The sequence below is a fragment of the Acinonyx jubatus genome, chromosome X (genome assembly GCF_027475565.1).
Source record: "Acinonyx jubatus isolate Ajub_Pintada_27869175 chromosome X, VMU_Ajub_asm_v1.0, whole genome shotgun sequence".
Lineage (NCBI taxonomy): Eukaryota > Metazoa > Chordata > Mammalia > Carnivora > Felidae > Acinonyx > Acinonyx jubatus.
In genome coordinates this window covers 122,283,054-122,355,142 of record NC_069389.1, presented here as the reverse complement: position 1 = coordinate 122,355,142, position 72,089 = coordinate 122,283,054, and the positions used below count along the sequence as shown (strand labels likewise).

The following is a 72,089-nucleotide window of genomic DNA, read 5'->3' as shown; positions in this document are numbered from 1 at the left end:
GTATTTGACAATTGTTTCTAGTTTACCAGTGGTAGTTCTTCTTCTCTTTCCATATGTATGTATATAGACATATATTCATCTAAAATATCTATGTATCTCTATATGTTCATCTGTAAATATTTTAGTATTTTCCTTAAAAGGTGAGAGTGCTTAAAAACCAAACCCAATAGCATTACCACACTTAAAGAAGAATTTCTTAAAAAATTGTTTATTACTGAGGTATAGCTGACATACATTATATTACTTTCACACACACAACACAGTGATTTGACAATTCTATACATTACACAATACTCACCACAGTAAGTGTAATTATTATCCATCACCATACAAGATTATTATAATATTATTAACTATAATCCTTATGCTGTACTTTTCATTTCCCTGGCTTATTTATTTCACACTGGAAGTTTGTACCTCTTAGTCCTTTTCACCTATCATGCCCCTTCCCCACCCAACTCCCCTGGGGCAATCCCCAGTTTGTTATCTGTATTGATCAATCTGTTTCTGTTTTGTGTATTCATTTGTTTTCTTTTTTTGGATTACACATATAACTGAAATAATATTCTATTTGCCTTTCTCTGTCTGACTTATTTCACCATATCGTGAAGGTTCTTCCATGTTGTCACAAATGGCAAGATCTCATGCTTTTTAATGGGTGCGTAATATTATATATACACACACACACACACACACACACTGTAATATATATACAGTGTAATACAGTGTAATATTAGTTTCAGGAGTGATATTTACTGATTCATCACTTACATACAACACCCAGCGCTCATGATGACATGTGGTCTCCTTAATACCCATCAATAATTTAACCCATGCCCCATCCCACATCCCCTCCAGAAAGCTCAACGTGTTCTTTATAGTTAAGAGTCTGTTTTATGGTTTGCCTCTCTGTCTTTTTCTCCTATGTTTATCTGTTTCTTAAATTCCACATATGAGTGAAATCATATGCTATTTGTCTTTCTCTACCTGACTTATTTGGCTAAGCACAATACTAACTCCTTCCAGCTGCTGCAAATGGCAAGATTTCATTCTTTTTTGTGGATGAAAACTATTCTATATATATATATATATATATATATATATATATATATAGAATAGTTATATTTTATCCATTTATATCCATATTATATCTTTATCCATTCATCAGTCGATGGACATTTGGGGGATTTCCATAATTTGGCTATTGTTGATAATGCTGCTATAAACATCAGAAGAGGGCCAAAGCCAGCAGAAGGGAAATACTAAAGATGAGAGCAGAGGGATCCGGAATATGGTGGCGTAGGAGGATGCTGGGCTCACCGCGCGTCCTGCTGATCACTTAGATTCCACCTACACCTGCCTAACTAACCCAGAAAACCACCAGAAGACTAGCGGAATGGAGTCTCTGGAGCCAAGCGCAGACGAGAGGCCCACGGAAGAGGGTAGGAAGGGCATAGAGGCAGTGCGCGCTGCATGGACTGGCGGGAAGGAGCCGGGGTGGAGGGGCGGCCCACTGGCCAAGCAGAGCCCCCAAGTCTGGCTTGCAAAAGCAGAGGGGCCAGACGGAGTGTGTTCTGACAGCAAGCGGGACTTAGCATCTGGGAGGTCATAAGTTAACAGCTCTGCTTGGAAAGTGGGAAGGCTGGAGGACAAAGGGAGGGAGAGTTGCTGAGCCCCCGGACGACAGAGCTCAGTTTGTTGGGGAACAAAGGCGCTAGCCAGTGCCATCTCCCTCACCCATCCCCCAGCCAAAATCCCAAAAGGAACCAGTTCCTGCCAGGGAACTTGCTTGCTCCACAAACACCCAACGTTGTGCTTCTGCAGAGCCACCCCTCCGGCAGTGGGTCTGACTCCCTCCCGCTGCCACAGGGCCCCTCCTGAAGTGGATCACCTAAGGAGAAGCAAGCTAAGCCTGCCCCTCCTGCCCCTGTGCACCTTGCCTACCCACCCCAGCTAATACGCCAGATCCCCAGCACCACAAGCCTGGCAGTGTGCAAGTAGCCCAGACGGGCCATGCCACCCCACCCCACAGTGAATCCTGCCCCTAGGAGAGGGGAAGAGAAGGCACACACCAGTCTGACTGTGGCCCCAGCGGTGGGCTGGGGACAGACATCAGGTCTGACTGCAGCCCCGCCCACCAACTCCAGTTATACACCACAGCACAGGGGAAGTGCCCTGCAGGTCCGCATCACTCCAGGGACTATCCAAAATGACCAAACGGAAGAATTCCCCTCAAAAGAATCTCCAGGAAATAACAACAGCTAATGAACTGATCAAAAAGGATTTAAATAATATAACAGAAAGTGAATTTAGAATAATAGTCATAAAATTAATCGCTGGGCTTGAAAACAGTATAGAGGACAGCAGAGAATCTCTTCCTACAGAGATCAAGGGACTAAGGAACAGTCAGGAGGAGCTGAAAAACGCTTTTAATGAGATGCAAAATAAAATGGAAACGATGACGGCTCGGATTGAAGAGGCAGAGGAGAGAATAGGTGAACTAGAAGATAAAATTATGGAAAATGAGGAAGCTGAGAAAAAGAGAGATTAAAAAATCCAGGAGTATGAGGGGAAAATTAGAGAACTAAGTGATACACTAAAAAGAAATAATATACGCATAATTGGTATCCCAGAGGAGGAAGAGAGAGGGAAAGGTGCTGAAGGTGTACTTGAATAAATCATAGCTGAGAACTTCCCTGAACTGGGGAAGGAAAAAGGCATTGAAATCCAAGAGGCACAAAAACTCCGTTCAGACGTAACGTGAATCGATCTTCTGCACGACATATCATAGTGAAACTGGCAAAATACAAGGATAAAGAGAAAATTATGAAAGCAGCAAGGGGTAAACGTGCCCTCACATATAAAGGGAGACCTATAAGACTCGTGACTGATCTCTCTTTTGAAACTTGGCAGGCCAGAAAGGATTGGCACAAGATCTTCAATGTATTGAACAGAAAAAAATATGCAGCCGAGAATCCTTTATCCAGCAAGTCTGTCATTTAGAATAGAAGGAGAGATAAAGGTCTTCCCAAACAAAAACTGAAGGAATTCATCACCACTAAACCAGCCCTACAATAGATCCTAAGGGGGATCTGTGAGACAAAGTACCAGAGACATCGCTACAAGCATAAAACATACAGACATCACAATGACTCTAAACCCGTATCTTTCTATAATAACACTGAATGTAAATGGATTAAATGCGTCAACCAAAAGACATAAGGTATCAGAATGGATAAAAAAAAATAGGACCCATCTATTTGCTGTCTACAAGAGACTCATTTTAGATCTGAGGACACCTTTAGATTGAGAGTGAGGGGATGGAGAACTATTTATCATGCTACTGGAAGCCAAAAGAAAGCTGGAGTAGCCATAGTTATATCAGACAAACTAGACTTTAAATTAAAGGCTGTAACAAGAGATGAAGAAGGGCATTATATAATAGTTACAGGGTCTATCCATCAGGAAGAGCTAACAATTATAAATGTCTATGCGCCGAATACCGGAGCCCCCAAATATATAAAACAATTACTCATAAACATAAGCAACCTTATTGATAAGAATGTGGTAATTGCAGGGGACTTTAACACTCCACTTACATCAATGGATAGATCATCTAGACACACGGTCAATAAAGAAACAAGGGCCCTGAATGATATATTGGATCAGATGGACTTGACAGATATATTTAGAACTCTGCATCCCAAAGCAACAGAATATACTTTCTTCTCGAGTGCACATGGAACATTCTCCAAGATAGATCATATACTGGGTCACAAAACAGCCCTTCATAACTATACAAGAATTGAAATTATACCATGCATACTTTCAGACAACAATGCTATGAAGCTTGAAATCAACCACAGGAAAAAGTCTGGAAAACCTCCAAAAGCATGGAGGTTAAAGAACACCCTAGTAAAGAAGGAGTGGGTCAACCAGGCAATTAGAGAGGAAATTAAAAAATATATGGAAACAAACGAAAATGAAAATACAGCAATCCAAACGCTTTGGGACGCAGCGAAGGCAGTCCTGAGAGGAAAGTACATTGCAATCCAGGCCTATCTCAAGAAACAAGAAAAATCCCAAATACAAAATCGAACAGCACACCTAAAGGAAATAGAAGCAGAACAGCAAAGGCAGCCTAAACCCAGCAGAAGAAGAGAAATAATAAAGATCAGAGCAGAAATAAACAATATAGAATCTAAAAAAACTGTAGAGCAGATCAACGAAACCAAGAGATGGTTTTTTGAAAAAATAAACAAAATTGACAAACCTCTAGCCAGGCTTCTCAAAAAGAAAAGGGAGATGACCCAAATAGATAAAATCATGAGTGAAAATGGAATTATTACAACCAATCCCTCAGAGATACAAACAATTATCAGGGAATACTATGAAAAACTATATGCCAACAAATTGGACAACCTGGAAGAAATGGACAAATTCCTGAACACCCACACTCTTCCAAAACTCAATCAGGAGGAAATAGAAAGCTTGAACAGACCCATAACCAGCAAAGAAATTGAATCGGTTATCAAAAATCTCCCAACAAATAAGAGTCCAGGACCAGATGGCTTCCCAGGGGAGTTCTACCAGACGTTTAAAGCAGAGATAATACCTATCCTTCTCAAGCTATTCCAAGAAATAGAAAGGGAAGGAAAACTTCCAGACTCATCCTATGAAGCCAGTATTACTTTGATTCCCAAACCAGACAGAGACCCAGTAAAAAAAGAGAACTAAAGGCCAATATCCCTGATGAATATGGATGCAAAAATTCTCAATAAGATACTAGCAAATCAAATTCAACAGCATATAAAAAGAATTATTCACTATGATCAAGTGGGATTCATTCTTGGGATGCAGGGCTGGTTCACATTCGCAAATCAATCAACGTGATACATCACATTAATAAAAGAAAAGATAAGAACCATATGATCCTGTCAGTCGATGCAGAAAAGGCCTTTGACAAAATCCAGCACCCTTTCTTAATAAAAACCCTTGAGAAAGCCAGGATAGAAGGAACATACTTAAAGATCATAAAAGCCGTTTATGAAAAGCCCACAGCTAACATCATCCTCAATGGGGAAAAAGTGAGAGCTTTTTCCCTGGGATCAGGAACACGACAGGGATGCCCACTCTCACCGCTGTTGTTTAACACAGTGTTGGAAGTTCTAGCATCAGCAATCAGACAACAAAAGGAAATCAAAGGCATCAAAATTGGCAAAGATGAAGTCAAGCTTTCGCTTTTTGCAGATGACATGATATTATACATGGAAAATCCGATAGACTCCACCAAAAGTCTGCTAGGACTGATACATGAATTCAGCAAAGTTGCAGGATACAAAATCAACGTACAGAAATCAGTTGCATTCTTATACACTAACAATGAAGCAACAGAAAGACAAATAAAGAAACTGATCCCATTCACAATTGCACCAAGAAGCATAAAATACCTAGGAATAAATCTAACCAAAGATGTAAAAGATCTGTATGCTGAAAACTATAGAAAGCTTATGAAGGTAATTGAAGAAGATATAAAGAAATGGAAAGACATTCCCTGCTCATGGATTGGAAGAATAAATATTGTCAAAATGTCAATACTACCCAAAGCTATCTACACATTCAATGCAATCCCAATCAAAATTGCACCAGCATTCTTCTCAAAACTAGAACAAGCAGTCCTAAGACTCATATGGAACCACAAAAGGCCCCAAATAGCCAAAGGAATTTTGAAGAAGACCAAAGCAGGAGGCATCTCAATCCCAGACTTTAGCCTCTACTACAAAGCTGTAATCATCAAGACAGCATGGTATTGGCACAAAAACAGACACATAGACCAATGGAATAGAATAGAAACCCCAGAACTAGACCCACAAACGTATGGCCAACTAATCTTTGACAAAGCAGGAAAGAACATCCAATGGAAAAAAGACCGTCTCTTTAACAAATGGTGCTGGGAGAACTGGACAGCAACATGCAGAAGGTTGAAACTAGACCACTTTCTCACACCATTCACAAAAATAAACTCAAAATGGATAAAGGACCTGAATGTGAGACAGGAAACCACCAAAACACTAGAGGAGAAAGCAGGAAAAGACCTCTCTGACCTCAGCCGTAGCAATCTCTTACTCGACACATCCCCAAAGGCAAGGGAATTAAAAGCAAAAGTGAATTACTGGGACCTTATGAAGATAAAATGCTTCTGCACAGCAAAGGAAACAACCAAGAAAACTAAAAGGCAACCAACGGAATGGGAAAAGATATTTGCAAATGACATATCGGACAAAGGGCTAGTATCCAAAATCTATAAAGAGCTCACCAAACTCCACACCCGAAAAACCAATAACCCAGTGAAGAAATGGGCAGAAAACATGAATAGACACTTCTCTAAAGAAGACATCCGGATGGCCAACAGGCACATGAAAAGATGTTCAGCGTCGCTCCTTATCAGGGAAATACAAACCAAAACCACACTCAGGTATCACCTCACGCCAGTCAGAGTGGCCAAAATGAACAAATCAGGAGACTATAGATGCTGGAGAGGATGTGGAGAAACGGGAACCCTCTTGCACTGTTGGTGGGAATGCAAATTGGTGCAGCCACTCTGGAAAGCAGTGTGGAGGTTCCTCAGAAAATTAAAAATAGACCTACCCTATGACCCAGCAATAGCACTGCTAGGAACTTACCCAAGGGATACAGGAGTACTGATGCATAGGGGCACTTGTACCCCAATGTTTATAGCAGCACTCTCAACAATAGCCAAATTGTGGAAAGAGCCTAAATGTCCATCAACTGATGAATGGATAAAGAAATTGTGGTTTATATACACAATGGAGTACTACATGGCAATGAGAAAGAACGAAATATGGCCCTTTGTAGCAACGTGGATGGAACTGGAGAGTGTGATGCTAAGTGAAATAAGCCATACAGAGAAAGACAGATACCATATGTTTTCACTCTTATGTGGATCCTGAGAAACTTAACAGAAACCCATGGGGGAGGGGAAGGAAAAAAAAAGAGGCTAGAGTGGGAGAGAGCAAAAGCATAAGAGACTCTTAAAAACTGAGAACAAACTGAGGGTTGATGGGGGGTGGGAGGGAGGGGAGAGTGGGTGATGGGTATTTAGGAGGACACCTTTTGGGATGAGCACTGGGTGTTGTATGGAAACCAATTTGACAATAAATTTCATATATTGAAAAATAAAAAAAAGATGAGAGCAGAAATAAATTATATAGAAACAACAACAACAACAACAACAACAACAACCCAGTGGAAAATATCAATGAAACCAGGAGCTAGTTCCTTTAAAGGAATAATAAAATTGATAACCCCTTAGTCATACTTATCAGAAAGAAAAGACAAAGGACCCAAATAAAGAAAATCGTGAATGAGAGAGGAGAGATCACAACCAACACCACAGAAATACAATTATAAGAGAATATTATGAAAAACTACGTGCCAACAAATTGGGCAATCTGGAAGAAATGGATAAATTCCTAGAAGCATATAAACTACCAAAACTGAAACAGGAAGAAATAGAAAACTTGAACAGACCCATAACCTGCAAAGAAATTGAATCAGTAATCAAAAATCTCCTGACAAACAAAATCCCAGGGCCATACGGCTTCCCAGGGAAGTTCTACCAAACATTTAAAGAAGAGTTGATACTTATTCTTCTCAAACTGTTGCAAAAAAAAATAGAAATGGAAGGAGAATTTCCAAACTCACTCTATGAGGCCAGCATTACCTTGATTCCAAAACCGGACAAAGGCCCCACTAAATAAGAGAACGACAGACCAACATCCCTGATGAACATGGATGAAAAAATTCTCAATAAAACACTAACAAATCAAATCCAACGGTACGTTAAAAGAATCATTCACCATGATCAAGTGGGATTTATTCCTGGGTTGCAAGGGTGGTTCAATATCCACAAATCAATCAACATGATGCACCACATTAACAAAAGAAAGGATAAGAACCATATATACGATCCTCTCAATAGATGCAGAAAAGCATTTGACAAAGTACAGCATCCATCCTTGATAAAAACCCTCAAAAAAGTAAGGATAGAGGGAACACACTTCAACATCATAAAGGCCACATACCAAAAAACCCACAGCTAATATCATCCTCAACGGGGAAAAACTGAGAGCTTTTCCTCTATGGTCAGGAACAAGAGATGGATGTCCACTCTCACCACCGTTATTTCACATAGTACTGGTGTTACTGTTTCTAATTTTTTGAGGAGCCTCTCTACTGTTTCCCTGTAAAACTGACACTATTTTCAGATGACATGGTACTATATACAGAAAACACTAAAGACTCCACCAAAAATCCATTAGAAGTAAGAAGTGAATTCAGTAAAGTAGTAGGATACAAAATCAATATATGGAAATCTGTTGTATTTATATACAGTAATAAAGAAGCAGGAAGAGAAATTAAAACAATCCTATTTACAGATGCACCCAAAATAATAAAATATGTAGGAATAAAATAGCTATGGAGGTAAAAAACCTATATTATGAAAACTATATAAGACATTGATGGAAGAAATTGAAGATGACACAAACAAATGGAAAGATAAGTGATGCTCATGGATTAGAAGAATTAATATTGTTCAAATGCCCATACAACCCAAATGATCTACAGACTCCATGCAATCCCAGTCAAAACACCAGTAGTATTTTTCACAGAGCTAAAACAAATAACCCTAAAATTTGTACGGAATCTAAAAAGACCCTGAATAGCCACAGCAATCTTGGGAAAGAGGAACAAAGCTGGAGGTATCACAATCCTGGATTTCAAGCTGTACTACAAGACTGTGGTGATCAAAACAGTATGATACTGGCACAAAAATAGGCACATGGATAACTGGAACAAAATGGAGAGCCCAGAAATAAGCCCACACTTATATGGCCAATTAATCTATGAGAAAGGAGGCAAGGATATACAATGGAGAAAAGACAGTCTCTTCAATAAATGGTGTCGAGGAAACTGGACAGCTGCATGTAAAAGAATGAAACCGGACCACTTTCTTACACCATACACAGCAATAAACTAGAGATGGATTATAGACCTAAACGTGAAGCCTGAAACTATAAAACACCTAAAAGAAAACATCAGCAGTAATCTCTTGGACATTGGCCTTAGCAACATATTTATTTCTCCTCAGGCAAGGGAAACAAAAGCAAAACCAAGCTTTTTTCAAAATTATTTTTAATCTTTATTTATTTTTGAGAGAGAGAGAGAATGAGCATGAGCAGGGGAGGGGCAGAGAGAGAAGGAGACACAGAATCTGAAGCAGGCTCCAGGCTCTGAGCTGTCAACACAGAGCCCGATCCGGGGCTCGGACTCAATGACGTGAGATCATGACCTGAGCCAAAGTCGGACGTTTAACCGACAGAGCCACCCAGGCGCTCCTAAACTGTTGCTTCTAAAATTAATTTCTTGATATCATTAAATATCCAGTTAGTGATAAGGCTTCTTCTATTGCATGAAAAACCATTCAAACCATTAGGTCAACGTTAAGCAATAGTAAAAAAAAAAGTTTTTTAAACAGTTTGATTATTTGAATCAGAAACCAAATAAGTATCATACATTGTGATTGGTAGAGATGTCTCTTAAGTCCCTTTTAATCTGTAGGATCTTCCTTCATACTTTTCCTGTTACTTTTTCTTGTTTTACTGTGTTAAGGTTCACATAACATAATGTTTACCACTTTAATCATTTTAAAGTGTACAATCCAGGAGCATTTAGTACATTCACAAAGTTGTGCAACCATCACCTCTAATTAGCTTCAAAACATTTTCATCACCCCAAAAGGAAACGCTTACCCATTAAGAAGTCATTTTCCATTCCCCCAGTTCCCAGAATCTGGCGAACACTAATCTGTTTTGTGTCTCTCTCAAGTTGCCTCTTCTGAATATTTCATATAAATGGAATCAAACAACACGTGGTCTTTTGTGTCTGGCACCTTTCACTTAGCATAACGTCTTTAAGGTTCATGAATGTTGTAGCATACATCAGAACTTCATTCATTCTAATTGACCAAATAATATTCCACCACATGGGTATACCAAATTTGTTTACCCATTCTTCATTTGATGCAAACTTGAGCTGGTTCCATCTCTTGGCTGTTGTGAATAGTGTTTCTATAAACATTCTTGTAGAAGCTTTTGTTTAAGTGCTTGTTTTCAATTATTTTGGGTGCACACCTAGCAGTGAAATTGATGAATCATATGGTTATTCTAATTTAACACACCGGGGAATCACCAAATTGTTTGACATGATGGCTGCACCATTTTATATTTCTACCAGTAATATATGAGGGTTACAATTTCTCCACATTATTGCCAACACTTATTATTTGTATTTTTATTTTTAATTAACATACAGTGTTATATTAGTTTCAGTTGTACAATATAATCATTCTATAGTTGTATACATTACCAGTGCTCATCGTGGTCAGTAAGTGTACTCTTAATCCCCTTTATTTGTTTCATCTGTCCAGCCACCCACCTCCCATCTGGCAACCACCAGTTTATTCTCTGTAGTTAAGAGTCTTGTTTTTTCTTTGTCTTTTTTTTTTTTTACTTTGTTTATTTGCTTTGTTTCTTAAAGTTCACATATGGGTGAAATCATATGGTATTTGTCTCTCTATCTGACTTCCTTTACTTAGCATTATACCTTGCAGGCCCATTCATGTTGTTGCAGTGAAGCCTTCAATAAAGATGGGGGATATATATAAAAAAGAAGCTGTCAGAGATGTAGCATTCAATAACTTAAATACAAAATACACTAGAGTACTAGAAGGGGGACGCCTGGGTGGCTCAGTCGGTTAACTGTCTGACTTCTGATTTCGTCTCAGGACATGATCTCATGGTTTGTGAGATGGATAACCACACTGTGCTCTGCACTGACAGTGTGGAGCCTGCTTGGGATCCTCTCTCTCTCTATCCCTCCCTCTCTCTCAAAATAAACAAACAAACAAACAAACATTTAAAAATACACTGGAGAGAGTCAATAGCAGATCAGAGGATGCAGAAGAACAGAATAGCAATCTGGAAGATAGAGTAATGGAAAGCAACCAAGCTGAACAGCAAAAAGAAACAAGAGTGATAATAAATGAGAATAGGTTGAGGGAACTCAGTGACATCATCAGGCATAGTAATATTTGCATTCTAGGGATCCCAGAAGGAAAAGAGGGGGGGCAGGAAATTTATTTGAAGAAATTATTTTCCTCTTTAAAAAATTATAGCATTCTTAGTGTGATGTCTCATTGTAATTTTGAATTCTATTTCCCTAAGGACTAATGATGTTGAGCATCTTTCCATGTGCTTATTGGCTGTTTGTAGATCTTATCTTTTTTGGAGAAATGTCTATATTCAAGTCTTTTGTCCATTTTAAAATGTAGTTGTCTTTTTGTTGTTGAGTTGTAAGAGTTCTTTATATAGTCTAGATACTAGATGCTTATCAGATATATGATTTGAAAATACTTTCTCCCATGCTACAGGTTGTCTTCTCCCTCTTTTGAAAGTGTCCTTTCATGCTAAAATTTTTATTAAGTCCTATTAATGCAGTTTTTCTTTTGTTGCTTGTACATTTGTTGCTATATCTAAGAAAATATTGCCAAATCCAAGGTCATGAAGATTTACCCCTGTGTTTTCTTTAAAGAGCTTTATAGTTCTAGCTATATTTAGGTCTTTGATCCATTTTGAGTGGATCTTTGTGTTCGTTGTGAGAAGAGGGTCTACCATCCTTCTTTTTGTATGTGGATACCCAGTTGTTCCAGCACCATTTGTTGAAAGGACTGTTCTTTTCCCACTGGATGGTCTTGGCACCTTTGTTGAATATCAATGGCCATATGTGTATGTGTTTGTTTTTGGACCCTCAGTTCTATAGTCTACTGGTCTAAATGTCTAGACTTGTGACAGTACACACTATCTTTTTAAAAAAATGTATTTATTTAAATTCAAGTTAGTTAACATACAATGTAGTATTGGTTTCAGGAGTAGAGCCCAGTGATTCATCACTTATTTATACCACCCAGTGCTCATCCCAACAAGTGCCCTCCTTAATACCCATCACCCATTTAGCCATCTCCCTACCCACCTCCCCTCCAACAACTCTGTTTGTTTTCTTTCAGAGTCTCTTATGGTTTGACTCCCTTTCTGTTTTTATCTTATTTTTGCTTACCTCCCCCTATGTTCATCTGTTGTGTTTCTTAAATTACACATATGAGTGAAATCATATGATAAAGAATATGTATATTCTCTCTCTCTCTCTCTCTCTCTCTCTCTCTCTCTTCTCTCTCTCTCTCTCTCTCTCTCTCTCTCTCTCTCTATATATATATATATATATATATATATATATATATATATTCTTCAGATGCTGGAAGGATGTGGGGAAAGGGGAACGCTCTTACACTCTTGGTGGGAATTCAAACTGGTGCAGTCACTCTGGAAAACAGTACGGAGGTTCCTCAAAAAATTAAAAGTAGAACTACCCTATGACCCAGAAATTCCACTACTAAGTATTCATCCAAAAGATATAAAAATGCTGATTCGAAGGGGGCACATGGACCCCAATGTTTATAGCAGTGCTATCCACAATAGCCAAATTATGGAAAGAGCCCAAATGTCCACGCTGTCTTAATTACCATAACTTTGTACTCAGTTTTTTGTTTTCAAGTTTGTTTTGGTGTTGGAATCCCTTACAATTCTATATGAATTTGAGGATCACATCTCCATTTCTACAAATAGGGCATTGGGATTTTGATAGGGATCACGCTGACACTGCAGACGAATTTGGAGAGTGTTGCCATCTTAACAATATTACATCTTCCTGTCCATGAACCCAGGGTGTCTTTTCATTTATTTAGGTTCTCTTTAACTTCTTTCAACAATGTCTTGTTGTTTTCAGCATACAAGTCTTGCATCTCCTCAACTAACTTTACTCCCAAGTATTTTATTCTTTTTAATGCTATTGTAAATGGAAATGGAATTATTCTCTTAGTTTCCTCTTTAGACTGTTCATTGCAAGTATATGGACACACAACTGGATTTTGTGTACTGATTTTGTATTCTGGAACTTTTGTAACAGATTTCCTAGGATTTTTAAATAGATAAGATTCTGTGATCTGCAAATAGAGTTAGGTTTATTTATTCTTTTATCTTATTAAAAAATTTAATGTTTTATTTTATTTTTGAGAGAGAGAGAGAGAGAGAGAGAGAGAGAGAGCAGGGGGAGGGGCAGACAGAATCCGAAACGGGCTCCAGGCTCTGAGTTGTCAGCACAGAGCCTGATGTGGGGCTCAAACCCACAAACCGTGAGATCATGACCTGAGCCTAAGTCAGATGCTTAACCGACTGAGCCACCCAGGTGCCCTTAGGTTTATTTCTTCCTTTCCACATTTGATGCCTTTTATTTCTTTTCCTTTCCCAATTGCTCCGGCTAAAACTTTCAGTACAGTGTTAAATAGAAGTGGCAGGAGTGAACATTTTGTCTTGTTTGTGGTCTTAGGGGGACACTTTCATTCTTTTACCATGGAGTGTGATATTAGCTGTGGGTTTTTCATAAATGCCCATTTTCAAGTTGGGGAAATTCCCTTATTTTTAGTTTTTTAAATGTTTATTTATTTTTGAGGGAGAGAGCGTGAGCAGGGGAGGGTCAGAGAAAGAGAGGACAGAGGATCCAAAGCAGGCTCTGCGCTGACAGTAGTGAGCCCAATGCGGGGCTCGAACTCACAAACTGTGAGATCATGACCTGAGCCGAAGTCGGATGCTCAACTGACTGAGCTCAACCCAGGTGCCCCAGGGAAATTCCCTTCTAATTCTAGTTTTCTGAGTGCTTTTTACCATGAAAGAGTATTGGATTTTGTCACATGCATTTCCTGCATCATTTTGTGATAATCATGTGGTTTGTTCCCTTCATTTTATTAGTGTGGTGTGTTATGTTGGTTTTCATATGTTGAACCACCCTTTACATTCCTGGGATAAATCCCACTTTACGATGATGTGTAATCCTTTTAATTAAAATTCTTCTAATTAAGGAAACTGCTGTTTTGTCTGCTAGTATATTTTTTGGTGTTTTTGCATTTATATTGTTAAAGGATATTGGTCTGCACTTTTCTTGTGGTGTCCTAGTCTCACGTTGCTATCAGGGTAATGTTGGCCTCATAAAATGAGTTAGGAAGCTTCCCCCCTCTCTTCTATTCTTTGGGAAGCGTTTGAGAAGGATTTGTAGTCCTTCTTTAGCATTTGGTAGAATTCACCAGTGAGGCCACCAGGTCCTGAGCTTTTCTTTGTTCTGAGGTTTTTGATAATAGATTCAATTTCTTTACTTTTTCATAGGTGTATTGAGAATTTCTGTTTCTTCATCAGTCAGTTTTGCCAGTTGTGTTTCCAGGAAATTGTCCATTTCATGTAACTTATTTAAATTTGGTGCCATCTTTCATACAATTCACTTATAATCTTTTTTTTAAAAATCTCTGTAAGGCTGATAGTAATGTTCCCAATTTTATGTCTTTTTTTTCTTGTTTTTCCCAAGGTTTATCGAGATTTAATTTACAAAAGTTGTATACATATAAGGTATACAACTTGATGATTTAATATACTTGCACATTAAAATAATCACTACATTTAAGCTGGTTAACCTATCCACCAATGCACATAGTTACTTTTTTTTTTTCTTTTGCTTGTGAGTAATCTGAGTCTTCTCACTTTTCTTAGTACAGAATTAGTATTTCTTTTATTTTCTTATATTGTAGGGAGATAGCAGCTTTGTGGGCTTCCATGTGTGCCTTTCCATATAATGTCACTTGTGCTAATATGAAGATTCTGTCACCTACCAAGCACATTATTGCCAACTATATACTGAGAGTCTGGAGAAAAAAAAAAAAACCCTGGGTGGACCCACAGAACCGTTGGATGTCCTGTCAGAGAGAAATGAGACAGAAGTCCATTATTGCCTAGACTTCATAAGTCCCTTTATAAGCAGAGAACTCATATTCAATATTCTTTTTTTTTAAATGCAGGTATCCTCCTTACCACAGTGCACAATTACCTTGGTAAAATAGATAAGGGTTTTTTAGGAAAGGCTTGGCTGGGTTTTGCCACCACTTCACTCAGAGGGCTCTGTCTGGGCCTGGGGGATGACTTAGACCTGGATACTTGGTGGGAGACTACAGTTTTCCAGTACAGCTGCTAACATCAGCTTTCTGCTTGCCAGCTCTCATTTTGTTTATTTTTTGTTTTCCTTATAAAAAGCAAATAACAACTCAGCTAGCTGTACACACATCTAGATCCTGGAACACTACTGTCTATAACATTGCCACAGATTCTGGTCAGTCAGATGAGACTGACCCCCACCTTGGCCTTGCTGCCCAGTAGGGTAATGATGCTCACCCTGTCCATGATAGTTTTGTGCCACCATTGGGACCCTGCCTTTTGAGAATCCTGTCTTCTCCATTGATCGCCAATTCCATGCCAGCATTGCTTGCTTCCAACAATGGTTTGCAGAGGAGACTGCAAGTCTGCAGAGGAGTCAGCACTGAGTTTCTCAAAGATGCCAGTGCCACTTCACCAGCATGTTCCTTATTTGAGCAGTGACTTCTCTGCCCTCCAAAGAAAGAGAGGCTGGAGGTAGGACATCTGATCTCACGTTACAAATCACAGCTAAAAACCTTCCGCCCTGGACCTTCTCGCCAATTCCTCAATTTTCCAATATTTCCATTCCATTTACTGCAGACTGTTGTTGTCCAAGCTTATATAACATGCATATTAGGCTGCTGGGTTGGCCCCTTTAAGGACATCAAACCCTGAGTCACATCTCTGTGCTCCCACGTTATTAAGTTCTCCCCCATATTGACTTATATTCTGTCCCCTGACTTGCAGGCTCAATATTCTCAAAATCCATTGGCACATATATTATCTCACTTCATGCAAGTAGAGATGAGCCACGTCCTACAGTTTTTCTGAATGTAAGGCATTTCCCACCCAAACAAAACTTTATTTTGTTTTCCTGTGCTGTGATCTTACCTAGTCTTACCTGCCCTTGTTATTAGTCCGATAGCAATGAAAGTTAGCAGAGATTAATGTTGAATAAGAGAAGCAACATCTGTTCAGGCAGCTGCCCTAGATGAGGTCTTTGCAGGCTCTCCAGGAATGAGGCAGCTTCTCTCCAGTAGCAAACATTAGGGGGTTGATAATGCCCAGGTGAGGTTTCAGGAGGATTCTGGGTATTCAGTGTTCTCCTGCTGGTCACTATAGCGTGTCTCGGGGTTCCACTTTTTCTTTGTCAGATTCATACATAAATATGGAAACCTGTAAATTCTGTGCATGCCATCTCCATGCAGCTCTGCCAACCAACAGTTAGGATCAGGACCTGATATTCCACCATCTGCCTTATGACTGGAGGAGAGGAGGTCTCCTTAATCCAGTAGATTAGGGTGGGTGACAGATTGGGCTATCCCGTCAGACACACACACCCATGATAGAGAACCAGTTTAGGGCAATCTTAGAGCCACCTTAACAACTACAACTGTTCAAGCTGTAAGGTATCTCACAGTCTACACAGCCAGCCCCCAATCCAGCTGCATACCCCACATGTGATCCTGGAGGAGAATAGATGTATGTCCTAGGCATGTCTTTCTTCTTCAGTGACTGCCTCTGGCATCAATGACACCCCAGGAGGGACCAGGTCCTTTCCCGTCATCCCCAACCAAGAGACACCCACGATCTCACAAGTATGGGAAAATCTGGGGTTCTGGTTTCACTTATAGGTCATCATTCCATGATGCCAATCTTCTTTCTGTGGCACCTGAAATTTATCCTCAGAGAGGTCTTAAACCACATCTTACTCTACTGACTCACAATGCTATGAATCAATGGACAGCTCAATGAATGAATGAATGAATGAATGAATGAATGAGGTAGTGAAGAAAATATTAGAATGTAGAGCCAAATATGGCTATATGAGAAAGCTGAAGTTGAGTGACACATTTGACTCAGCGACATGATGTTTATAGAGGAACTAACGTGTGTTGTTCCAGTGCACAAGGTCCACACAGAGTGTGGAGATGGTGTGTTTCCAAGTACTTTCCAGGACCATGAGAACGTCATGTGGACTAGCTCATGCAGAATGCCTCAGGAGTCATTGGTGACTCTCAGGCAGAGTCTCAAAAGGTTCTGTTGGGCCTGAAGCTTACACCATTTGGAAGGTTCTCTTCTAAAATTATGAAAACAAGTACAAAAGTGAATATTTAGGATTAGAAGAAAATTTATAATGAACCATAAAGGTGACAACTAAATTACTAAAATTCCAAAATATTATGTGTCTATCTATCTATCTATCTATCATCATCTATTCATCTATCTATATAAATATGATGAAGCAAAAGTTCAAGGTGAAAGATACAGTGGTTTTATTGTGAATCAAAACAGCTAGCTCTTGAAAATTTTACACACACACAAATCACATGGCCATGTGGACACATAACATGGGCCTGTGAGTGATAGTTGACTCTCTCTGAGAATAAAAATGCACTCAGGTGTATATTAAACCTTTAGTGTTTATTTTCACAACAAGTTTTAAAAGTAAACTAGCTTTCCCAACATTTTTTGTCTCAAAAAACTCTTGTTTCAAGTAGGATAACAATTCATGGGCTTCAGAATTTATCTTTTAGTTACATATGTTTCATTGTATTCTGACAACAGCCATATTTAGCCAAACGGATACTTTTCTGTAGCCCATTTCCAAGTTCCCAGATCCCGGTCCATCTATTGCTCAAGCAGCCTGGAATGACTTTCCAGCCTGCATAACTGTTGGAACCTGTCAGGGTTAGTCAATGAATAAGTCAAAAGAGAAAGCTTGCTTAGCTTCAGACAAACGACTGCATTTTAGGGCACACAGGTCCAGAGCAAAATGCGAGCTTTCCTACAATTTGTGCCAATCAGACGGGCTCTTAGCAGTGAGCCTGAACTCCTAGGTCTAAAATAGGTAAACGGTGTGTACGATTAGTCTAGTTGTCATCCACATGGGGATAAACCAGTATACGCAAAGGATCCAGTCAGTTAAGAAGACAGCCAGGAGCCTGTCTGTTTTAAGGAAACCATTCAGCCATTGAACAAGAGCTACTTCCGTAAGTGGAATCTCAGGGAAATGTAGTAAAGTTTAACAATCTTTCACAGGCTGGCAAAATGTTTACTGCACGTTGAGATTTCATTCACCCACGTGTGGACTACGTGCAAATGATCCATTAACTTTGGATTCCAGACTGCTTTTGCAAGAACCATTTGAAGGTAGTGATAATATATAGAAAACATCTCTGTCATTGGTTTCAGCTCTCAGGGCTATTTTTCCCGAACAAACAAGCATGGCAGAAAAAATTCAGGAATTATCTTAAGAAGGAACCCAATCATTTATACTCAGGTGTCACAAAAAGAATGAGAGATTGCAGATTGTTTCTGTAAGAATCTATCTTGGATTTTAAAAATGATTGTTGCTTAATGTTTGATACCAGTGCTCTTCCATGTAATAAAATAATGTGTGTGTGCTCTATTAAAATATGAAGTACGCTTAAAAGCCATGTTAGGAAAACATCTGGACAGTTAACACATCCAAGCAAGTAGAGGGAAGTACAACTGTTTGCAATATTTTAACAAATTAATTTGTGAGGCATTTGGGTACTAGAAAAGATGATGACTGTGCTACCCACAAGTGCTAGAGATGGATCCAAAATGAATCCAGCATATTCCCAAGGTCTCAAATTTCCAGAACATATTTACATGCCATAGAGAGCGGAACGATCACACATTTCATACAGACAGGGTAATGAGAGGTCTTCCTGCTAAAGTGTGGGTACAGGGGGAGTTAATTAGTCTTGCTCCTTGTTGCTTATCTCTTTCTTATTTTCTTTAGGATATTTTTATCAAATAGCTCTTTTTCCCGGTAATGCACAGGTGGCCCCTGTAGGTACTTTTTTTCTGCCTCCTTGTAATCTAATCCATCAAGTGCAGCAATTGAACAAATGATTGCTTCTGGCAGAAGAACTTCCAGAACAAAACTCACTTTGTCATCCCTTTCCAGATTCAGCGTTTTCTTGTCTATTTGTTTGTAGATTTCTTGTAAATGTCTTACCACCACATCCAACTGGTCTTCGTCCTCCAGGTATGTTTCAACGCAGATCACGTACCTGCTCGAATTCCTAAATGATACCAGCCACCTGGACTGTTTCCTGCCTTGGACAATGTCCAGAAGATGGTGATCGGCCCCCTTTGTTTTCACGATGAAGTCCACTAGCTTCTGGTTGGCTCGGTCCCGAGCAGCCTTCATCCGGTCAGGGAGAATTTTCTTGCAGGGCCTCTTCCCGTCCAGGGAGGTCTCCTCCTCAGAATCTTCCAGGTTGGCATAATTCACCTTTGGGAAATCAATCTCCAGATCCCTGTCTTGGATGGCTTTCCTAATTGGGTAACTGATGTCAGCAGCATAATAGTCCAGGAAACTGCCTGCAAAAGAACCTCGCCTGAGCCTTTCTCTGTAGTGGGCAATCAGGGAGAAGCACCAGTTCACACTTTGCTCGTACAATTTCCTGGCTCTCTTTATTAGTTTTTCTTTCTCTTTACAATCCAGGTGCTTTAATCTTCGAAGAGGAACTCGAATGCCACTCATTTCACAGTGCATGTTTGCCTCAACCAAAAGCACCCTTGCAGTCTGCTCTGTTTGGCTGACACTCTTTACTACTGCAGGCCAAAATGGGTGATTCTGAAATTTGAACCAGACCATCATTCCTCCTTCAATGGGACAAGGCTCTTGTGGAAAACCCATGCTTGCCACTTGTCCCATTTCTTTGTTGGCATTCTTTTTAATAGGGGTGGTGGGGTTAATAGCCTTTGAGTTGACTGAAGGTTGAAGTTCTTGCAGCTCTTTCTCAAACTCTGTCACTTGCAGCTTCCTTTTTCTATTTGCCAGACCGAGTGAATAACACCGCCTCTGTTTAGGGGCACTGGAGGATGCTGCTGCACCTTCCAAGCCTGGCTTCCAGGCAACCTCTCCATGGTCCTCAACATTCCACGAGAAGGCAGAGCTTTCAGAGGAGACAGCCAGGGTCCTTGGGTAGGTGTCATGTGCTTCTTCTTTGTGAGCTTTGGGCAAAGTGAGGTTGAAGCTTGGTGACAAAGGTGGAAGGACGCCTCCATCTTTAGCACTTGTACCCTTCTCTTTGACTGTGCGATGCAAAGACATACCTCTTGATGTGTCCCTATTTCCTTTGCCTCCTGTCTTATGATCATCTTCTGAAAGTGATGGGAACTTTGAGGACACACTGCCGCTTCGCGAGGACTTTGCTCGCCTTTCCTTTAGAGTACGCGTGACCGTTGTGTGTGTGTGTGGTTGGCCTCCTGTCTTATGATCATCTTCTGAAAGTGATGGGAGCTTTGAGCACATGCTGCAGCTTCGTGAGGACTTTGCTCGCCTTTCCCTTAGAGTACACGTGACCGTTGTGTGTGCATGTGGTCGGCCTCCTGTCTTATGATCATCTTCCAGAAGTGATGAGAACTTTGAGGACAGGCTGCAGCTTCGCGAGGACTTTGCTCGCCTTTCCCTTAGAGTACGCGTGACCGTTGTGTGTGTGTGTGGTCGGCCTCCTGTCTTATGAACATCTTCCAAAAGTGATGAGAACTTTGAGCACACGCTGCAGCTTCGCGAGGACTCTGCTCGCCTTTCCCTTAGAGTACGCGTGACCGTTGTGTGTGTGTGTGGTCGGCCTCCTGTCTTATGAACATCTTCCGAAAGTGATGAGAACTTTGAGCACACGCTGCAGCTTCGCAAGGACTTTGCTCGCCTTTCCCTTAGAGTACGCGTGACCGTTGTGTGTGCGTGTGGTCGGCCTCCTGTCTTATGATCATCTTCCGAAAGTGATGGGAGCTTTGAGGACAGGCTGCAGCTTCGCGAGGACTCTGCTCGCCTTTCCCTTAGAGTACGCGTGACCGTTGTGTGTGTGTGTGGTCGGCCTCCTGTCTTATGATCATGTTCTGAAAGTGATGAGAACTTTGAGCACATGCTGCAGCTTCGCGAGGACTTTGCTCGCCTTTCCCTTAGAGTACACGTGACTGTTGCGTGTGCGTGTGGTTGACCTCCTGTCTTATGATCATGTTCTGAAAGTGATGAGAACTTTGAGCACACGCTGCAGCTTCGCGAGGACTTTGCTCGCCTTTCCCTTAGTGTACGCGTGACCGTTGTGTGCGCGTGTGGTCGGCCTCCTGTCTTATGATCATCTTCTGAAAGTGATGGGAACTTTGAGCACACGCTGCAGCTTCGCGAGGACTTTGCTCGCCTTTCCCTTAGAGTGCGTGTGACCGTTGTGTGCACGTGTGGTCGGCCTCCTGTCTTATGAACATCTTCTGAAAGTGATGAGAACTTTGAGGACACGCTGCAGCTTCGCGAGGACTTTGCTGGCCTTTCCCTTAGAGTACACGTGACCGTTGCATGTGCGTGTGGTTGACCTCCTGTCTTATGATCATGTTCTGAAAGTGATGAGAACTTTGAGCACATGCTGCAGCTTCGCGAGGACTTTGCTCGCCTTTCCCTTAGTGTACGCGTGGCCATTGTGTGTGCGTGTGGTCGGCCTCCTGTCTTATGATCATCTTCCGAAAGTGATGGGAACTTTGAGCACACGCTGCAGCTTCGCGAGGACTTTGCTCGCCTTTCCCTTAGAGTGCGCGTGACCGTTGTGTGCACGTGTGGTCGGCCTCCTGTCTTATGAACATCTTCTGAAAGTGATGAGAACTTTGAGGACACGCTGCAGCTTCGCGAGGACTTTGCTGGCCTTTCCCTTAGAGTACACGTGACCGTTGCATGTGCGTGTGGTCGGCCTCCTGTCTTATGATCATCTTCCGAAAGTGATGGGAACTTTGAGCACATGCTGCAGCTTCGCGAGGACTTTGCTCGCCTTTCCCTTAGTGTATGCGTGTTGGTTGTGTGCGCCTGCGATCGGCCACTGTCTGGGGCGTTTTTAGTCTGTGAACGCACCAGCAGCGATTTGAGGTTTTTTCTTTTCCTAAGACTCCTCAGTAAGGTACCTTTAGGCTTCCGGTACTTTTTATGAGCTTGCATTGGTGGTCCCCTTTGAGATGGTGTAGTGGTCTCTAGACCATCTGATGCTCTTGCTGGACCGAAATTTGCTCTCTTATTCAGGATCTCCAGTGCCACTTTAAGAGCATTTCTGTAGGCCACTTTCTGTCCTGGTGGAACACTGGCCTTTGACTGGGCCACTAGCAAGGAGGTAACGGATTCAATTTGAGACTCATTTAGGAGCTTTATGTCTGTGCTTTTCACTTTAATTTTTTTACCTACTGAGAGTATTTGAACTTCTAGAGAAAGTGCTCTTTTCCTCATATATTTTGGTGAGATCCCAGATCTGGACAAAACCTTTGCTGGCCAAATGTGGCCTTTCCAATTGCATAGGATATACTCAGCAGCCATTATGATTTGAGTTTCCTCTCAAGACGGAATTAATAGAGGTTGAAGGGTCTGGCCGTCATACCCACAGCCATGGCAGGTGTTCCCTAAAGCAATGTTCTTCACCACACCTTTTGGCCTAGGACCACAAAGGGTTTACACCTTATGTGGCCTGTCTTTCTTCACCTGAATCTCCCAGGGTCGCTGGAGCCTGTGTTTTGAACGGACTATATTGGAGAGTACTGGAATGTGGAAAAGGAAAAGAAGAAAAGTATTAGAAAAAATACTCCTTTTGTGTGAAGTTAGAACAATGTTGGTCAATGAGAATTGATAAGAGGTAAAGCAAAGAAATAGAGTGTGTATCAGACAGGGGTGGGGGGGGGTAAAATACACGGCAAGTATCAGGGAAAAATACAGAAGATACCAGAGGAGTTTTATAACTTGCCAAACCCAACTTCTTGCCCTGCTTGTTATGACTGCATATTAAAGAGCATCTGTGTGGGGAGGTGGGTGTCATTTTCTAGATCTCACCTGTGGTATTGGACATCCTGTGCCTTTTGTGCTTCCCCGGGTTCATTCTGGGGGAATGTTTCAGTTTTTATTTTCTGGGGTGCTGGTGCCACCCTGTGTAGCCAGGGAAGCCAGGGGTGATCTCCAGCCTACAGACACTGAATGTCAGCATAATGTTGTGTTCAAGAGCACGAGCCTAGAATCCAGAGGTTCACAAAGATCATCATGGTGGTTACTGGTACCATCTTCATAAGAGTTGCTGCAGGCGTGAGCCATTGACTGTGACCTGCACTTTTTCATTTCTCTATGGTGGTTTAAAAGGCTTCCCCCCACCCCACCCTCCCCACACCAAGCACTTAATTTGTGTAAAGAAGTGGCTGTAGAGTGAGGAGCAAAGTAAACCACACTCCAGATTCAACATGAGATGACTGCAAATGAGATGTTTAGTAAAATGGGAACGTCTTACTGAATGCCACGTAAATCCTGGGAGGTGTGGTTCTGTGAGCTGCATCTGTTGATTCATACGCTCCAACTGCGTGTCCAGCAGACCCTTTATTCTGCTCTGTGCTTCTGAGGTGCGCTGTCCTTCCAGGGATCAAATGACATCAAATGTAGATAGATACCCAGGACGTATGCACCCCTAATGTCAATCTAGAAAATCAGAAAAGCAGACGGGAAGTTAAGCCAATGAAATGGGGGATGGATTCATCATTTTCCCTTCCCCAGCTCTGGAGTGCAGGCCATTCTGAAACAGAAATGTTAGTTAAATCTCACTTATAATGTAGACATGTCTATTTTCTTCCTTCTTTTGCATTTCAAATACATCTCCACGTGAAGCTACTTAGTTTATCCTAGTCCTCCTATTTCAGAACAGTGGGAAGTACTGCTTTCATACTTTCAGTACAGCCTTTGTCTGTCTTGGACACACAGATTTAATGATAGTAGTGGCTTGTGTGTGTGTGTGTGTGTGTGTGTGTGTGTGTGTGTATGTGTGTGTGTGTGTGTGTGTGTGTATAACAAAAACAGAGTCTATAAAGTAAGTGTGTTTTTGGTGTTTCTGAAGTAAGGCTAAATGCATTTGTGGAGAACATAAAACGTGTAGAGAGATATATACAGGAGGCAATACATTATAGATGCTCACTCTCAATATGATGGTGTATGGGCTTCTCACACATTTCCTATGCATCCATATACACATGCCTGGTGCATATTACCTAGGACTATATTTCTTCACTCAAGAGCATATTTGATCACTGTTTCACGTGAATGCTGATTTTTCACATAACTTTTGTGAGTCTCTTTACAATGTGGTTTTTCCCTGACATTTAAAAACTTTATTTAAATACATTTCAAACACTCAGATGTGTGTAATGCAGAAAATGCAATTGTTCTCTCAATCCCTCCCCCCCAGAAATTCCCTGTTCATGGGTTCCGCTTTTCTGTATACACTGTACAAATATGTATAATAATTCATTTATAGATTTTAGCTCATCCATTGTCAGTTTCAAATGATATATTTCATAATACAAAATATTATTTCCCTAAGAAATGTGTGTATGCACAACTTTCTTCACACATACTCATAGATATAATATGAAATGTATGACTAACTATACATACTTTGGGCATAGTCCGCACACACTTTTTCTTGCCAGACTGTACGATCATGCAGGTATTGTCTCCTCTGCTTTAGAGAACTCAGCGTACTGGCTCTCAGAACACAAGTGTCACGTGAGGACACAGAACAAAAGGGAGAAGGAAAAACAGGTGACTCAGCCACTGCAATCTCCCTGCAGCAGGACCGGCCAGCCTGTCACACAAAACAGGAGGGCCTGAGTCACCTCAGCCCCAACCAGATAGCTACCGACCCCCAAGACACACATACACACACTTACGCACATACACTCACAGATATGTACACACACTCAGAGCAACGACGTTAGTGACCCAAGATGCCTGATATTGATGCATATAATCCATGCTTTCTGCTCTACACATGCAAGCAAATGTTTCTGCTTCCAGTGTAAATGTTGTTTTCAGCTCCTTATTTTGAAAATACACGTGGGAGAAAAACAACAAACAAACAAACAAACAAATAAACAAACAAAGTTAGAGAGGGAGGGAGCCAAAACATAAGAGACTCTTAAAAACTGAGAACAAACTGAAGGTTGATGAGGGGTGGGAGGGAGGGGAGGGCGGGTGATGGGTATTGAGGAGGGCACCTGTTGGGATGAGCACTGGGTGTTGTATGGAAACCAATTTGACAATAAATTTCGTATTTTAAAAAAATGAAAATACACGTGGAAAATCTAAAATGCTGTTTACAATTATAAAGTAGAAAAAATGTTAAGCATCAGTAATCTGATCACCTAGGAGGAATGCTAACTGCAAATATGTGAGTCCACAGACTCTATTTGTACATATTTTATATAAGATACTAAAAAGGGTTTTAAAAACCGTACCACCGGGGCACCTGGGTGGCTCATTCAGGTAAGCATCTGACCTTGGCTCAGGTTATGATCTCACGGTTCGTGAGTTCAAGCCCTTCATCAGGCTCTGTGCTGACTGTGCAGAGCCTGCTTGGGGTTCTCTCTCCCTCTCTCTCTGCCCTTCCACTGTTTGTGCTTTCTCTCTCTCTCTCTCTCTCTCTCTCTCCCTCCCTCCCTCCCTCTCTCTCAAAATGAATAAATAAGCTTAGAACAAAACCCATACCACCTATTTGAATACTCTCTCATGTTCACATTTGTGTATATCTCTTATAAAAGTATGAAACGCTTCAATGGAGTAACTTTCACCAGACAACCAAAACAGCAATTACGGTTGTTTTTCCAATTACTAAAGCAACGCATCTTTGAGAGAGGCAATCAGAAGGGAAGGGTGTGAAATGAAAATATTAAATCCTAAGTGGCCTTCTCACCATATGCTTTGGCCCATTGTCCAAATATCTTCCATGAAGGGTTGGTACCTAGTCTTACAGAGGGTTTTCTTTTTCTTTTTCATACTAACAGAAGCTCAGCTCTCTTCTTTCCCTCTAAAGATGTATACAGGTGGGTGCATAGACAGACATGATAGAAAGAGATAATAATATTTAAGTGTTGATCCTCTTTTTGCACACCAGGGGCAATGAATTAAAATAGACTCTTGGGGTGTCTGGGTGGCTCAGTCAATTAGGCATCCAACTTCAGCTCAGGTCATGATCTCACAATTCGTGAGTTCGAGCCCTGCATCGGGCTCTGTGCTGACAGCTCGGAGCCTGGAGCCTGCTTTGGATTCTGTGTCTCCCTCTCTCTTTGTTCCTCCCCTGCTCGCACTCTTGTCTCTCTCTGTTCTCTCTCTCTCTCTCTCTCTCTCTCTCTCTCTCTCTCAAAAATAAACAAAAATTAAAAAAATTAAAAAAATTAGAATCTTGAATGACATGAAAGTAACTTTCCAAGTGACCCCCAATCCTCAGAGACCTTGAATATGAAAATGCATCCAGAATTTTAGTTTACTATGATCTATCAAACATGCCTGCCCAGTAAAATCACATAGAATAAGACAGAAGTGGAATGGTATAAATAGCAACTCCACAATCTATAATTTCACAGTCAATTCCAGACCATCAAGAAGTAGAGCCTTCAGATGGACCAGCTTCAATTTTTAAGTCCTGGTATACCTTTTGTTCTATTCCATTTGCTCTTTGGTTATGGAATGAAGGAGCCTGATGGCAGTGAGTATTTATTTGTCCAATCAACGGCCATGAGTTTTAGAATTGTTTTGGAAGCTTTATTCTTTAACTCCTTTCCCCAGGGAGGGCTGTAATCACTTCACTTCCAAAGAAAAAGGAAAAGAAAACAACCCTCCGGAGGTGTTGTCTCAAAATGAGGGCACTTTCCTTGCTATGACTGCCCCCATCCCACTCCCCAGATGCAGGAATTCTCTCATATTTACCCCAATGCCCCATCCCTGCAATTACTGCCTATTTGTTGGAGCTACTTTCAAGCTGTAGGTTTTGTGAGTTTAAACTGTCCCCCAAATATGTATTTCCTTAAATGGATGAGTTGGCAGTTCCCCTTTTTTATTATAAAGGCACATTTTATGTCATTTCAGTTATAAAAGAAAATACATTCTTGCCTATTTTTGCACCTTTCCAGTGCCAGATGAATTCAGCATGAACTTTCACATGCAAGAGTTGTTAAGCTTTCATTGGGTTTGAATTCTATTTGTAGGACAACTGAGTGGGATCTTCAAACCTTTCCCTTATGTTGTTCACTAGTTTCATAAATTCATAGAGGTCATGCCTACTTGGAAACGTGAGCCATTTTTGTACAAACATTTAAATGGCAAATGTTACAAACTGAAAAATCATGAACTGCCCTCAGTCGTCTCAAAGAAGTGAAAAAAATAGGCTTGTTTCTCACCTACAAATGATCAGCTATGACACTAAATAGACATACACCTTCAAATCGCTGAGGTCTGCCTCCCAATTTTTCATTAACAAAGAAGGACCAACAGCGCCTAGTCTTGCAGACACACATCTTCAAGAGCTATCTACTCACAGAAGGAGAAGCAAGAGCACTTGAGCAAAGAACTATACAAAGTTCAGGGTTTCCCTCAGGGCCTTGTTTTAAGACTAAAGAGACTTCTCTCCTATTCCTCTAGCAAACTCAGGTGGTTTCTTCCTTCCAGTAGGCTAACTTTCTTCCAAAGGTGTTCTGTTAACCCCTCGGGTCCCTATTACCTGCCACAAGGAAACCTCCACTACCCTCTATAACACCAATGAAATCATGCATGGCATTAGGGTTAAAAAAAAAGTCAAGGGCAGCCTCCATAATTACTAGTATCTAGGCAAGTTGATGAGGTGTATATTTCAGAACCTATCGATTGCCCTGTGTCGTGCACAAGGAGAAAAATGTGCCCTCGTTCATATGATAAGTCATTGCATCGTAATTTGTCACAACGACACTGGACATATGCCAGGTCCTTGATACCCATGGGGAAAGACTAACAAACCTATAATCTAATCTGACAAGGGCATGTTATGTATCCAACACAAAGACTGATGCACACCTTCATGTATTGACACAGGAAGAAAATTCGGACAAAAAAAAAATTGAACTAGAGACCAATTAAGTACAAATAATATGCTTTACATAAAGCACATATTCACATGGAGAACAATGGTATATACTTTATCTTAGGACACAAAAGACATGTAAATGAAAGAGAAAAGTCTAGAATGGCAAACAGAAATGTCATGGCATGGTTCCACTGAAAACAGAAGAGGAAAAAGGATGGAAGTGGGTGGTGAGGGTAGACATCACTTTTCTTTCCTTTTTTTTTTTTAAAGTAGTTTTCACCCCCAGTGTAGAGCCCAACACAGGGCTTGAACTCATCGACCCTGAGACCTGAGCTGAGATCAAGAATCGGACGCTTAACCAGCTGAGCTACCCAGGCTCCCCTATATCACTTTTCAAATCATGTTTTAAAATATTACAGGGAGGACACATTTATGTGTACATAGGTACCAAAAACCTTACTTTATAAGGACTCTAAGGAGATATGAAGTGAAATACTGGATGTAAGTGAACAAAAAGAAGGCAACCAAAACTGTACCATGCCGTTAGCATAGAAAACGATGAGAATATATTTGAAATGTCTTTGAGGTGTACTTTACATTGGTCAAAGGAAAAATTATTATTAAAATGTATATTTTTAACCACATAAGAGATACTGTATTGCAGTCCAAGAAGAGAGCAAAGGACTGCTGAATGTGTGAAGGAACAATCTTCCAAAATAAAGAACGATATCAGGTGGTATATTTGATGTGCCAAACTGCAAGCATAATACATTCCATCACACACACACACGAAGACACACATACAAACAGGTCTAGGCTCATCATAGTAAAAGTTCTAGAAACCAAAGGGAAAGGAAGGGCCTTAAAAACAAAGAGGGAAAAACAAACATGACTATTAAGCAATATTCTCTTATTATTTTAATTAGAGACAGCTTGATAGAATTCTTTGGAGACCAAAAAGGAAAAAAAAAAGTCAAAAAGGGAGCAATGAGACAAGAGTGCCATGATAGGAAGAGTGGGCACTTGTAGTTCTAGAAAAACCAAGGGAAGATATGGTGCTTCTGAGAAGCCATGATCTGAGGAGGAGACCTCAGAGCTTGGGCTCACACTTTGTCTTTTAGACATGCTTCTTAGTTTGTGTGTGTGTATGAGCTACTCATTGTGTGATAATACTCACAATATTATCCTCTAGGTTACACAAAGTAACATTAGATCTCCCAACCCTACCCATTTCCCTCATTTACTGACTTCAAATTTTCTCTCATTTTATGCACACAATAATTTTACTATAAGTAGGTGTAAATGAGTAAACTTACATCTTAAGGGTTCATGGGACAATCGTTAAGCAGAGGTATATGATGAGAAATACTTGGGGACCTCTGCTTTCAAGTACTCAGGTAACAATTCCCTCGTGCAGTGGTGTCACCTTAGGACAGTAAAACGGGACTGAGGTATGACAGGTTATTCAATCACCCTAGCCCTTCACAAGAGGAGCTGCCATCCTCTCTTATAAAACAGGAGAGATTAGAGGTCTCAATGTCCAACTAAAGACCACACGCTGGCAATGCACACACACACACACACACACACACACACACACACACCTCACATTGATAGCAGACACCGACTAGTCTCGATGTTTCTACAGTTACTCCATCTCTCCAGTCTGTAAATATCCTTGTTAAATATTTCTGTCTCCAGGAAGGAATGGCTTACCCCAGTTGTCATGGAAACCAGAATATCATCAAAATGTTCTCCCTGATGTTAGCTTTCTATGGAAACCAGGAAGTACTAATACATCCTCAGATGCAGAGCGTTGATTTCACTCTCAGTCAGTTACACCCTGACCAATCCAATGAATGAATGAATGAATGAATGAATAAAATATTAGAGACAGTACTCGATGTTCTCATGGAAAAGGCATTGAGGGCAGGGGAGTTTTCACAAAATGGATTAGAGAGGAAATAAAGTAGAAAGATAACAGCTTTACACACACAGACACACACACAGACACACACACGCCCCACACTTAGGATCCAAGTCCTGTTAAGGACCTCCTTTCAACCTTCCAGGACACATGAGGCCAGGTGCATTTGTGTAGGTGGGATCCAAGGACTGTCACTCAATTTAAAATGACCCAAGAGGAGAAAACATGTGAGGATAAAGGACCTGGGGGTCAGAGGAAGGCAAACTAGAAACTCAGGTTGCAGCAGGACCAAATGACCCTGAGTCAACACTTGGACAAATGTGTATTGACAGGGGTTTCAGGACACCAGTGGTTCCTGAGAAGAGAGACAACTTCCACAAATGTCCTTGATCTAGGACATTAGGGAGGTGGAGACGAACCTCTCACATTTGGAATCTGTGCTCAGCATGTACTGCTGCAACCACACTGCCAAAGAATACTATGCTCAGAGATAGGGCTCCTGTCATCAGGGCACACAGCACATACTTCTTCTCTCATAGTCATTTATTTTAGGGGACAGAGCTGCCCTGTGGTGCAGCTTTTCCTCCTATTAATGAATTCTAGGTGATTCTTCTGTGGCCAGTCTTGGGCAGTGATGTGCTGGAAACAGGTCTTTGGGAAGGGAGAGTGCAGTTCCGATTTCCAGGGTTTTCCTATTTCCATGATGTAAATACTCCCACTATGGCCGACTTTAAGCCACCAACATGATGTCACTGAATGCTGATTTGGCGAGTGATGCCCCAAATCAGCCCTCATGAGGTGATGGATCCAGACACAGACACAGATGGCCCAGCACAGCCCTGGACCCCAGATTCTGAAGCAAGACAAAGCCCTCCCATCCCACATGCAATCCACAAGAGAAGGGCAAGCTGGACTTTTATATAACAGTGTGCCAACTAAATAAAGGCTTTCAACATGTTCTTAGTGTAGAGGAGTGGGAGAGAGATATCAAGACACCCCCCCCCCCGGTGTAGCCTATGTAGTTTTGGGGGAGGGAAAATAGTGGGGTGCATTCATGGTCGATCTTCTCAAATCAGAGATACTTTCTGAAAGACGGATGTGGGTTTGAGTCTCAGCTCTGCCTCTCCTCAGCTGTGTGACTTTCACACTGTGCCCTAAGGTCTCTGTTCCCTAGTGTCCATTTTTGTCAAATCAGCTCATAGTGTCTCTGCTCTCAAAGGGTTGATTAAACTTTATGAAAGAACACTGGACGTCAGCAGTGCCCGGTGGTCATTCTGGAACCCTGGTGGGGAGGGGGGTCCCTGAGAACCTGCTGGAGGGCCAGTGGGGTCTTCCTCTCCCTACTCAGTATCAGTGAATCTGGATTTCTTGGTTGCCTTCCACTGAAACAACAGACTGTAAGACGTGAAGAGGCAGGTAAGAAAATCGAGGCCTTTCTTATTCAGGTAGGTATTGAATAGACTTGCAAAGATGTAAAACAATGCCATACTTTTAGTACTTTTGTTTGTTTGTTTTCAAAAATATAGTAATTTTTTCAAAAACCATATTTACATGTAAGCAATAATGAGCTGAATATTATTTTTAAATGAATGCATTAAAATAGACTGCTAAGGGGCGCCTGGGTGGCTCAGTCGGTTAAGCATCCAATTTCGGCTCAGGTCATGATCTCACAGTTGGTGAGTTTGAGCCCCATGTCGGGCTCTGTGCGGACAGCTCAGAGCCTGGAGCCTGCTTCAGATTCTGTGTCTCCCTCTCTCTCTGCCCTCCCCTGTGTCTCTCTCACACTCAAAAATAAAGAAACGCTTAAAAAATTTTAAAGAAGGGGAAAAAAATAGACTGCTTAGTCTTTTTCAAAATACTTGAATATTTTATTAAAGTGGCCTCAAGAGCATTATTTTTGAAAAATTAAATCAAGTTCGTTAACATACACTGTAGCATTGGTTTTAAAAAGCATTATTTTTTCATTAAAAATTTAAAATATTTTATTGAATTGAAATTCATATATTTATTTATTTATTATTTTTTAGTTTTATTTTTAGTTTTTTTTTTTTTTATATTTTAGTTAGTTAATATACAGGGCAATGTTTGTTTCAGAAGTAGAATTCAGTGATTCATCACTTCCATACAACACCCGGTGCTCATCGTAACAAGTGCCCTCCCTAATATCCATCACCCATCCAGCCCATCTCCCACCCACCTCTCTCCATCAACCCTCAGTTTGTTCTCTATCATTCAGAGTCTCTTGTGGTTTGTTTCCCTTTCTTCTCTTCTGCCTCCCTTCCCATATGTTCATCTGTTTTGTTTTGTAAATTCCACATATTAGTGGAAAAATCATATGGTATTTATCTTTCTCTGACTAACTTATTTCGCTTAGCATAATACATTCTAACTCCAACCACGTCACTGCAAATGTCAAGGTGTCATCTTTTTTTTGATGGCCAGTTAATATTCCATTGTCACATTTTAAAGTATACTATTCGATGGCATTAGGTAAATTTTCAATGTTGTGAAATCATGACCTCTATCTTCTTAACAAAACATTTTCAGAAGTTCTAAAGGAAATCTTATACCCACCTTATACCCAGCCACACCTCATTCCCACCTGCCCCTACCTCCTGGCAACCACAACTCTACTTTCTGTCTTTATGGGTTGTCTTATTTTGAATATTTCATATGAGTCGAACCACACATAGTGTGGTCTAGCTTACTTCATGTAGAATGATGATTTTAAGGTTCATCTACATTGCAACGTTCCTTTTAATGTCTGCATAATATTCTGCTTTATGGATATTCCACCTTATGTTTACCCATTCATCTGTTGATAGAGGATTGAGTTGCTTCCACTTTTGGCTGTTTTGAATAGTGCTACTATGAACATACATGTTCATGCGTTTTTGGAATGCCTGTTTTAAATGGAGGGTGGTATATACCTCTAGGAGCAGAATTGCTGAATCATATGCTAATTATATGTTTAAGCTTTTGAGGAACCACCAAGCTGTTTTCAACAGTGGCTGTGCCACTTTAAATTCCCACCAGCAGTGTGTGTATAAGGCTTCCAATTTCTCCACATTCTCAACAGCAATTTTGTTATTTTTCCCTTCCCCCTGAACCTTAGCTTTAGACACCCTAGTGGGTGTTAACAGCTATTGTTAGGTTTTGATTTCCAATTCCTAATGACTAATTATGTTGAGCATATTATCATGTGACTGATGGCCATTTGTATATCTTCTTTGGAGAAATATGTATTCAGATCCCTTTCCCATTTTTGCTGTTTGTTTGGTCATTTGGTTGGAGTTGTAAGGGTTCTTTATATACTCTGGTTACTAGACTCCCACTAGACATATAATTTGCCAATGTTCCCTCCCATCTTGTAGGATATCATTTCTGTCGATAGTGTCTTTTAATGCAAAAACATTTTCATTTTGATGAAGGCCAGCCTACCTATTTTTTGTTTGTTTGTTGCTTTTGGTCTAATATTTAAGAAATCCAAGGTCATGAAGGTTTACTCCTCTGTTTTATTCTAAGAATTTAAAAATTTTAGCTGTTATATTTAGGCTTTTTGTGTATGGTGTGACTATAGTGTCCAACTTCATTCATTTGTACATGGATGCACCATTGTCCCAGAGGCACTTGTTAAAGAGACTATCCTTACCCCATTGAATGGTCATCATCAGTCATCCCTCACCCAACACACTGGTGTGCTTACAAGCGCCAGTGAAATGCTGAGCATTATAAGGAAGAGAATTGCAAGTAAAACATAAATCATTGGCTTAGCATTAACCTGTTACTTGAAGTAGGCAGTATGAAAGTGTGATCAGACTGAATAAAATATTGAAGCTTTGCTTCCAAATCTTAGATGAAAGAAGTAAAATGTGTGATTAAAAACAGAAAAAAAAATACAGAGCTTGTAGAAAGTAAGGCAGGTACAAAAAAGCGAAATGTCAAATGGAAAGAGTATAGGGGAAGAGAGAGAGGGAGAGAGGGGAAGGGAGAAGGACAAAAGCAAATAGTATCCCCCAATTTCGAATTGTACGGTATATCGGAGTGGTGGAATAAAGTATGAATTTCATTTCCTTCATAAATTTTATATTTTCTAAAAATTATTTTACCATGAATGTTTATTGCTTTTATAATTAGAAGAAAGACTTAACAGTAGAACTGAATTTAACTAAGAGTGCCCCATATTAAATTATTTTTGGAAAGTGGCATGTTCCTTATTAGCTAAGCTCTAGAAGGATAACTTGATAATTCATGAAATCCTCTTGGCATCACTGTATGAAACCAAAACGTGGTGTAATGATCTATAGATAGCAGCCATCCAATACCTGTGTTTTCGTGTAGTCGGATGACAATTGAAATGCATCAATTTGACTTCCCCTTAAAAGTTTAATACAGATAAGTTCAAGTTTGGTGTAGGAAAAGTCAAAAGATGTTATAACTCAATCTTGGTTATTCGTGGAGCAGATACTCCACTAATGTCCTTTGTTCCTATTTCTTTTCTGTTTTTCAGAGTTTTAATAGTTTCCTAACATCCATGGACTGCATTTGCAAAACAATGACAATGGTGTTAGGAAGCCACAAGATGGAGATGTTGAGCTGCCATTGTTAATGACAGTCAGGTCCTCCTTGACAAATAACAGTGGTTCCAACTTCAGTGGGGTTGAGAGCAACCTGGAGAATTTATTTAAAATGCAGATTCCCAGGGGCGCCTGGGTGGCTCAGTCAGTTTAAGCGTCTGACTTTGGCTCAGGTCATGATCTCACAGTTCGTGGGTTCGAGCCCCGCATCGGGCTCTGTGCTGACAGCTCAGGGCCTGGAACCTGCCTCAGATTCTGTGTCTCCTTCTCTCTCTCTGCCTCTCCCCCACTCACTCTCTCTCTCTCTCTCTCAAAAGTAAATAAACATAAAAAAATAAAAATAAAATAAAATGCAGATTCCCAGTGCCCACCCACATATTTGATTGGGCAGGCCTTGGATAGACCCAAGGAATCTGGACTCTAACACTCTCCTTTCTGTGATTTTGACATAGGTGATCCCACGCACCACACTTTGAGAAACTATGATGTAAATGGTAATCAAAACCATGGACCTATATGGAAACATTTAGGGAAAGGGTATAAATTGAGAAAAGAACCGAGTAAAATCAAGTCTTGAGAAACGCCATCATGTGAGGGCTCATTTGAAAAGAAGGAACTTGCAATGGTAATAAGAAGTTGCGAGAGGGGCACCTGGGTGGCTCAGTCAGTTAAGTGTCGGACTCTTGATTTTGGCTCAGATGATGATCTCACAGTTCGTGAGTTCGAGCACAGCATCGGGCTCATGCTGACAGTGCAGAGCCTGCTTGGGTTTCCCTCCTCCAATCTCTCTCTTGCTCTCTCTGTCTCTCTGCCCCTCCCCTGCTCGTGCTCTGTCTCTCAAAATAAATAAATAAACTTTTATAAAAAGAATAAAAATGCCCTGTGACATTTGACACACCCTAAATAATTCATATTCTTGAAATATATTTCCCATCCCAAATTTTTTAATGTTATATTTAATCTTGATGATCAAAACATTCATTTTTTAGGCTCTGAAATATATAGCAGGCACTAGTTTGCAGTCAATGTTTGATGTTCAGGAAATTGTATACCAGTGGCTAAAAATGTGGCCATAATAATGACAATATAAAAATTATTATAATATAATCACAATTGTGGTATAACTAATTATAAACATTAATATTATTGTGCTGTTATCAATATTTGAGTGCTTGCTTTATATTATTGAGTGCCCATAAGATTTTTTATGCATTATTTCACTTAATTTCATCCAAAATACTATGAGAACAATACTGCTGTTATGCCTTTAAGATAGTAAGAAAGTCACTGAGGCTTAGGGAGGTCAAGAAATTAGCTCAAAGTCTCACAGTCTGTAAGTGGGAAGGCTTCGTTTAATTTCATGCTGGACTTTGTCTCACAGTCTGTAAGTGGGAAGGCCTCGTTTAATTTCATGCTGGACTTTCAGTTCATGCTTCTAGGATTTTTGTGAGTTTCCCTTTAAGAAAACCCAATGCAGTCAAGTTTTACATTAATTTTAGAAAGGGATAGATTGCGGGGGCTTCCAGCTCCCCACCTAAGTCCTGGCTCTCCTCGTCTTCCTGGGCCCCTGTGTAGGCATCATTTCCCAGCTTTCCTTGCTGTTAGATGTGACCGTGTGACTGAGATGTAGACAATGAGGTGTCAGTGGAAATGGTGTGTGCCACTGCCAGGCCTAACTCATAAAAAAAAAAAAAAAATCCCCGTACCTGGCACACCTCCGTGCCCTTTTCCCCTTCTAGCAAACTGCAAAGGAGGCCACGTCCAGGGCACCCGTGGAAGTCACATGTTGGATGTGGCAGACTTTCTGACAGCCTGGGTCCCTGTAGAAGTGCATGGATAATGCCCACCATGAGGACATACTGACTTTCCCGGTAACGTTACAGGAGAAATAAACGAACTAGTTTGGAGTTATACATGTTTGGGTTTAAATGTCACAGTAATAGTGTACCACACCTGATGCAAGTTGGGTAAAAATAAATTTCAGGTATGCAGTGTTCTATCATTATGAATTGCAATCGACTGCATTTCAAATAGTGGCTTAGACACATAGGAGGTTCACTTATTCCGGTTAACATGCAGTAGGAATACACTGTTCAGGGCTGGTGCTACACAAGGAGCCAGGATCTTCTCTTTTCTTGCCCCTCTGTCCTTAAATGTGGCTTTTGTCTCCAAGGTCACAAGCATTGTATCTATATCGCTGGCAGGACAAAGGGTAAAGATCAAAGGGGGAAGCCAGCTGCATCTTTCCAGTTCATGAAGCTTTCCTAGGAATGCCACCAGTGTCATCTGGGACACGTATCATGGCCAGCCCAAGGGCTGGACTGGGCCACGTGCTCACCTCTACACATAACGGGGTCAAGGTTCTGTTAGCAAGGATGAAAGGATGAAGGGTAGAATGCTTAGGTAGATGCACGGCCTGCCATAGCACTTATGTTACATTGTATTTATTAATTATCCAAATCCCTTGTGGTAGCTTCTTACAAATCCAGATTCCTGTCCTCGTGCTAGCCATAAAGAATCAGAATGTCCCTGAAAATTTGGATGCACACTACTTTCAGGTTGCTGAACTGCTGATTTTTGCTCTATCGAGGATAGCCCCTTTGTCTTTTCACCTGGTCTGGTGTCCATGAACTCTTCAATGGGTTTATCATTTCATGACCTTTAGGTGCATTCCAAAATGTTAAAGATAGTACCTTCCTCAAGTAACTTGTTTTGAAATTTACATTGAAACCGACAACTTTTTAAAGGACTCCCACATCTGCGGTCACACTCTTCAAAGACACAAACACTGCTAGAGATCATGATTTACAGCTGAAGATGAGGTTTATTTCCAGAGCAGCAAAGTAACCCAAAACGGTCACAGGTGCGGGCCAGGGGAGAGCAGTGGGGCAAAATACCAAAGGTCTGGTCCTAGCTCTACTGTGAAGCTCTACAAACTTGGGTAAACATTTGTGCTCTTTGATCCTCATCCTCTTAAATTATAAACTGGCCTTACACTAATTCATCTTCCAGAGGGTTATTAAGATGATTAAATGAGCTATGGGTATGTATACTTTCGAAGGGCAGTAAAGCTTGCAGAAATGTTGTTTTTATTTGCGGGCAAACAGTAACCAATTTGAATTGTAAGTTTCAAATCTGCTCGGTCGAATCATAGAGGTTTCCAGCATGATCAAGGTGAGGCACAATAGTACAGTCTCATTAGCACACAGATGATTGGATTACAGTGTAGTGAGAGGAGAGAGGCAGCACAAATCACAGTATCAGGCAAAGGAAGGAGTGCCAACCAAGACTTGACAGAGAAGTCGACTGAGCTTGTTCAAAGGCCCAGTGGTGAAACAGCAATGGTGTGCTTGAGGAAACTGCAAGAAGCTCAGGATGGAGTGGATAAAAGGGAAGTTAAACGAGTCCAGATGCTAAGGGTTCTCATACATAGGGTAGACCCTCTTGTGGAGGCTCTGAGGAATTCACCGAAGGATCTTAGGCATCCTAGTATCAGCTAATATTTGAGGATTCAGAGTTAGACAGTTCTGGCTTAGAGTCTTCATTCTACTCCAAGCTGTGGTTTTTGGCACAGGATAAATGAAATGACTGGTGGACCAGGATAGGGAAGCGGAATCAGGGACAGAGTGAAACTTGACATATGATAGACATGGCATAGCTGATAGTGGGGAAGTGTGTGCCATTCAATAAATGAGGGTGGTACAATTATTTTTTCATGGGAGGAAAAAAGCAATTAGATCACTACCTGAGAGCAAGCACAAAGATCAATTCAACATGATCAAAGACTAAAAAAATGCAAGATCACACCTTAAAACATCTATAAGAAAACATAGGAGAAAACTTTTATGACCTTAGGGTTCAGACAATTTTATCTGCAAAGGCCCAGGAGGCAAGGAAACAAATAGATGAATTGGACAACATCAAAATTTAAAACATTTGGGCATCAAAGGACATTCTCAACAAAGTGTTCAGGCAATCCATGGAATTGATAACAATGATTGCAAACAATCTCTCTGATAAGAGATTAAAATGCTGAACATATAAAGAGGTCCCGCAAATCAACCACAACCACCACCGCAACTACAGCAAAGGTCATCTGATTAAAAAATTGTCAAAGGACTGGAATGGACATTTCTCCAAAGAAAGTATACAAATGGCGATAAGCGCATGAAAAGAGGCTCAACAGAACTAATAATTACTGAAATGCAAATCAAAACCACAAGGAGACAGCACTTCACACTCATTTGGATGCCCATTATCAAGCAAACAAAATACAAAAACAAAACAAAGACCAAAAAACCCGGAATAACAAGTGTTGGCATGGATGTGGAGAAACAGGAACAATTCCCCATTGTTGGTAGGATTGGAAACTGGTACAGTTACTATGGAAAACAGTATGGAAGACCCTCAAAAACTAAGCAATAGAGCTACCATACAATCCATCAATTCCATGGCTAGGTATATACCCAAAAGACGTGAAAGAAGAGAATCAGATACAGAGTGTCAGAAAGGTATTTGTGTACCTGTGCTCATACAGCACTTTCACAATAGATAAACGTGGAAACAAAGTGTCCATCCACAGGTGACTGGAACCCCCCCCCAAAAAAAGTGGACTACATGGGGAAATCATCTCAGAGGTCAGCCCAGCCGCCGCCACCGCATGCTGCCCTTGGGGGCCTCGACCTGTCCTGTCCTGTCCTGTCGTGTCGTGTCCTGTCCTGTCCTGACGGAGCCTGGGAGGACTCTGGGCGGGACATCACCTCATAGGTCAGCCCAGCCGCCCCCATCCCATGAGCCCTCGGGGGCCTCGTCCTGTCCTGTCTTCTGTCCTGCTGGAGCCCCCAAGGACTCCGTGGGGCCATCACCTCAGATATCAGCTCAGTTGCCACAACCCCACACTGCCCACAGGGTCTTGTCCTGTCCTGTCCTGTCCTGACGGAGCCCCGGGGGATGCCTCGGAGACGTCACCTCAGAAGTCAGCCCAGCCGCCGCCACCCCACATTGCCCTCGGGGGCCTCGTCCTCGTCCTCTCCTGTCACAGGCCTCAAGGACTCCATGGGATCACCTCAGAGGTCAGCCAAGCAACTGCCGCCCCACACCCTGGTCCCCTCGTGGCTGAGTAGACGCCCCCGCCCACCTCCCATGGCCAGATAGAGTCACCAGACCCGCCTCCCCACCCGCCTGGCCTCCCTAAGGGTCCCTATGCCCCACCCTCATCTTCTGTCTCTCTGTCCCTCCCTCCATCCCTCTACCTGCATGGCGACCTCCACACCGAGTCCTCTGCGAAGCTCCTCTGAGAGCCTCGCGAGGGCAACGAACTGCCCAGCCGTGCCTGGGCAGGAGCGTCGCTGATTGGTTGGCTAGGTGCACGTGACGGGGGCGGGACCTTCGCCGAGACACGCCCCCTGGGGCGACTGCCCAGGACCTTGGCGTCGGCGCCAAGGGTGGAGGCCAGGGCTCGGGGTTTCCCGTTCTACCGCCGAGGACGTTTCGCAGGCCATCTTCCTGGGAAATCACAAAAGGACACGGGAGTGGGCGACAGGTGCACCTTTCCGATGTGGGGGAATTTAACAATTCTTACTCCGTCTCCTCCCGGGGCCCTTTCCACCCACTGCTTCCGCTTGCAGAGGAATGGCCATCCTCCTGAGTGTTCTGTGTAAACCACCCCCCTCCCTTTTCTACCGCTTTTGGTTTTGTTTGGTTTTGTGGAAGACCCGTGTGTGTATCCTTGAATATCCTTGCTTCCTGGTGCGTTGCCTGGGTATTACAATAAACTGTATCGCGTTGTGCGTAGTATTCCGCCACATTCTTTCTTACCCAACATTGTGTCCTAACAGTGACTATACTATTCTGTGGAGCCACAGTGCTTTCATTTTGCCTGTGGTAGCACACACCGTTGCGGAACCACTCCTCGGTTCGTTCATCCATTTTCCTGTCCATGGACACGTGGATACTTCCCACTTTAGAGCCCTAAAAAGCAGTGATACTAGAAATATTCCAATGCCTGGCATCCGTGCAATATGCTTTGCAGCGTCGGAAGGAGCCAAAGAGGTTAAAGCAGTTAGTGACCTATTCCTAGGTCATAGGCTAGCTGAGTATTCAGTAGAGCAAAATTATTTCCAACGTATGTGACTCCACCAGCAGGTTGGGTTCTGATTGTTCCATATACGCACCAATACTGGGTATAATCAGATTACAATTGGCTGGGGAAGGGTGGTGGTGGGGGGAGGATGGGGATGGTGTCCGTGCTGGTGGCGTTTGCGGTGGCGGTGGCGGTGGTGGTGGTGGTGGCAATCCTCTTCAGCATTTCTCCCACACTAAGAAGAATGAGCTCTTTTTTATGCTCATTGGCCAATGCAATTTCCTTTCCCACCACATTTATCTATGTGGGTGTTATGACCTTTCTTCCACTGGGTAGGATGACTTGCTTACAGTTTTGTAGAGCTAGATATCAGTCTTTATAGCAGCGTTTCTCTCTGCCTTTTTATCGCAATAAAATAGAAACAATGCAAATTGTACCTGTTCAGCCATTTGTAGGTGTACAGCTCAGTGGCATTAAGTACATTCCCATTGTACAACCATCACTGCCATCCATCTCTCAACCTTTTTCATCTTTGCGGACTGAAACTCTGAACCCATGAAACACCTATTGCCCATTCCCTCCTCCTCCCACCCCCTGGCAACCACCACTTTACTCCCTTTCTCTATGAATTTGGGTACCTCATACGTACACCATTTGTCCTTCTGTGACTAGCATATTTCACTGAGCATAATGTCTTAATTCCCCCACATCGGGAAGGTGGAGGCTTGTGCACCTGTCGCCCACTCTGGTGTCCTTTTGTGATTTCCCAGGAAGATGGCCTGGGAAACTTCCTCGGCGGTAGAACGGGAAACCCCGAGCCCTGGCCTCCACCCTTGGCGCCGACGCCAAGGTCCTGGGCAGTCCCTCCAGGGGGCGTGTCTCGGCGAAGGTCCCGCCCCTGTCACGTGCACCTAGCCAACCAATCAGCGACGCTCCTGCCCAGGCCCGGCTGGCTAGCTCGTCGCCATCGCGAGGCCCTCAGAGGAGCTTCGCAGAGGACTCCGTGTGGAGGTCGCTGTGCCTGTGGAGGGGTGGAGGGAGGGACAGAAAGACAGAGGATGAGGGTGGGGCATAGGGAAGACCCTCAGGGAGGCCAGGCGGGTGGGGAGGCGGGCCCGGTAGTCCTGTCTTGCCATGGGAGGTGGCGGGGGGGGGGGGTGCCTTCTCAGCCATGAGGGGACCAGGGTGTGGGGCGGCAGCGGCTTGGCTGACCTCTGTGGTGATGTCCCCATGGCGTCCACTGGAGCTGTGACAGGACAGGACAGGACAGTAGAAGACAGGACGAGGCCCCCAAGGGTCCTGCGGGGTGGCATCAGCTGGGCTGACCTCTGGGGTGATGTCTCTACGGAGACCTCTGGGATGTGACAGGCCACGACAGGACAGGACAGGTCGAGGCCACCGAGGGCAATGTGGGATGGTGGCGGCTGGACTGACCTCTGAGGTGATGTCTCCGTGGACTCCTCTGTGGCTCTGACAGGACAGGAGAGGACAGGATAGGATGAGACCCCAAGGACAGTGGGGTGGTGGTAGCTGGGCTGACCTCTGAGGTGGTGTCCCCACGGAGTCCTCTGGGGCTCCACAGGACATGATAGGACAGGAGGGGAAGGCATGAGAACAAGGCCCCTGAGGTCAGTGTGGGGTGGCAGGGGCTGGGCTGACCTCTCAGGTGATGTCCCCACGGAGTCCTCTGGCATTCCAACAAGACAGGACAGGACAAGATGAGTACAAGGCCCCAGAGGGCACTGTGGGATGGCTGTGTCTGGGCTGACCTCTGAGTTGGTTTCCCCACGGAGTCCTCCGGTCTCCGACAGGACATGACAGGACAGGAAGAGGACGAGGCCCCTGAGGGCAGGGTGGGGTGGCGGTGGCTGGGCTGACCTCTGAGGTGATGTCTCCAGGGAGTCCTCTGGTCTCTGACAGGACATGACAGGATAGGGGGAGGATGAGGCCCCCGAGGGCAGTGTGGCACGGTGGTGGTGCCTGGGCTGACCTCTGAGTTGGTGTCCCCACGGAGTCCTCGGGGCTCCAAGAGAACAGCACAGGGCAGGACGAGACCCTGAGGGCAGTGGGGTGGCGGTGGCTGGGCTGACCTCTGAAGTGATGTCCCCACGGAGTCCTCCGGGGTTCCCAGAGAACAGGACAGGATAGGACAGGTTGAGACCCCGAGGGCAGTGGGTGGTGGTGGCTGGGCTGACCTCTGAGGTGATGTCCACGGAGTCCTCCAGGGGGCCAAGAGAACAGGGCAGGGCAGGACGAGACCCCGAAGGCATGTGGCATGGTGGTGCCTGGGCTGAATTCTGAGGGGTGTCCCCTTGGAGTCCTCCGGGGCTCCAAGAGAACAGGACAGGACAGGTTGAGAACCCGAGGGCAGTGGGGTGGTGGTGGCTGGGCCGACCTCTGAGGTGATGTCCCCACGGAGTCCTTCAGGGCTCCGATAGGACAGAACAGGACAGGTCAAGGTCCCTGAGAGCAGTGTATAGAGATGGCAGCTCTATGGACCTCTGCATGATATCCCCACAGATATCCCACCGGGACCCCCACTGGACAGGACAGGACAGGACATGGCCCGCGAGAGCAGTGAGTGGAGGCGGCAGCTGAGCTGACCTCTGCGGTGATGTTCCCATGGAGTCCTTTGGGTCTCCAATGATAGGACAGGACAGGACAAGACAAGGCCCCCAAGGGCAGTGCATGGTGGCAGCGGCTGTACTCACCTCTATGTTGATGTCCCCACGGAGTCCTACGGGAATCCGACAGGACACGACAGGACAGGACAAGGACAGGACAGGATGAGGCTCTCGAGGGCAGGGCTGGCAGGGTCTGCAGGATGGGAAGCGAGCCCGACGTTCCCCTCTTCAGGACAGGGCCACACCTGGTGAGGAGGCAGCATCTGCGTCTGTCCCTCCTGCCCAGCCGGTCGCCCTGCAGGACTGCTTGGTTGTCCTGGGGTCCAGATGGCATGTCGAGGAGACCCCTGACCTGACTGTCCCGGACAGGTGCAGAACGGTTTCTTCCCCATCCATTTGGAGGGGACACTTCTTTTGGTCACGGCCAAGTTTAGGCCTCCAGACCAGCACGTTGTCCCTTGGGGACCGAGAGCAGGGGACAGCCGCTGTGCCAACATAGGGTCAAGAATCTGGCAGAGGGTCCTGACACTCAGGTGTCCTGGGGCAGGTCGCAGCCAGGGAGAGGGGGTCACAGCCACAGGGGGCAGGGGTCTGCTGTCACCATTGTCTTTGTCCCCTCCTGGCCCAACGAGAGACAACGAGGGCGCTCATGCTCTGATCTGCGCAGAGGACCCTTGCCTGGCATCGCTCATTGACCATGTCCCCATTTCTTTCACGCGTGTTTGCACTCACAAGGTGCAGGAGAGCTGTCTGTACCTGGGAAGACACCTTGGGATGGCGCCACCTCGGAGGAAGCACCTGAGGAGAGCTGCGAAGGCCCCGGTGGAGGCTCCGGGTATGGCAGCCAATGACTTTTGGGGACAAGAGAGAAGAGACCTGAGTGGGCCGGAGGCTGTTCCTGAAGGTACACTCTATCTGACACCTTTGCAGATGCAGCGCCTGTAGATACCACCCGCGGGGCAGGTCGCTGCTTCTGAGTCCTTGGCATTGTAAGCAGTAAAACACGTGTGTGTGTGTAAAGCGGTTTCATGTACTGGACGTTGCCCACTCGATCCTCCCATCCCAGAGCAGGATTACAGAAGCTTAGATAGCAGCACTTCTGCTCGCTCGCAGTTGCTCTTTCCAGAATGTCTCACACGTGCCGGGTGGTGTAGTCTGACCTTAACCCTGAAAGGTTTGCAACACCGTCTCCAGAGCATGGTCCTCGTCCCCCATCCAGTTTCATCTGACCTTGTGCATACGTGGTTCCTCCCTTTCATATGTCTGCCGTAAAGACTTTTGCTTGCAAGAGGCCTAAAAAACTCCACACGGCGAGGCTACCGCCCCCTGAAAACTGATCAGAATACCATACTTCCTTTTAAAATGCTTTCCACTTTTATTTCAATGCAGGAAACAATCCAGTACCGGATAAGCCCGGGGAGAGCAGTCCTTCTGCAGGAACATTTGAGGACGATGTGGGGTAATGTCTTCATAGTGTTATCACCTGCCAGCTCTAGGCAACATGGCTCATACAATTATTCTCCATAAAATCCTAGAATGACACATTTCCTCCAAAGCAAATATGATCTTTGCTTATCCTTACTCAATAATGTTCCATGTAACTTCTTCACAGGAATGAAGTACAGAAGATGCTGGAAAGGCTTGGAGGTATGCTTAAGTGATATTTGCAGTCAAAACAATTGTTTAATCCATACAACTTTTATAAATGGGAATGTTAGTGAGTGGATTCCAAGACTGGTTTTAATGCCTTGTTCTAGTATAGAGCACTTTATACCAGTATTTATAGTGTGATTCAACTTTGTAAGTTTCTTTACTGACCTTTTGAACTGTTGATGTGGAAAACTGAAAACGGTACTAACAGTCGTGAGGTAAGAATGATGCCATTATTTTATGCACGTGTACACTTAATGTACTGTGTAAGACTGTGTGAGAAAAGTTTATACTGCCTTTTCTGTGCACAGCTTAGGTGATGTATCAACGTGTATTGCCAATTTTAAATTTCCTTAATTTCGCTACCTTTCATAACTTTCCAGTGTGCTTCTCTTTGGAGTAGCAGCACAAATCGAATCCTCTAATATAACTCTTTATTTTTATTTTTCATTAACAAACTGTGTAGTTGCAAAGTAAATAACTCTGCTAGCTAGTGAGAAGTGTCTAATCATATCCACACTCCTAAATTTTATGTTGTTCTGTCAGATGTCACTTACACCATCTGCACTATAGGACAGTACACTTAGCAGAGTCTGAGTCAATATATGGCTCTCCATAGAGATCATCCTTACAAGCAAGTATCTTTTGAAGGCTTTGCTCTATTTGGTGGCGACAAAGTGCTTGCTTTGTGAGCTGTCTAATAAACTTCTTATTATAGATGGATTCTGGGTGTATAAAATATTTTTATTGTGGTGCAGATCCTTCATGACTACTGAAAAATAACTATGGACTGTAGATCCATAAAGTCAAATCATATGCTCTGCAAAGCGTTATTTGAAGTATTCAGATTCTGTGAAATGCAGCACTTATGGATGAAAGTGTTATATAAAAAGCTCCATGAAAATATTTTTTTTAAATGTTTTTGAATTCATTTATTTAAACTAGAATTTTACACCCACGACCTTTGTCTCTGTTAGTAAAATGCAGTTAAAAGCATCACTCACTAGATTGCTTGAAAAATAATTTTTTAATGTGCGATATAATTATTTTTATCCTTTTTGAGGGTCATTTTTAAGAAAATACTTTCGTGCTTTTTATAAAATGCATTCTAATGGTAACCCATCTAAATGTATCCCTTGAGTTGGAGGACATTTACCCATGTAAACGTGTCCCTTGAGTTGGAGGATATTTTATAAGTTTAGAAAAATGTGCCTGTTAGCAAATTTTCAGAAGGAAATTAAAGTCTGTCTTTGAGATTCTTTATACACATTTTGATAATGAAAAATATATTGATTATTAAGCCCTTTTCATTATCTCTAAACTAAAAGGTGACCTGCAGTTAGAAAAATTAGAATTGGGATACTAGCACTGGAAAGATTTTACAGAAAATAGTGAGCAAATCTTGCTTTTTGAAATGATGCCTGAATTATAAATTTTATTTTACTTACTTTGCTTTTTGAAGTGTAATTGACATACGACATTATATTAGTTCCAGGTATACAACATAGTGATTGGACATTTATGATGTCTGTATGATAAATTGTAAATGTACTTTGCACATCGCCAAGGCAACATTTACCCGTACTGATTTGAATATATGAAAACGAAATAACTTTCAACATTTAAATTTCAGTGAATATCTATTTTCCATACAGTTGACATTAAACAGGCTCTTCTCACAAAGAGAAAAATGTTCGAAATGGGTACAAAAGCTTCTATCAAAACCACTAACGAAACAATTGAGCATGTTTGGAAACTACAACAAGAACAAAGGTGAAGTTGTTGGAGTGTTTTTGTTTTTGTTTTTGTTTTTGAGTCACGATGACATTTGTATCATTTCTTTGTATTCATTGGCGCAAATAACCTAAGACAAATTCTATTATATTGAATTTTCCAGCGAAAAACATATTTTGCTTGTTTTTTTTCTAAGCAGGTAAATTCCTTAGTTCTGTAACCTCACTCCTTAACAGATTCTGAGATGTATTTCCTAGAAGCCAATAGAGATGACCTTTCTTCCCTTTCAAATAACAATTGAGTTTTCTTCCTATAACATTAATTTATATTCATTCTAGACCTACACTAGCTGAACTTCAGGTAAATGTCTTAAACCATTATTCTTGTGATAGTTAACTGTATTCAGTTATGTAGAAAAGGTTAATCTTATATTGTAAATAATTTGCATATTTTAGGTAAATTGTGTTCACCGTTCTTTAAAAAAAAAAAAAAACCATTGTTCGGGGGATATATTTAAGTGAAATATTCCTGTTTGGAAATCTTCTATGATAAATGGATATAATATCCTCATTTAATGAATCTACTTATCATATCAGAACATATATGCTATTCAGTAAGAAGAAATGAAAAGTAAACTGCTTTTAGATAAAATGAATTTTTCTGGAAAACTGATAGTACAGTAAATCCTCATTACCTTTTAAGAGGTAAGGCATGTGAGATAGCTTTTATGTTGGTCAGTTAGGAACAATACTTTTGGAATAAGAGTAAATTGTTCATGTCACCTTTCTGCTTCCCATGAGACTGCTATTTCAGCTGCTGTTATGCTATTACTGCCTTCTTTTGTAGTGTAAATTGTGTCAAATCAATTTTGTTTTGAATATGGTTAATTCTTTCATGTCTTTATGAATTATGACAGTGCTCATTATTATGTTTTACAGGCAGAATCTTCATCTCAAATATTCTCAGCAGTTTCTGACTTTGTTTCGGGAGTGGAATGTAGACATGCAGAAAGCCCAGAAACAACAAGAAAAACTAGCCGTTGGTATCAGCTTTGGCTTTAAAATTGATTTATTTATTGTATCAAAGTCTCAAGTAGCAATAGGTCATGCAAAAACATAGGAGAGAATGTAGGGACCATGAGCCCAGATGGGTAAAGGTGGGTAGAAGATGTAGCGGTGGGAGACTGAATGTCCTCTCTGAATTGCTTCTGTCTATTTAGGGACACAGGAAGGTCACCAGTTAAGAGTTAGAGTGGTGGAGGAGGTGTTGCCTCTCGGGAGCAGAGAAGAAGTCCTGGAATTGTTTCCTGAGAGCAGGCCAGTGAATGGACTAGGGAAATGCCATTGCCAAGCAGCATTGTGGGTCTAACTTAGGTTGGTGTCATAGTGACCATGAATTTAAAGTGAGACCACATTGCATGGTTGTGGCAGAGCAGCTGGAGAGTTGGATTTTCCAGGGTTGGGGTTTAGCCACGCAAATTGGCGGAGTGAAAAGGGGGTAAGGTACATGTGCGAGGGCATAGGTATAATGATTGACCATGGCATTTAGGCCAGGAAGGAGGAAAAGGAAGAATATGAGGGTGGGGATCAGGGGCAATGAAAAGTCATAGGATCCATGGGATGTTAATCCTGAAAGAGTGTTGGACTATAGTAAGAAAGGGAGAGAACTACAAACAGGGAGGTAGAGGTTGAATATTGGGGGAAAAAAATGGAGAACCAGTATAGTACAGTGGTCCAGAGCCTGGACTCTGGAACCAGTTTTTGGGATCCAATCCTGGTTGACCGGTACTAGCTGTGAAATCGGCGGCAAATTGTTTATCCCTGTGCCTCACCCAGGTTCCTCACCTATTATGGAAGGAGACATAACAAAAGCACCTGCCTTGTAGAGTTGTTTTGAGGATTAAATGAGATCATATATAATGTTTATTTAAAATGGTTCAGAACAGTACCTGGCACACAGCTCCTATATAAGTTTTTGCTCTTATTAATATAATGTAGATGTTGCAGTTATTGGGAATGACAGAATCCAGGGTGTGACTATGTAAGTGAGTGACTGAAGTAGGGAAGAGGACAAAATTGTTGTTGGAGATCAGGTCAAGGAGCGGAAAGGCTGGGATCATCTGTGTACATACTGAAATGACCAAGAATTAATACATGTTTTGAACGTTGTTAAGAAAAGAATATCCCCTCTGTAACTACTGTTAGGAAGGATCAGTGTATAGATTTTTGACTATTTGTAGTAAACACATTCTTGGAAGGGTCATTTGTGGGTTTTGAAATCAAGAGTTAAAACCTGTTTTCCATATTGGCAAGAAAAAAAATTTCCTACTTAATGACCACTAGGTAGGATCATCGTATTGTTTTTGTGTATTAGTGGTGAACACAGTTATCTAAACTCGGTCATAAAGGTTGTTACAACAGGAAATGTTAACAAGTATTGATTTAAAGAATATTCCTTTTAAACATGATGTATAATTATGTTTCTCTAAATATTAAATGTCACCCACATTTTATCATCCTTTTCTTTTATATTTGTAGAGTATGTTTCAAGAGCAACGAAAGGTTCTTCAACAAGCTAGAGTTGTTCAGAATCAGAGACTGCAAAAAATTAAAAATTTATATGTGCAATTCTTAGAGGTATTTGGCAACATAATACATTCTTATAAAACATAACATGTGTACAAAAGTAGGAGATAGTTTGTTTCTTTCTGAATCTTATGTGGGGGAAAAAACCCAGTTAGGTTGTACATCTGAGCCGTTAACCATTTTCCATTTGGAGTTCATTGCTCTGTATTTAACATAATTGGTAAATGTGTTTTGATTTTGGGGATTAATCAATACTTTTGTGGGAGTCATTTAAAACAGGGAACTGTAAGCTGGGGATTTTACCTAGAAATACATGTATCGTGTAGAAAAGTGGTACTTTATCAACACTTTAATCATAATTTTTTGTGCAACAATCAGTTCGGAGGAGATCAGCAATAAATATATAGTGGAAACTAAGAAGTCTATAAATCACTTCTACGTGCCTTTTACTTGTATTGACGGTTTCTGTTAAATATGAGTAGGCAGTGGTAATTGATGAATACTGCTTTTATTTCCAAATGCGTTACATGAGTGTTTTGTGGCATAGTTGCTTTTGGAATATTAATGACTAATAATGACTTTATATGCAAACTTAAAATCATAAGAGAAGGTCTAAATACAATATAACAGAATGAAAAAGCCAGAGGAGGACCAAACGTTTGTGAATTGAGAATGATCTGCTGTGATATTTGCACATTGACCAACTGTCCTCAGTGGCACAGACCTCTTCTTCATGCAGATATATACTTATTTAGGAGGCAGTAGAATCCTGCACATTCCTCCTCTTTTTTCTTGGTGTGTGTTGGGCGGAGGGGAGGTGTCCTTTACCTCTGCAACGGTACCTTAGTATCTTTCTTCGAATTCCAACTGCTGCTCCCTAGTTCAGGATCTCATCATTCCTTGCTTATGCTACTAAACCCTCATCTGAGTTCTCTTCTCCAGTCCATCCCTCACCATTCTGCAATATGATCTTCCAAAGCATAGACCTTCCCTCCTGAGAACCTGTCGTTAGCTTCCCATTTTAGGCCCTCAGGTATTCAAAGTCTGTGCCCCGCTTCCCCCATAACAAGGCTCCCTTTGTAGTTTTATGCTTAACGTTCATTCTTTCCTCCCACCCCTCCAGATTGGTTGCTTTCTCTGAACTAACGCACCATTACTTCCTTGTTTCTAGAATACTTTCAATTGCCTCTTCCGTTTACCTACCGAAATCTTACTCTTTTGCCAACTAAATCAGAATCAATCTTATTTTCCACTACATAGTCACGGCAAGTTGTGTTACCTTAATTGTTATAAAGTTTTTGTGTTGTTTTTATTTACATGTTTTTTTTTTGTTGTTGTTCTCACTGGAATAAGGAAGGAAGAGATCGTGTATTCATTTTTAAATTCCTCCACAGCACTTTTTATGTAGGCTGCAGTAGATCACTATTTGTTGGGTGAATAGTAAAGATTTAGAACATGTTTGTTTTTCATAACTTAAAGAGGTCGTGTCACAGATCATTTTATTCCCTCCAGTGGAATCATGTTACATTGATTATGAGTCATTATAAATGCACTGTTACATGGTGTCTAGAAAGCTTATTAGAGAGTTTTAAAATGATGGCATCTCATTCAGTGGGACTGTCAGTCTTTTTCTTTTTTTCCCTCCACCTTGACCTTAACTGTTTATTAACCCATTGTTTTGAGCCTACTACTGTTGTGCCTCTATACTAATAATATTTGACTCAAACACAACATTTAAAAATTTCTTAGGTGGGTATTTTGGTCTCCATGTATTAGGTATAATATCTTACTTGGAATAAATAACGGGCATCCTTTGCATATTAAGAGATGTTAGTTTTGAAATTTGCTTTTACATATTTAGTGCGTGAGATGAAAAGTGGTGGTTTATAACTAAACTAGGCTTTTTGTTTTAGAGTATGCAGGACTTAGAGAAGGACCATGAGCATCTTCTTACTGATGAACAAAGTGAAGTTAGAGAAGAAATGACCAAGTTGCAAAACAAAATTATGATGGAAGTTGTAAGTACTTAGTGCATATTTAATATTAAGAACTAACGAGGGATGTGAGCATTGGGGTATTTTGTTTGCTGAAGTGTATATAACAATGACCTAAATAGCATGTAAATGTTTAATATTTCCTTCCTTGAAACAGCAACAGCAAGAGCTGGCAATTGTTCAAAAGTCTCTTCAATCCCTGTTATTCTGATGACTTTGAAGAAAGAACTTGAACCTAAGTGCTATGATAGAAGCATAACATTAGCTACACCGAACCACGTTGCGGTAGTTTAAAAATTGTAGTTGAAATCAGTACATCTTGTTTACCATAGCTTGCTTGTTTAGTGCAAGAATCTTTTCCTGCTAAAACCCCAAGCCCCAAACAGTTACGTGGGTAGCAGCAATTCCACAATTATATGTATTAAGCTTTCAGCCCTTCGTTAGTAATGATGACTTTGTGTACTTAACACTGTTAATTAACTTTTAGCAACAGGATGATTTAATTTGAGGCTTGGCCTCCGTGGATCTGTATCAGTCCCAAAAGGTTCAGAGCACACGTACAGAAAGAAGGTTACTTTGCTTTTCCTAAAGGAAAAATAAAATTAAAGGGTATAAAATCTATCTTACCCGTGTGCCCGCTTGTATTTTACTCATTAGTTTACAGAGCCAATTCTAATAAAAAAAATATGATTTCAGAAAATCTACTCTACTGCCTTATAAAAATTATTAAAAGCAAACATAAGATTGTGGGGTTTTTTGGGAATAAATTAAGCTGCCTAAAATCATTGGGGGCACAGAACTAGATACATAAGTGTCAGTGCTGAGACATGGGTTTGTGAAAATGTCGTTTCCACAAAGACACCAAAATGTCATTTAATTGGTGTTGGTTCACTATTAAATGACGCTTGCCCTTAGCATTGATTGAAAGTATTTCATTAATATGTACATATACCTAATGACTTATGGTTTAAGTATTTCACATCTCTCTTTAAAGATAAATTACCTATAGTGCCTTGTTTTCAAGTTTAATGTTCATTGAGTGTGTGGAACGTTGATTTTATATTTGAGAACTAACAACTTGAATAATTAATTCTTATACCTTTCTTTTTGTAATGGGCATTTTCTTTTTACATTTAATAACATAACACCATCTTCGTTTGGGCATGTTATTTAATAAACATGACATTGTTTCAGAATATATTTGGAATAAGTCAGTTAAATGTGTTTTTTTCTCAGTTCCTGAAGTTGCTTTCATGAATCATTCAAAATAAAGCATTTCCATTCGGAGGAGAGGATTTATTTTCTCCTGTCTTTCTGCATTTTTTTAACCTGGGGCGCCTGGGTGGCGCAGTCGGTTAAGCGTCCGACTTCAGCCAGGTCATGATCTCGCGGTCCGTGGGTTCGAGCCCCGCGTCGGGCTCTGGGCTGATGGCTCAGAGCCTGGAGCCTGTTTCCGATTCTGTGTCTCCCTCTCTCTCTGCCCCTCCCCCGTTCATGCTCTGTCTCTCTCTGTCCCAAAAATAAATAAACGTTGAAAAAAAAAATTAAATATATGAAAATGTTACTTACTCCTAGTAAGAAAAACATGTTCAGACCTTCCAATATCATAAAGTTGTTTTTTTTTTCCTGGAACCAGACAAGTTGGTTTTGCAGTCCATTTGGGGGGGGGAAGATTAGTACAGATGGACAGGGAAATCTTAAAAAAAAAGAAAGTTTACCTATTTATTTTGAGAGGGGGTTCAGAGAGAGAAGGAGAGTGAGAATCCCAAGCAGGCTCCGTGCCCAGCTCAGAGCCCAACTCGGGACTCGATCTCAGCACCGTGAGATCATGACCCAAGCCAAAATCAAGAGTCGGTCGCTCAACTGACTGAACCACTCAGGTGCCCTGACAGGAAAATCTTGAAAAGGAATAAATAGAAACAAGGGGAGCCATTCCTACAGAGATTATTCCTCATTTATCAGACTGGAAAAATAATTGTCAACATTGATCATTAGCTTTATAGCCTGCCAAGGCCTAGAAGCAATGATTCAGTTGCAGTGAGTAACTTAGAGTCTATTTTATGATCTTGAACACAAACAAGAGCTCCTTGGAGAAATAGCTGGTTCCAGATACGGGGTGGAATATAAATAACATAAGCCTGTAAAATCTTGGGAGGAAAAAATATATATATAAGCCTGGAACATCTTATAATATCCGAAAGTCAAGGTGTGTGTTGAGGTTATGTCAAAAGGACACAGGAGGTGGGACACAGGGGTTCCTAATGGGCAAATGCAGAAATATGTGAGCGTCAAAGGAATAATAAATGCAATGGTTTGAATCACAAATATATTGACACTCATGAGTTCATTATAATACTAAAAAAAAAAAAAATCCACAAATAACCCTTGCTCACTCTAAGTGATTGGAGCTAGCTCAGTCACCATCCCATCACTCTGAAAGGGATAGAACAAAGCATTAATTCTAGCTTTCTTATATGAACCATAATTTTAGGAAAATCAAATATTTACAAAGTTATGCCTTATGGTATAATTCCAGACAGTAAATGCAACCAAAAAACCCATGAAGAGTGTGTGTGTGTGTGTGTGTGTGTGTGTGTGTGTGCGCGTGTGTGTGTGGAGGGGGGAATCACCATTTTGCAACACCTAATGAATTAATGGATCTAGGCAATAACCCTCACTGGCTGCTAAATCCATGATGTGGAGGTTGATATGTCTGATGAACCTACACCATGATTTTCCTGGACAAGTCCTGGTTTACATTGGTTGTTCTATCATCATTACTAATACTACACCTTACTTTACCCCCTCTACAAAATAGTCTCCATTTGGATGACATATGATCAACCTACTGATAGGGAACTTTGTAATGAACAAGGAGGGCTCAAAACACCTGGACCCGCTGGTCAATCTTAACATCACAATGAAAAAGAGACACAGAGACATTAAGTATCTCCTATTGGGCTGCAGATGCAATAGGAAGTACAAAGCACCATCTCTGACATATTTTTGCCATGGAGCCAAACCTGAATCTGATGATGAAGCCTCAAGTTCTGTCAGTTCAGGGTACATGCTAGTGACAGAAGAATATGTTGAGAAACACAGCAGGGTGTGATCTGCCAGATCCAGGATTTCCAAAATTCAATGACACAATGACCTAGTCTCTTCCACAAAAAAAAAAAAAAAAAGATAAGATAAAGGAAAAGCAAGAGATGATATGTATTAAAGGAAATTTATAAAACATATTAAAGAAATGCAGTCTGGACATCCTGTTTGAATTCTGATGTAAACGAGCCCATGGTAAAAGGACACTTATGAAATTAATTGGAGAAATATGTTGACTAGATATCAGATAACATTAATGAATTTGTTATTGTGTATATTGATAGTATTTTTATTTTGTAGTGTGGGTTATGAATAAAAACATACCTAGGATTTGCTTTAAAATAATTGAGTGGAGACAGGAGCAGTAGCAGAGTTGGAGAGCGTAATATATGTGAAACAGAATGAACTGTATTTTGATAATTGTTGAAACTGGGTGACGAACATGTGAAGATTGTTATACTGTTGTATCACTTAGGTGCATGTTTGACACGTTCTAAAAACACTCCTGGGGCGCCTGGGTGGCTCAGTTGGTTAAGCGTCTGACTTCAGCTCAGGTCACGATCTCACCGTTTGTTGAGTGTGAGCTCCGTATTGGGCTCTGTGCTGACAGCTCAGAGCCTGGAGCCTGCTTCAGATTGTGTGTCTCCCTCTCTCTCTGCCCCTCCCCCCCCCCCTCTCTCAAAAATAATAAACATTAAAAAAAATTTAAAAACACTCCCAATACCCTTATTCGATATACTCAAAACCTCAGAAAACCTCTCAGGCCTTCCCTGATCTTTTTGGCCATATGATGTACTGGGGACCATATGGGCTTTGGAGCCAGACAAACTTAGACTCAAATACTGGGTGATCTGGAACATACTACTCAACACCAACTTTGGTGATCCTCAGTGCCTGGTTTTGTAAGATAAGGATGACTTACTCCATCCCTGCTGCAGAATTTTTTATTTGAGTTTAGTTGATACACAATGTTATGTTAGTTTCAGATACACAACACAATGATTCAACTTCTCAATATGTTATGCTATACTCACTAGAAGTGCAGCCACCATCTGTCACCATACAGTGCTATTACAATATCATTGCTATATTGCCTATGCTGTGCCTTTTATTCCTGTGACTTATTGGTTCCATAACTAGAAGTCTGTATCTCCCATTCCTCTTCACCATTTTGTCCATCTCTTCACCCCTTCCCCTCTGGCAACCATTAGTTTGTTCTCTGTATTTATGTGTCTGATTATGCTTTTTTAAAATTGTTTATTCATTTGTTTTGTTTTTTAGATTCTACATATGAGCAAAATCATATGATATTTGTCTTTCTCAGTCTCAGGTCACGTAGCATAATACCCTCCACATAGATCCATGTTGTTGCAAATGGCACAAACTCACCCTTTTTTATGGCTGTGTAATACTCTACTGTGTGTATGTCTGTGTGTGTGTGTGTGTGTGTGTGTGTGTGTGTGTGTTCAAGCCCACGCATACATTCCACATCTTTCTTATCTATTTGTCTATCAATGGACACTTAGGTTCTTCCATATCTTGGCTATTGTAAATAATGTTTCAATGAACATAGGGGTGTACATATCTTTTTGAATTAGTGTTTTCATTGTCTTAAGGTAAATACACAGAAGTATAACTCCTGGATCATTCACTGGTTCTCCATGTAATTTTTTGAGGGACCTCTATACTGTTTTCCACAGTGGCTTCACCAGTTTGCATTCCCATCAACAGTACATGATGCCACTTGTCTCTTCACATCCTCACCAACAATTGTTACTTCTTGTATTTTTAATTTAATTTTTATTTTTTAAATGTTTATTTATTTTGCAAGAGAAAGTATGAGTGGAGGAGGGGCAGAAGAGAGGGAGAGAGAGAATCCCAAGCAGGCTCTGTGCTATCTGTGCAGAGCCTGACACAGGGCTTGATCTCATGAACCACGAGATCATGACCTGAGCTGAGCCAGACGTTTAACTGACTGAGCCACCCAGGAGCCCCATCTTGTATTTTTTATTTTAGCCATTCTGACAGGTGTAAGGTTGTATCTCATTGTGGGTTTGATTTGCATTTCATTGATGATTAGTGATGTTGGCCATATTTTCATGTGTCTGTTGGCCACCTGCATATTATTAAATGATTTATTTTAATGAATTTGCTCCCATGATTCTGGGAGATGGTAAGTTGAAATCTGTAGGGCAAGCTGGCTAGTGAGAAATTCAGGGAAAAATTGACCATGCAGTCTTGAATCTTAAATATATATGGTAGCCTGGCCATCTAGAAACTGAAATGGGCGTTGATGTTGTAGTCATGAGGAAGAAACATATAGCACATGCTGGCAGTATGGAAACGCAGAGAAACTCCATGTTAAAGTCAGGCAGTATTCCTTCCTTCCTCAGAAACCTTACTTTTTGGCCTTACACATTCTTGAGGGTAATCTCCTTTAATTAAAGCCATACACAATCCATCACAGCAACATCTATATGAGCGTTTCACTTAACATCCAAGCGCTATAGCAATCCTGTGTGGAATACAAAGATAGAAGATAAGGCATTCCTTACATCCTCAGATGGTAGTTTTTGAAGAAGCACTGGGGGCAAAGAAGATATAACTGTATCCAGAGTAAGTGTCCATTACAGTAAAAACAACACTGCCCCTTCCAATCTGAAAGTGTCCCAATGTAATCAACCTGCCACTAGGTTGATCACCTGGAAGATGGTGCCATATTAATGACTCAGTTTTGATCTCTGATGCTGGCAGATTGAACATCCAACAGTGCCCATAGCCAGGGGAGCCTTATGTTACTGTGTCCATGCATATCTTCCATCCCGTGACAATGACCACTATTTTGATGACCCCATTGAACAATGAAAAGGTTGGCAGGATAAAGAGGCTGACTGAGATCCACAGAATGGATCATCTTATCCACTTGATTCTTTTTTTTTATTAAATATAATTTATTGTCAAGTTGGTTTCCATACAACACCCAGTGCTCATCCCAACAAGTGCCCTGCTCCCTGACCATCACCCACTTTCCCCTCTCCCCCACCACCCATCTACCCTTAGTTTGTTTCTCAGTCCTTCAGAGTCTCTTATTGTTTGCCCTCCCTCCCTCACTGTAACTTATTTCCCCCTTTCCTCTCCCCCATGGTCCTCTGCTAAGTTTCTTTCATCGGTATCCACATGATGATGAAAACATATGGTATATCTGACTTTTCTCTGCCTGGCTTATTTCTACTTAGCATAAGTACCCTCCAGTTCCATCCACATTGCTGCAAATGGCCAGGTTTCATTCCTTACGCCCACTTGATTCTTTAAAATCTTCCCCTGATACATGTCAGCCTTTAATGACATTCATATGGGAACACAAAGAATGTCATGTTTTTGGTGCCAGTGAGAGAGGTCGGTTGGTGGGGAAGTAGCCATTGTGTTACCTGCCACCTCCTCTTATGTGATTGTCCAATTCCTCTTGTGTGTGTGTGTAGTGTGATGAGTGTGTGTGTAATTCTATAGCTATTTTCTTTGTGGTTACCCATGAGGATCACTTTGTTGATTCCTCCTAATGTGGTGTAACCTTCAAAATGAAAACCATGTATCATTTTGCTGTATCTTCTTTTTAAACCTATCAGAAAGAAAAGAATAAAAAATGTGCTTTGTTTTATGCATACACCAAAGATTTGTGCTTAGCAGCCACAGCACATATAAGATGGGAATTCTGTTGGAAATGTATAGCTATAAAAATCCTTACACTAAAAAAGGAGAATTATCTCAAATCGACAACCTAACTTTCACTTAAGGAACAAGAGAAAGAAGAAAACTACAACCCAGAGTCAGCAGAAGGAAAAAAGGAATAAAGAATTGAGTGTAAATTAAAAAAAAAATAAATTAAATAAAAAAAAGAACAGAATAGAACAAGAAAATAAAAATTAGAATAAGAATACTAAGAAAATCAGTGAACCCAAAAGTTTGTTGTTTTTTTAATAAAAAGGACAAAAGTTAGGACACCTGGTGTAACTCAGTCGGTTAAGCGTCTGACTATGGGCTCAGGACGTGATCTCACGGTTCATGAGTTTGAGCCGCATATCAGGCTCTGTGCTGACAGCGCAGAGCCTGCTTGTGATTCTCTTTCCCTCCTCTCGTCTCATTATTCTGCCCATACAGAATAATTTTTTAAAACATATTTAATAAAAACAAGCTTTAATTGTTTGAATAAAGAATAAAAATGTATAGAGAAAATCAATGAAACCAAAAGTTGGTTATTTGGAAATATCAACAAAATTGACAAACCTTTTTGCCTAGTTGAACGAAGAAAGACAGAAGACTCAAATTACTAAAATCGGATATGAAACTGAGGGACATTACTTACTATCAATCTTACAGAACTAAAAATAATATATAAGAGAGTGCTATAAACATACATAGTACACCCCACACACTGGATACCTTGATAAAATGGACAAATTCTTAGAAACACAAAGCTTACCCAAGACTAAATCAATGAAGAAATAAAAAATCAGAATAGACCTCTAAGGGGATTGAGTAAATCATGAAAAACCTCGACCAACAAGAGAAAAACCCGGACCTGATATGGCATTCACTCATAAATTCTACCAAACATTTAAAGAACTAACCATCCTACTCTTTCTCAAACTCTTCCAAACACTGAAGAGGATAGAGTATTTCCTAACTTCATTCCATGAGGTCAGTATGCCCTGAAACCAAAATCCAGACTAGAAAATACAGAGAGAAATATAGACCTTATGAACACGGAAGCAAAAATTCTCAATAAAATACTAGCTAACTGAATTCAACATGTGAAAAAGGTTGTAAACCATGACCAAGTAGAAATTATTCTCTGGAAAGCAAAGATGGTTCAACATATGAAAAAATTGATCAATGTAATACACCACATCAAGAGAATGAAGAGGAAACACCCTCCCCAACACACACATAGACATTCACCTCAATTGATGCAAACAAAAAAAAAAAAAAAGCATTTGACTAAATTCAACACCCCTTTCACAATAAAGACATGCAATAAACTGGGAATAGAATGAAATTAACCACAGCATAATAAAAAAAAGCATAGTTTGTAGAAAATTCGCAGTGCAGTCAGTGGGCAAAAGACGAAAGTTTTTCATTTAATGCCAGGAGCAAGGAAAGGATTTCTGTTCTTGTCATTTTCTATTGAACAGAATATTGGAAGATCTAGTTAGAGCAATTAGACAAGAAACAGAAATTAAAGACATCCTAAATGGCAAGAAAAAGTAAAATTATCTCTATTTGCAGATGATATGATCTTAGAAGTACAAAATCCAAAATATTCCACACCAAAAAACGCCCTGTTAGAAGTAATAAATGAATTCAGCAAAGTAGCATGATATAAAATCAACATTGCAAAGAAAATAAATTGCATGCTTATGCACTAGCAAAGAACAATCTAAAGAGGAAATTAAGGGAAAAAAGTACTTTACAATAGCAATCAAAAAGAATAAAATACTTAGGCAGTAAGGTTAACCAAGAAGTGAAAGACCTGTATAATGAAAGCGCTACAGAATATTGCTAAAAGAAATTAAAGAAGATATAAATAAATGGGAAAGACATTCCATGTTCATTGGATTGGAATGCTTAATAATTATTAGGGATGGCAATACCACCCAAACGCAATCTACACATTTGATACAATCCTGATCAAAATCCCAATGATGATTATTGCAGAAACAGAAATATCCATCCTAAAATTCTGATGGACGATGTCACGGACCCTGGATGGCTAAAACAATCTTAAAAAAGAAGACAAAGCTTGAGGACTCATACTACCTGAGTTCAAAACTTTAGTACAAAGCGTACAGTAATCCAACACAATTTTTTGGTACTGGCACTAGACAGCATGTATGAAAGTACAATGGATGTAAGAACAAAAGAGCCTCAGAAACAAACCCTCTTCATGCATGATCAAATGATTTTTGAAAAGGGTTCCAAGACCATAATTTCAAATGCAGTAAAGGTCAGTCCTTTATTTAAAAATGTTGTGGGAGAAAACTGGATATCCACGGGCGAGCAAAAGAATGACGTTTGACCTACTTGCCTAACACTCTAGAACATACAAAAATTAACGGTCACAAATATGGATTTAAAATAAAAAAGAACCACAAAACATTACTATACAAGATCATGAAAGTCCTAGTAAGAAAAAATAATAAGGGGCAAAAGCACTCATGAAGATTAGATTTTGCAGTGATTTTTTTTATACGCGGACACGGTGACAAACATCACAGGCAACAGAAACTAAAAAATAGACAAAATTTGACTTTCATGAAAGTAAAAAAACTTTTGTGCATCAGAAGGACAGTATCTCAACAGTCACGAGTAGGGGCTTAGTGAGGTCAGGCGATCAATGGAGCTTTAGTGGTCAGGTCCACATCTTGACAGTGGTCACAGTGGTTGCCTCAAACTCTATCCGGTGGGTTATTTCCACAGTCCTGGTAATGCATAGTCGCATTGAAGTAGAACAGCATACCAAAGCAACTGGTGGAAAAGCCCCCGACAGTTCGCTCCCTGACCCTGTTGGAGTTGAGACAAGGATACTAACAGTGGGAAAAGGCCAAGGGGAAGCCACCAGAATTGCCGTCTACCAAGGAATATTTGCTGAAAAAGAAACACTACGTTCCATGGGGGGATGTAGAGATTAATGCCTACTATCAAGGACTTGAGATGAAGGGTGGTGATTCCACCACAGCCCCTTTCAACTTCAACTTTCTGGCCCGTGCAGGAAACAATGGATCTGTGGAGGATGACAGTGATATTGTAAAGTTTACTAATTACAAGCTAACTGTTCAGATGTGTTTACATATCTCGAACATATCCCCTGTTCTTTGTATGCCGGATATTTGATCCATTATATTAATTTCTTGGGACTGGCCTATAACACGTACCACAAACTGGGGTGGTTTCAGTAATGATAAATTTATTGTCACATAGTTCAGGATCCAGAAATCTAAGATCAATGTGTTGGTAGGATTGTTCTTTCTGAAGACTGTTGGGGTAAATCTGTTCCATGAACTCTCTTCCTAGCTACTGGTTAGCCTTTCGGCATTCCTTGGCTTCCAGATGGCCATCTTTCCCGCGTGGTTTTCATATTGCTAGCCCTCTTTACTTGTCTGATCTGCATCCAAATTGGGATATGATTAGAGCCCACCCAAAGGACCTTAACTTAATCATCTGCAAAATTCCTTTGCCAAGTAGAGGTCACATTCACATAGTACTGGAAGGTTAAACATCAACACCTTTTTAGAAGTCACAATTAGACCCAAAACAACTGAAAATGGTTTTTTTCTTTGATACTATTAGTAAATAACACTATAACAACCATTTGCACAGTACTCCTTCATTGTCCTATCCCCAGGCGTAAAATCAGTTCTCCAGCTAAATCATAATTTAAACCACGGGAACCTTGACCACTTTTTCTTACACAAGTCATCACATTTGGTTCATTACATTGATGACATATCCTGATTGGACCTGTAAGCAAGAAGCAGAACGTACTCTAGACTGGACTGGTAAGACAGTTGCGTGTCAGAGGGTAGGAAATAAATCGACAAAAATTCAGGATCCTTCCACCATAAGGGAAATTCCATAGGTCTAGTGTTTCAGGCATGTGGAGATATCCCTTCTGAAGGTGAAGGATAAGTTGTTGTCCTGTCCCTTCTACGGCCAGGAAAGAGGCACACACACACACTAGTGAGTATTTTTGGATTTGGGAGGCAATGTATTCTCATTGGGGTGTATAATTTCAAAGCCATTTACCAAGTGTTCTAAAAACTGCTAATTTGACTAGTGGGACCCAGATTTAAGAGAAGGCTCTGAGCAGATCCTAAGATGATGTGCACGACTTTGTCACTTGAGGCCACATGATTCAGCAGCCCCAATGGATGTTTGAAGTTGTCAGTGGCTGATAGGGGATGGTGTTTGGAGTTGGAACCTTGGGCAGGCTCCTTTAGGTGAATCACAGCACAGGACCGTAGATTTCGGAGCACACAAAAGCACCTGCTATCCTCTGCAGATAACTACATCTCCTTTTGCAAAAAACAGCTTTGATTTCCACTTCTGGGCCTTTAGGAGAGACTGGATGCTTGAAAATGGGCCACTATAATTTTCTTGTGACCTCAGCTGCCCATCATAAATTGGGTGTTATCTGAATCACAAGCCTATAAAAGTTGGGCATGGACATCATCAAATGGAAGTGGTATATATGTAACACACACGCTTGAGGCAGGCCCTGAAGGCACAAAGAAGTTGAAAAGTTGAAAAGTGGACATAAAATTAAAAAAAAAAAAAAAAAAAAAAACAAAAAATAACAAAAAAAATAAATTTTTATTAATATTTTTAAAAAAAAAATTTTTTTCTTAACAAAAAAAAAAAATTGCCCCTGGACCCCACTCCTGCTACCAGATCCTCTCTCCTAAGCTTGCACCTATGTGCCTTATGAGGTTCCTATGATCAGTTGACAGAGGAAGAGAAGACATGGGCCTGTTTGCTCTGATGGTTCTGCACGATATGCAGGCACTACCCAAATGTGGACATCTACAGCACTGACAAGCACCTCTCTGGGACATTACTGAAGGAAGTGGTGAAGATAAATCCTTCAGGTGGGCACAAATTAGGGGCAGCACACTCCAGGTTAGTTCACATTTCTGGAAGGAGAATGGCTTAGATGTGCGGACTATACAAACAATTCATGGGCTGTTGCAATGGTTTGGCTGGATGGTCAAAGACTTGGAAGGAGCATGATTGGAAAACTGGTGGCAGGGAGGTCTGGGTACAAGGTATTGTGAATAGATATCTCTGAATCGGGCAAAAGGCATAAAGACATTTATGTCCCATGTGAATGTTCACCAAGGTGTAACTTCTGAGGGGAGGACTTTAATAATCAAATGGATGGATGACTGTTTGTGGATACTCGTCAGCCTTTTCCTCAGCCACCCACATGTCATCGCCAGTAGATGATGACACACAAAGTCGGCCATGGTGGGGCAGGGATGGAAGTGATGCATGGGGACTCACCAAATGGACTTCTATTCAGCAAGACCAACCTGGCTACCAATTGGTCATGACTAAGTGACCATTCTGCCAGCAAACTGAGACACCAACAAACACTTAGCCCCCAGTTATGATACCATTTACAAGATGGTCAAGCATGGGCAGAGGATGATTATGTTGGGACTCGCCTCCATTCTTGGAAGGGGCAACGTTTTTTCTTTGCTGAATAGACACTCCGGATACACATTTTTCACTTCCTGCATGCAATTATTCTCACCTCACCCAGTTTTATACTCTTTATTTGCAATAAATGATTAATTTCCCATCCACATCAAACTGTCTGTTGATTTTTGAGAGTGGAGACAGGTACAAAGGTAACCAGTGTATAGTGCTTGTCTGGTGAATCTTCATCTTTTTTACGTTTCCGGGGACAACCACACGTGGATATAGTATGGGAACATTACCTTAATCCTTTAGGCCCTGACAGCTCTTGTTCCCATCTCCTTCATGGCAAATTTCTGGGTCTCTCTGAGTGCCCAGTGGAACGCTTATTGAAACCTACTCCACGGGATGCACTTGTGAATGTTGATGGTGTGTTCTCTGGTCACTATCTCAATAATGGCAGAATGGACCTTATTCTTATCTCCATCCTTCTTTGCGGAGCTGTTCTGCTGGGGACCCAGGTTGGAAAGGATGTGTATACAATTTCTGACCAGACTACTATCCATGGACTTTCAGGTGCCTTATCACGAACACGGTATTCCACACACTGCATACTTCTGATCAAGAACTTTCCTTCAGAGCAAAGAAGCACAGCAATGGGCCCTATGCTCATGGAATCATTGGCATCACCATGTTTTCCACCTTCTTGAACGCAACTGAACTTGATAGAATGGTTAGAATGGCCTTTTATAAAAACGCTTATTTATTTTTGAGACAGAGAGAGACAGAGCATGAACGGGGGAGGGTCAGAGGAGAGAGGGAGACACAGAATCCAAAACAGGCTCCAGACCCTGAGCTGTCAGCACAGAGCCCGACGCGGGGCTCAAACTCACGGACTGCGAGATCATGACCTGAGCTGAAGTCAGACGCTTAACCCAACTGAGCCACCCAGGCGCCCCTAGAATGGCCTCTTTGCAGACTCAGTTACATTGCAACCGGCTAGACTGGCAATACCATTATTTCTTTCAAAAATTTTTTCATGTTTATTATACGTTACAGAAAGGAGAGACAGAAACACTCGGCGGGGGGGGGGGGGTAGAGACAGAGAGAGACACAGAATCCAAAGCAGGCTCCAGGCTCTGAGCTGTCAGCACAGAGCCCGACGCAGGGCTCAAAACTAACAAACCATGAGATCATGACCTGAGCTGAAGTAGATGCTTAACCAACTGAGGGGGGGGGGGCCCCCACGGGCAGGTGTCCCAAGATGGCAATACCTTCTAAGGGAACTGGGTCAAGGCTCTGCAGAAGGCTGTATTATTACTCTGAATCAGTATCCAAACATATGACCCTGTTCCTCCCATAGGCAGGGTCCAAGAATCAAAGGGCACCACTAGAAAAACACGTTTGCTTCATGCTCCATAACATTGTGTTATGCTGGCTAGTGGCCTTAGTCTCATAGGGATGAAGGTTTCCAGCAGAGGACACATTGAATTGGGAGTTAGGATGCCACCCAGCCAATTGGGGCTTCCTCATGTCTCTGAGTCACAACAGTCAAGGAAAGGCAGTTACTGTACTGGCTGGAGTGACTGATCGTGATTATCAAAGATTGTTACTCAACAATGTAGGTAAAGGAAGAGTGTGTCTGGATGTCTGGAATACAAGAGATCCTCACAGTAGCTCTTAGTACTACACACGGCCTGTGGTTCTAGGTCAATGGAAAACCACAACAAGGCCCAATTCAGGCAGGATATTAGCGGCCCAGACCATCTGGTTTGAGTTAGTCAAAGAACAATGACCAAAATGTGTGTTTTTTTTTTTTTTGTTCTTTTTTTTTTTTTTTAGGCACAGAGGAAAGGGAAATGAAAGATGGTAAGATATAAATTACCGACAAACCATTTGACCAGTTGCAGAAATGAGAACTGGAATGTTTTGAGTTTTCTTCTTTTTTATGAGCATGTTACTATGTAGGGGTGTGTGTGTGCATGTGTGTGTGTGTGTGTGTGTGTGTCGCGTGTGCGTGCATGTGTGTTGTGTGTACATTCATTCAAGTTAGATAGATGAACAAATATAGTTTTCCTTCCCTCTGTTATCCCCATATACATGTTTACATAGATGAAATTGATTTTATTTAACAGTATTTACATTAAATGATATCAAGTTAGAAGAAGGAACATCACACCAAGGGCTTGCAATGAATCATTCTACTGGTAAAAGGGTTAGTGTGTTTCAGGTGTTTCATGTTATTTCAAGTAATACTTTGGTTATTGTCTTTACTTTGAGATTAGTAATAGTTTAAGGAGATTGTACAGATTGGTACAATATAAGAAGTGCAGGGCTGTGATGGTCAATTTCACCACATCAACTTGCTAGGCTATGGTGCTCAGATTGTGTAGTCAAACACTGGTCTAGGTATTTTTCGTGGCTATGATTAACATTCTAAACAATTAGTTGACTTTAAGTAAAGGAGATTATACTCCATGCTTCCTTAATAATGAAAACCTATGGTTTCTGGGAAGGAAAGAATTCTGACTCCAGACTGTAATATATCCAGTCCTGTGTGAGTTCCAGCCTGCTACACTGCTCATACATTCCTTTATTTATTTATTTTCTATTTTTGTATTTAAAATATATATTTATGTCAAATTGGTTTCCATACAACACCAGTGCTCATCACAAACAGGGCGCCCTCCTCAATGCCCAATCACCCACTCTCCCCATCTCCCCCCACCCACCATCAACCCTCAGTTTGTTCTCAGTATTTAAGAGTCTATTATGGTTTGCCTCCCTTCCCTCTCTGTAACTTTTCTTTCCCCCTTCCCCTCCCCCCTGGTCTTCTGTTAAGTTTCTCAGGATCCACATATGAGTGAAAACATATGGTATACTGTCTTTCTCTTTCCTGACTTATTGCACTTAGCAAACACTCTCACCAGTTCCATCCACGTTTGCTACAAATGGCCAGAATTTCATTCTTTCTCATGCCAAGTAGTATTCATTGTATTGTATAAAACCACATCTCCTTTATCCCATTCGTCAGATTGATGGCCATTTAGGCTCTTTCCACATAATTTGGCTATTGGTTGAGAGTGCTGCACTATAAACATTGGGGTACAGTGCCCTGTGCGTCAGGCTGCTGTATCCCTGGGTAAGTTCCTAGCAGTGCTATTGCTGGGTCATAGGTAGAATCTATTTTTTAATTTGGGGGGGAACCTCCACACTGTTGTCCTGAAAGGCTGCACCAGTTGGCATACTCCCAACAACAGTGCAAGGAGGGTTTCCCATTTCTCCACATTCCTCTCCAACATCTATAGTCTCCGGATTTGTTAATATTTAGCCACTCTGACCGGCGTGAAGGTGGTATCTCATTGTGGTTTTTGATTTTTATTTCCCTGATGATGAGTATCGTTGAGCATCTTTTCATGTGCCTGTTGGCCATCTGGATGTCTTCTTTGGAGAAATGTCTATTCATGTCTTCTGCCCATTTCTTCACTGGATTATTGTTTTTTGGGTGTGGAGTTTGGTGAGTTCTTTATAGATTTTGGATACTAGCCCTTTGTCCGATATGTCATTTGCAAATATCTTTTCCCATTCTGTCAGTTGCCTTTTAGTTTTGTTGATTATTTCCTTTGCAGTGCAGAAGCTTTTTATCTTCATGAGGTCCCAAGAGTTCATTTTGGCTTTTAATTCTCTTACCTTTGGAAATGTGTCAAGTAAGAAACTGCTGTGGCTGAGGTCAAGAGAAGTTTTCTCCTGCTTTCTCCTCTAGGCTTTTGATGGTTTCCTGTCTCACATTCAGGTTCTTCATCCATTTTGAGTTTATTTTTGTGATTGGTGTAACAAAGTGGTCTAGTTTCATTCTTTTGCATGTTTCTGTCCAGTTTTCCCAGCACCATTTGTTAAAGAGACTGTCTTTTTTCCATTCTGGATATTCTTTCCTGCTTTGTCAAAGATTTAGTGGGCCAATACGTTTGTGGTCCAATTTCTGGAGTCTTATTCTATTCTCTTGGTCTAAGTGTCTCGTTTTGGTGCCAATACCGGACTGGTCTTGATGATTCTACAGCTTTGTAGCGGAGGCTTAAGTCTGGGAGATTGTGATGACCTTCCAGCTTTGGTTTTCCTTCTTCAATATACTTTGGCTATTCGGGGTCTTTTGTGGTTCCATACAAATTTTAGGATTGTTTGTTCTAGCTTTGAGAAGAATGCTGGTGCAATTTTGATTGGGATTGCATTGAATGTGTAGATTGCTTTGGGTAGTATTGACATTTTAACAATATTTATTCTTCCAATCCATGAGCATGAATGTTTTTCCCATTTCTTTGTGTTTCTTCAATTTCCTTCATATGCACTCTATAATTTTATGCATACAGATGTTTCACATCTTTGGTTAGATTTATTCCAGGTATTTTACGATTCTTGGTTGCAAGTGTGAATGGGATTAGTTTCTTCAATTTGTCTTTCTGTTGCTTCTTTTTTGGTGTATAAAGATGCAACTTCATTTCTGTACATTGATTTTGTATCCTTGCGACTTTGCTGAATTCATGTATTAGTTCTAGCAGACTTTTGTGGAGTCTTTCGGGTTTTCCATGTATAGTATCATGTCATCTGCAAAAAGTGAAAGCTTGACTTCTTCTTTGCCAATTTTGATGCCTTTGTTTTCTTTTCTTGTCTGATTGCTGATGCTAGAACTTTCAACCACTATGTTAAACAAACAAGTGGTGAGAGTGGACATCCCTGTCGTGTTCCTGATCTTCGGGGGACAGGCTCTGCTTTTCCCATTGCTTGATACTAGCTGGGGGCTTTTTCATAAATGGACTCTTTATGATTCACACGTTTGTGAATGTTACTCTATCCTGAGTTTATCGAGCGTTTTTATTTAAGATGCTGACTTTTGTCAAATGCTTTTTCTGCATCTATTGAAAGGATCATATGGTTTTTATCTTTTCTTTTGTTAAATGTGATGTATCACACTGATTGATTTGCGAATATTGAACCATCCTGCCATCCCAGGAATAAATCCCACTTGATAATGGTGAATAATTCTTTTTATATGCTGTTGAATTCGATTTGCTAGTATCTTGTTGAGAATTTTGCATCCAGTTTCATCAGGGATATTGGCCTGTAATTCTCCTTTTTTGCTTGGTCTCTGTCCAGTTGGGAAAATCAAAGTAATGCTTGGCTGCACTAGAATGAGTATGGATGTTTTCCTGTCACTTTCTATTTTTTTGAACAGCTTGAGAAAGGATAGGTATTATCTCTGCTTAGATGTCTAGGTTAGAATTCACAGGGGAAGCCATTCTGGTCCTGGACTCTTATTTGTTGGGAAATTTTTGATAACTGATTCAATTTCTTCACTGTTATGGGGTCTGTTCAAATTTTCTATTTCTTCCCGTTTGAGTTTTGGAAGTAGGTGGGGTGTTTAGGAATTTGTCCATTTCTTCCAGGTTGTCCAGTTTGTTGGCATATAATTTTTCATAGTAATTCCCTGGATAATGCTGGTATTTCATGAGGATTGGTTGTAATAATTCCATTTTCATTCGTGATTTTATCTATTTGGTTCCTCTCCCTTTTCTTTTTGAGAAGCCTGGCTAGAGGTTTATCAATTTTGTTTATTTTTTCAAAAAACCAACTCTTGGTTTCATTGATCTGCTCTACAGGTTTGTTTTTTTAGATTCTATATTGTTTATTTATGCTCTGATCTTTATTATTTCTCTTCTTCTGCTGGGTTTGGGGTGTCTTTGCTGTTCTGCTTCTATTTCCTTTAGGTGTGCTGTTAGATTTTGTATTTGGGATTTTTCTTGTTTCTTGAGATAGGCCTGGATTGCAATGTATTTTCCTCTCAGGACTGCCTTCACTGCATCCCAAAGCGTTTGGATTGTTGTATTTTCATTTTCGTTTGTTTACATATATCTTTTAATATTTTCTCTAATTGTCTGGTTGCCCATTCATTCTTTAGTAGGATGTTCTTTAACCTCCATGCTTTTGGAGGTTTTCCGACTTTTTTCTGTGGTTGATTTCAAGTTTCATAGCATTGTGATCTGAAAGTGTGCATGGTATGATCTCAATTCTTTTATACTTATGAAGGGCTGTTTTGTGACCCAGTATGTGATCTATCTTGGAGAATGTTCCATGTGCACTTGAGAAGAAAGTATATTCTGTTGCTTTGGAATGAAGAATTCTGAATATAATCTGTCAAATCCATCTGGATCCAATGTATCATTCAGGGCCTTGTTTCTTTATTGACCTTGTGTCTAGATGATCTATCCATTTCTGTAAGTGGAGTGTTAAAGTCCCCTGCAATTACCACATTCTTATCAATAAGGTTGCTTATGTTTGTGATTAATTTTTTATATATTTGGGGGCCCCATAGTCGGTGCATAGACATTTATAATGTTAGCTCTTCCTGATGGATAGACCCTTTAATATTATATAATGCCCTTCTTTATCTCTTGTTACAGTCTTTAATTTAAAAGTCTAGTTTGTCTGTCATAGTATGGCTTTTTTACTCCAGCTTTACTTTTGCCTTCCGTAAGACATGGTAGATAGTTCTCTCTCCCTTCACTTTCAATCTGAAGGTGTCCTCAGGTCTAAAATGAGTCTCTTGTAGACAGCAAATAGATGGGTCTTGTTTTTTTAATCCATTCTGATACCCTATGTCTTTTGGTTGGAGCATTTAGTCCATTTACATTCAGTGTTATTATTGAAAGATATGGGTTTAGAGTCATTGTGTATCTGTAGGTTTCATGCTTGTAGTGATGTCTCTGGTTACTTTGTGGTCCTTGCAACATTTCACTCACAGAGTTCCCCTTAGGATCTCTTGGTCGGGCTGGTTTAGCATAGGTGCATGAATTCCTTCAGTGTTTGTTTGTTTTGGAAAACCTTTATATCTCCTTCTATTTCCCCCCCCCCCACCCCCCGAATGGCAGGCTTGCTGGGTGAAGGATTCCTGGCTGCATATTTTTTTCCATTCATCACATTGAAGATTTACGCATTCTTTCTGGGCCGCCATGTTTCAAGTAGATAGATCTTAGTTTCCATTGATCGGTTTACTGGTGTTTTGTTTTCTTTTTTTCCTTTATATTGTTTATTTTTTCTCTAATCTTTGTTATTTCCCTTCTGATAGCTTTAAGCTTTATTTGCTGTTCCTTTTCTAGCTCCTTTAGGTGTAAGTTTAGATTGTATGTGGGACCTTTCTTGATTCTTGATCTTGGCCTGAATTGCAATATACTTTTTCTTAGGAATGCTTTTCCAGGCATCTCAAAGTGTTTGAAGGATACCACTACACACCTATCAGAATGACTAAAGTTAACACTCGGAAACAAACAGATATTGGCAGGATTTGGAGAAAGAATATCTCTTGCACTATTGGTGGGAATGCAAACTGGTGCAGCCACTCTGGAAAACAGTATGGAGGTTCCTCAAAAAATTAAAAATAGAACTACCCTATGACCCAGAAATTGCACTACTAGGTATTTATCCAAAGGATACAAAAATGCTGATTTGAAGGGACACATGCACCCCAATGTTTATAGCAGCACTACTACAATAGTCAAACTATGGAGAGAGCCCAAATGTCTATTGACTGATGAATGGATAAAGAAGATGTGGTACATATATACAATGGAATATTATTCAGCCGTAAAAAAGAATGAAATCCTGTCATTTGCAACAACATGGATGGAATAGAGTATTATGCTAAGTGAAATAAATCAGAGAAAGGGAATAAAACATCATATGATTTCACTCATATGTGGAATTTAAGAAACAAAACAAACAATCGTAGCAGGAAGAAAAAGAGTGAGGCAAACCAAGAAACAGACTCTTAACTATAGAGAACATACTGATGTTTATCAGAGGGGATGTGGGGGGGAGTGGGTGAAATAAGAAATGGGGAATAAGAAGTGCATTTTTGATGCACACCATGTGTTTGTATGGAAGTGTTGAATCACTATATTGTACACTTGAAACTAATATTACATTGTATGTTAACTATCTGGAATATAAATTAAAAACTTTAAAAATAAAATTAAAAGACTTTAATTTTCAGTTATAAACAATGTAAATTGAATTACAATGAATATTCTATTTTGTACCTGCTAAAATTCATAATGTTTCTTTCTCCTTTTGCTTTGTATGCGGTGATTCAACAATGATAATACACCTTTATTAAATAAATGAGTTATATACATTGTAGAAAAACACTTCTGAGGTTTCTAAATATATAGGAATATTGAAATGTTCTACCTTTCTTCGCGTTGTACACAGAGTTTTATTTGCCCAAGTTAAGTGAGTTTTTACTTAAATTTAATTTTTCCACTCCTTTTACTATATGTTGCTTTCAGGAAGAAGACTCTCAAAGGGATATGATGATGGAAATTAATCTTTTACTGGCTTATTTAACACTGAAGAATACAGCAAAACTAGGTGGAGTTCAGTTCTGGTACTTGTTTTAAGTGTTACAGCTTCCTTAAAAGAAAGACTACAAGAGAGGAGGGAATCACAAGATGGATGGAACAGCATGGAAGGGTTTTTTTGTGTTTCCAAGTAACAATGAAATTGAGGCCAGGACCAAAAACACTTAACCATCCTTGCATGCTAGAA

The 72,089-nt window shown here is 41.0% G+C and overlaps 3 protein-coding genes and 1 pseudogene across 3 annotated transcripts; 1 reads left to right on the top strand and 3 right to left on the bottom strand.

The window, feature by feature from the left end:
* Positions 1-17,392: 17,392 nt before the first annotated feature.
* Positions 17,393-20,464, bottom strand: LOC128311475 (PWWP domain-containing DNA repair factor 3B-like). Its single transcript, XM_053201849.1, has one exon. The coding sequence runs from the start codon at positions 20,440-20,442 to the stop codon at positions 18,895-18,897; it is 1,548 nt and encodes a 515-aa protein (XP_053057824.1). The 5' UTR covers positions 20,443-20,464; the 3' UTR covers positions 17,393-18,894.
* Positions 20,465-20,530: 66 nt separating this feature from the next.
* Positions 20,531-29,869, bottom strand: LOC128311453 (uncharacterized). Its single transcript, XM_053201667.1, has 4 exons — positions 29,634-29,869; positions 23,432-23,616; positions 20,733-22,697; positions 20,531-20,646 (listed from the first exon to the last, which is right to left on the bottom strand). Exons 3-4 carry the CDS (start codon positions 22,477-22,479, stop codon positions 20,531-20,533), a joined length of 1,863 nt encoding a protein of 620 aa, XP_053057642.1. The 5' UTR covers positions 22,480-22,697; positions 23,432-23,616; positions 29,634-29,869.
* Positions 29,870-41,497: 11,628 nt separating this feature from the next.
* On the top strand, positions 41,498-51,823 carry LOC128311476 (synaptonemal complex protein 3-like). The gene is made up of 9 exons (XM_053201851.1): positions 41,498-41,621; positions 43,970-44,138; positions 44,624-44,693; positions 44,847-44,881; positions 46,540-46,657; positions 47,557-47,656; positions 49,156-49,254; positions 51,117-51,221; positions 51,355-51,823. The coding sequence occupies exons 2-9, from the start codon at positions 44,009-44,011 to the stop codon at positions 51,406-51,408; spliced, it is 711 nt and encodes a 236-aa protein (XP_053057826.1). The 5' UTR covers positions 41,498-41,621; positions 43,970-44,008; the 3' UTR covers positions 51,409-51,823.
* An 11,840-nt stretch (positions 51,824-63,663) lies between these two features.
* On the bottom strand, positions 63,664-64,060 carry LOC128311452 (60S ribosomal protein L31-like; annotated as a pseudogene).
* Between the last annotated feature and the right edge of the window lie 8,029 nt (positions 64,061-72,089).

Coding starts and splice junctions, on each gene's coding strand:
- LOC128311475 (XM_053201849.1), bottom strand. CDS start 20,442: ATGTGCTCAAAGCTCCCATCACTTTCAGAAGATGATCATAAGACAGGA.
- LOC128311453 (XM_053201667.1), bottom strand. CDS start 22,479: ATGGCTGCTGAGTATATCCTATGCAATTGGAAAGGCCACATTTGGCCA. Junction 20,647..20,732: donor CACACACACAACGGTCACGC/GTACTCTAAGGG, acceptor GATGTTCATAAG/ACAGGAGGCCGACCACACAC.
- LOC128311476 (XM_053201851.1), top strand. CDS start 44,009: ATGGCGCCACCTCGGAGGAAGCACCTGAGGAGAGCTGCGAAGGCCCCG. Junction 47,657..49,155: donor AACAACAAGAAAAACTAGCC/GTTGGTATCAGC, acceptor TTATATTTGTAG/AGTATGTTTCAAGAGCAACG. Junction 49,255..51,116: donor TATATGTGCAATTCTTAGAG/GTATTTGGCAAC, acceptor TTTTTGTTTTAG/AGTATGCAGGACTTAGAGAA.